This window comes from Gossypium hirsutum, chromosome A05, assembly GCF_007990345.1.
Source record: "Gossypium hirsutum isolate 1008001.06 chromosome A05, Gossypium_hirsutum_v2.1, whole genome shotgun sequence".
In the NCBI taxonomy this organism is placed as follows: Eukaryota; Viridiplantae; Streptophyta; class Magnoliopsida; order Malvales; family Malvaceae; genus Gossypium; species Gossypium hirsutum.
This window is the reverse complement of record NC_053428.1, coordinates 25,148,899-25,220,987: the sequence shown is the minus strand read 5'-3', so window position 1 is coordinate 25,220,987 and position 72,089 is coordinate 25,148,899. Positions and strand designations below refer to the sequence as shown.

At 32.1% G+C, this 72,089-nt stretch overlaps 3 protein-coding genes and 2 pseudogenes across 10 annotated transcripts; all 5 read right to left on the bottom strand.

Annotated features, from left to right (window-relative positions):
• Positions 1 to 8,744: 8,744 nt before the first annotated feature.
• LOC107957710 (ACT domain-containing protein ACR3) lies at positions 8,745 to 14,190 on the bottom strand. Of its 8 annotated transcripts, none has more exons than XM_041114098.1 (10): positions 13,987 to 14,105; positions 12,808 to 12,974; positions 12,355 to 12,469; positions 11,767 to 11,916; positions 11,438 to 11,483; positions 11,231 to 11,345; positions 11,025 to 11,092; positions 9,869 to 10,486; positions 9,312 to 9,416; positions 8,745 to 9,153 (listed from the first exon to the last, which is right to left on the bottom strand). In XM_041114098.1, exons 4-10 carry the CDS (start codon positions 11,835 to 11,837, stop codon positions 8,824 to 8,826), a joined length of 1,353 nt encoding a protein of 450 aa, XP_040970032.1. In that variant the 5' UTR covers positions 11,838 to 11,916; positions 12,355 to 12,469; positions 12,808 to 12,974; positions 13,987 to 14,105; the 3' UTR covers positions 8,745 to 8,823. The 8 variants fall into 8 exon arrangements, with proteins under 8 accessions (XP_040970032.1, XP_016748760.1, XP_016748763.1 ...); XM_016893271.2 differs by lacking the exon at positions 13,987 to 14,105 and adding an exon at positions 13,666 to 13,813; XM_016893274.2 differs by lacking the exon at positions 12,808 to 12,974 and having other exon boundaries at positions 11,767 to 11,926; positions 13,987 to 14,190.
• A 1,834-nt stretch (positions 14,191 to 16,024) lies between these two features.
• Positions 16,025 to 21,359, bottom strand: LOC107957711 (probable serine/threonine-protein kinase PBL7; annotated as a pseudogene).
• A 7,210-nt stretch (positions 21,360 to 28,569) lies between these two features.
• On the bottom strand, positions 28,570 to 33,027 carry LOC107957713 (2-oxoisovalerate dehydrogenase subunit alpha 1, mitochondrial). The gene is given in 10 exon segments (XM_016893277.2): positions 28,570 to 28,883; positions 28,970 to 29,155; positions 29,234 to 29,373; positions 29,468 to 29,579; positions 29,661 to 29,760; positions 29,866 to 29,902; positions 29,905 to 30,022; positions 30,153 to 30,335; positions 30,445 to 30,582; positions 32,556 to 33,027. Coding segments are annotated over 10 exon segments (1,461 nt in total). The 5' UTR covers positions 32,835 to 33,027; the 3' UTR covers positions 28,570 to 28,715.
• An 18,662-nt stretch (positions 33,028 to 51,689) lies between these two features.
• LOC107957714 (chalcone synthase 2-like) lies at positions 51,690 to 53,901 on the bottom strand (annotated as a pseudogene).
• An 8,091-nt stretch (positions 53,902 to 61,992) lies between these two features.
• On the bottom strand, positions 61,993 to 64,216 carry LOC107957715 (uncharacterized). The gene is made up of 2 exons (XM_016893278.2): positions 63,168 to 64,216; positions 61,993 to 62,437 (listed from the first exon to the last, which is right to left on the bottom strand). The coding sequence occupies exons 1-2, from the start codon at positions 64,034 to 64,036 to the stop codon at positions 62,377 to 62,379; spliced, it is 930 nt and encodes a 309-aa protein (XP_016748767.1). The 5' UTR covers positions 64,037 to 64,216; the 3' UTR covers positions 61,993 to 62,376.
• Between the last annotated feature and the right edge of the window lie 7,873 nt (positions 64,217 to 72,089).

The window sequence follows — 72,089 nt, the reverse complement described above, 5'->3', positions numbered from 1 at the left end:
AAATTTGAAAGTTACCATTGATGAATATCATATGTTTTTTTATTAATAACATGGATTTAGAGCTTTGATTGTGTTGTATGATGATTTTATAATGTAATTTTGTTAAATATTGATTTTAAGATTAAATTGTGAAAAATGTTAAAATATTAGGGTTTGATAGTGAATTTTTGGTTTATTAGGGGCTGTATAATGGCTTAGAATATTTGAATAAATTATTGATTGAGGAAAATGAGTTAATTTGATAGATTAACTAATTAAAGGATAAAATTGCAAAATTGTAAAAGTTTAAGGTAATTGTGCAAATTTAAAAAATAAAAGGGTATTAATTGTGAAATGAATTAGATGAGTTATGTTGGAATTATAATATTGAATTGGATTTCGGTTTGAATGGAACGTGAGATTTGAGTACATTCGTATTTTGGTGTATGATGATATTAGAAGGAGACAACGACATTTTTCCGAAGTAAACTGAGGTTTAGAATTTGTTGCAAACTCTCATATTTTACTTTCTGTTCAACTCTTATGAGTTTCTGTTTAGCTCTTACGAGCTTCTATTCAGCTCTTTCGAGCTTCTATTCAGCTTTTTCGAGCTTCTATTCAGCTCTTATGAGCTTCTGTTCATCTTTCGAGCTTCTTTTGGCACACTCAAGAGGACTAGCTCTTATGAACTTCTGTTGATGATGTACTCTTATCCGTAAGTCGTTCTTCGAATAGAAAGATTTCGATAATGAGATTTATTAAATGAATTTGAAAGACATGTTCTTTACTTTTATATTGATTTGAATACGAATGTAATTATTAATAAAGGTTGTAAATGACAAGAAATTGATGATGAATGATAGGGAATTGACAAAAATGATTTTATTTATTTGATTTGTTATAGTAGATTCAGTAAGATTTTGTTTAACATGTCGATCTTACTAAGCTTCATTAAGCTTACATGTATTGTTTAATGTCCTTGTAGATTTATGAAAGTTTGGACGATCGGATCAACACTCAAGTCACACTATCCAACTTATTCCTGTAGTTTTTGAAACATTCAATATTGTTTATATGGCATGTATAGGCTTTTGTACAAACTTAGTTAAAATTAGCTTATGTAAGTATTATGAATAATATTTTGTTTATATAACCAACATACATATTGGCAAGAAATTAAGGTATGAATATAACTGAGTTAAAGTGGACTTTGGTAACTTGGTTAGATTGGGTAATTAGGTAAGGTTGGTTACTTGATGGACATATTTTCAAGTTGTTATTAGAGGTACCTGTAATGGCCTAAATTCAAGGTTATCGGAACAATGGTTTCGTAACCATAGATCCGATTTAAAGAGAAATTTATTTCAATATTTTTGCTTGAAAATTGATATGATAGGAAAATAGTATGAAAATATTGATAGGAAAATTTTTATCGATTTAGTGATTAGTTAGAAAAAGAAATTATTGAAGAAATTGGGTAAAATAAGGTATCGGGACCTCTATCTCGTAAAACCGTGTCGAAAATAATTTTATAAATATTTATGAAATGTTATTAATGTGGCATTAAAATTTCGTTAGGAAATTTTAATGTTTGGGTAGTCAATTAAATGAAAAGAACTGAATTGTAATAGGTGTAAAAGTTGCTAGAGTGATTAAATAGCTTATTAGTCTAATGAGAAAGGATATAAAAGGCAATTAGACCCAAAAGTTATTTGGGCTGGACGGCAAGGGTAAGCAGAAAAATTGATAAATTAAGGGTAAAATTGAAATATTGTAAAATTAACTAAATAAAACTAGGACTAAATAGGAAATATCTAGATTTCTCTTCATTTCTCTTCAATTCCAGCAGCTAAAAACGCCATAGGAGGGTTCTCTAAGCTGGTATTTCATAATTTTTTCACCAAGTGAGTTAATCCTTGCCTTTTTCTTGTAATTTTTGTGTTTCTAAGACTTTTACAACTAGATCCTACTATTGAATTCATTAGTTTTTGATTTCATGGATGAAATTTAAAGTCACCATGGTTGAGTGCTGTAAGTTTATGATGAAATAGAATGAAATTAAAGCTTTAATTTGTTTATGAGATGATTTTATTAGGCAATTTCAATGGAAATTGATTTTTGGGACCTAATTGTGAAAATGTTTGGAATTAAAGTCTATTGCTGAAATTCTGATTCCTAAAGGTTGTAAACTAGTTTAAGGTGATAGAATAAAATGTTAATTGAGAAAAATCAGCTCAATTGAGAGGCTAATTGAGTAGGGACGAAATTATCATTTATTAAAAGCTTAGGGAGAAAATGGTAATAAACAGCTTACACTAAAACAGTTTGGACAGCAGCAGTAGACTAACTTTGAAAAATCACCAAAAATTGTAGGAATCGAATTAGAAGATGAACAAAATATGGAATTAAATATTATTGAATCTAGTTTCTCATAGAAGAAATAGTGTAAGCAATGGATTTGTAAATTTTGAGATATAATGAATTTTGTAAGACAAGGTCAGAATGAATTCGGGTTCCCCTGTTCTGACTTTGAAAAATTATAAAAAATTGAATAAAAATAATTAGGGACTTAAATTTATATGTATAGAATTATGAATGAGTCTATTTTTAATATAAATAAACGAGAACATAATTTGAATTCTGTATAAAGAGATAATTTATATTTAGTGAAGAAGGGTCAGAACTATTAGACAACAGAACAGGGGTGACTTTGAAGAATAAACTGTACTGATTGGCTAAACCAAAAATTATTAAAATTTTATGGTAAAAATATATATGAGTCTAGTTTCAGGGAAAATCAACGGATCTTAATTTGGAGTTCCGTAGCTCAAGTTATAAATAATATAGTGACTATGACTCAAGTAGACAGTTTTGAATGAACTATAAATAATAGTTGAATTATAGAGAATGATGCATATGAACATGAAATGTATTGAATTGATAATTAAATTTATTTATTTAGATCCGGAAGATTCAAATACGAAGCTAGATCGAGGAAAGGAAAAAGTTCGGGATTAATAGATTTTTACTGTTTATAAACAAGTATCAAGGTAAGTTCGTGTAACTTGAATTATATTCTTAAATGCTTGAAATGCATGTTTTTGATGTGAATATGATTTGAATGTTCATTATATGGAAATTTATGAAACATTGATATATTTGATAAAATGGGAAGAAATCCCGTTTGAATGAAAGGAAAATTCGATGGATCTCTGAAAAGGAATTGACGGTGAAAAGGATCTAGCCCGGACGGGTGATCCTATCCTGATATAGCCCTCCCGAAGAATGTGTGTAAAATGGATTTAGCCCGGACGGGTAATCCGGATTAGGGTCTGAATTTAGCCTGGACTGGTAATTCAGATCCAAGCTCATTAGAGTAATTGTCGTTGCAGGGGATTTAGCCTGGACTGGTAATTCCGACAATACTCTATGAGTTTATATTGCAGGGGATTTAGCCTGGACTGGTAATCCCGCTGCAAGGTTGAGGTTCGCGGGAGTGTGCTCTCTGAAATGGATATGTGCGCACATGAATATGAATTGATGGACCTGGAATTGTACAATAAATATGTACCTCTGAAAATCCATCGAAATTCCGATAAATTCAACGGGATAAGTATAAAAAATAACAAGGAAATGGAAATTATGATATTGATGAGCTCATCAATCATGGTATATATTATTGGTACATGGAAATTATTGTACTAACTTGAATGTTGAGTTTGTGCATATTAGGGTAATAATGCATTGAATGGATATATGGATGTTTATTGTATTGTATTGAAAATATTAGGTAAGTATAATTCTTGTTACATGAGCTTACTAAGCACGAAGTGCTTACCCCGTTTCCTTTTTCCCTGTTTTGTAGTGTTAAGAGCTCGAAGGTCGGATTTGGTCGAAGACACATCACACTGTCAACCTCAGGATTTCGGTATATAAAGAAACTTTATTTTGGAAATCAATGGCATGTATAAGCTAACAAAGTAAATGTTAATGTGAAATGAATGTAAAGTTAGCCATTAGTATGGTTAACAAACCTGGTTTTAGATATGTGATGACGTTATCTTATAAATATGCATGAATTTATCTTGAAAATATGTTGAATTGATTTGGTTGATGTGGATTGGTCTCGATTTAATATTACAGGGAAGGTTAGATATTTATAAAAGGGCTATATTGAATATAAAAAAAAATTAATTCGTAAACTCCGGTAATGCCTCGTATCCTATTCCGGCAATGAATACGGGTAAGGGTATTACAGTACCTATGGGTATATTGGTTGTATGTGGTAATAATACATGTTTAGGACTCGATTTTAGTTTGTGTTGAATGTATTGTTATGGCTTATTGATGTGTAAATTATTGAAGTTAGGTTGATATCAATTTGGGTGAGAAATGTGGCTTAGAACATGGCTTATTTTTGTCAACACGGGTAAAGACACAGGCGTGTGTCTTAGCCTTGTATGACACACGGCCAGAAGACACAGCTGTGTGTCCCTTGTATCTTTTAAAAATGCAAGTCAGTATGCTCACACGACATATCACACGGGTGTGTAGATTGGCCTTGTGACCCAAGTCAGAGAGTTACACGGGTATGAACACAGACTGGATATGGTTGTGTGTCCTTATTTCGAATGCCCACACTACTTGAGACATGGGCGTGTCTCCTAACCGTGTGAGTCACACGGCCGTGTGACCCCTACAGGGTTAAAAATTTTGAATAATTTTGAAAAAAATCTTTGAGTTTTCGATTTAGTCCCAATTTGTTTCTACTATGTATTTCAGGTCTTGAGGGCTTGTTTAAGGGACAATAAATATGATTTTGATTGGTTTTATTATGATTATTGATATGTAATGTAATGTTTGGAATTTTTATCTGATTAATTTGTAAACCCTAGTAATGCTCTGTAACTCTGTTCCGGTGACAGATATGGGTTAAGGGTGTTATAGGTTCTCTTCACTGTGTTGGCTGGACTAGTAACAAAGTTACTAAGAAAGTACATTTACGAGAAAAGGACATGTACAAACGAAGAATAAGCCTAAGTTGATGATTTTGACCTTCAAGAGGGTGATATTATTTTAGAAACAATTGATGGGATCCCAACCATTCGATTTTCTCCTCATGTTCACCAACTTGTCTCACAAAGTATGGATAAAACTATGGTGATTAAACTTTTTGGACGTAAGCTTAGTTTCAACATGCTATACTCAAAGATTCGTACTTTATGGAGCAATATTTTCAATTGATGAATCTTGATAATGAATATTTTATGGTATGTTTTAAATTGAAAGTTGATTATACAAAAGTTTTGTCACAGGGACCATGGCTGGTTTTTGGACATTATTTGATCGTGCAGCCTTGGTCACCATTGTTCTTGACTACTTGTGATTTTTCGTTGAATATAGTGGCATGGATTCACTTATTGGGTTTTCCTTCAATGTTTCATAAAAGAAGTATTTTGGCTACAATTGGAAAGGTTATAGGACAAGTGTTTAAGGTGGACTTCAATACGGAGAACGGTATAAGGGGATGTTTTTCTAGAATGGGTCTAGATCGATTTAAGTAAACCTTTTGTTTCAAAGAAAGTTACCCTTTTGTCCCTAAGATGACAACTAAGAACGATGATTCCATTGACCAAACAACACCATTGTTGGTGGAAAGCATGGTGACGAGCGAGAATTACGACTCATGGATGATTGTCCAACAAAAATCTTAACGGAAAGTATGCAAAGGGAGGTCAAATATGGAAAGGATCGAGAATTTTGTTTATAAGAATAATGGCTCAAGATTTCATTCAATTGTGGATATTCAGGAAAAAATAAGGGAAGAGATTATGACACCTGTTACTTCTCATAAGACGAGGTTTAATATGGGTAGTAATATTGTTGGGCCTTCTTCTAGACTTAAAACCTGACATGGTAAGATATACAAGAAAGGGTTTGTTGAGAATAAGCCAAAGAGTATTAACTTAGGTGTTTTTGCACCAGAAAACAAGGATGGTAGGCTGGTTGAACCCATTTTTCCTAGGGTGGATACTAATCAAAGACCTCCACAACCGCTTTTGCCTTTGAATTTCAATGCCCAACGAGTTATTACCTTCTTAAACAAAAAACATACTACGGTGCATATTAATAAGAATTCAAATCCCAAATTCATGAGGAATAGAAATCCAAACAGTGGGGATGGCAATTTACATCTTCATCATGATGGATATTCTTCTTCACAGCCACAGAAATCAAATACAATTAAATCAGGGCAAGTCTGTCGAGGGTTAAAAGGGAAAGGTATTCAGATTGTGCATATTGATAAGAATTCAAATCCCAATTTAATCTGTTACAACTTGTAACAGATTAAAAGTAAAATAAACTGAAATACATTAAACTAAAACTTAAAGAGTCTTAAAAGCAAGGTACAAAGACTAGAAATGTATATAAACATTTGCTATAGTGATAATTGACTTAACTAACATTAAGAATAACAAGAACATGAAGTAAATACAGAAAAATAAACTCTAATCTAAGATAGAAGAAGAGAAAAATAAAAATCCTAAAAAAGTGCAGAGAAAACCTAAAGAAAACTAAACCTAAAACTAAGCTAATGTGTCTCTCTTCTCTTTGGCAATTTTTGGCTGTTTTGAAGTTTATTTTGATGACATTTTGTTGCAAAAAAGTCCCTATACAGGCCTTGTGTGATTGGTGTGCCGGGTAGACAAAGGTTGTCTTTTTTGTCCAAGTTTGTCTCCTCGAAGAAGGTGATATTGCGATATCTTGAGTAGTGCTGGAACTTGGGGTACTCCTTGGGAAGTGGAAATCGCGGTACCCAAAGAGGATATCGTGATACCACTAAAGAGAATATTTGGTCTTCTACACTATCAGAGGTATCGTGATTCTAAGGGTTGTATATCGCAATACACTTGCCCTAGGTGTTGTTCTCACTCATCTTCGACCTTTGACACGCCCCTATAGCACTTAAACACACGTTAGGTCTCCTTATGGCACTAGTGGCCAATTTAGGTAAAAAATGACAAAAACGAGACATTTTCACTTATTACCTGAAAAATAGCGAAAAACTATGCTAAAAACTCTATTTTACTTGAGAAAAATCTCCTTAAATGTGTCGAAAAAGCCTAATTTGCCTCATCGATTTGTGGCAGATCACCTATCCAATTTAAGTTTTTATAATTTTTTTATAATATTTATAAGTTTATATTGAATTTAATATTTGTTTATAATTTTTGACAATTTTTATTATTTTTTAAGAATTCTAATATGTTTTTTAATTTTAAATAAGTTTTATTAATTTATATTTTTTTATAATCTATTAAAATTTTTTATATTTTTATAATAATTATAAGTTTTTATGATTTTTTATAATTTAAGTAGGTTTATATAATTTTTAATATTTAATATTTTTATAAAGTTTTTTTAATTTTTATATTTTTATGTAAAAAATACTATATTAAACCAGAAACTGTCACATGTCACTATTTGATTAACCTATCAATTTATTGTGACAATCAACGTGGTCAATGAAAGAAACTGTTAATGGAGTGGCTTAATTGATTATTTCAATTAATGTTAAGGCCTTAATTGAATGTGAATTTAATTTAAGGATTTAATTTATTTTTTTTACATTTTATTAAAAACTTTTTTGACATATAAACAAGAAGAAGAAATGAAAATGGAGAAAGTGTCAAAGTACGGAAGGCCTTACGGCTTATTGCATAAAAAAAAAAGTAAATAGAAATGAACTGTTGTCAAGGAGGGAAGGCCTTAAGGCCTAAGGTACCTAACACCTTCCTGTAGTATAAATATGAGTGTATTATTATTTTTAGATATGTCTTAGTATATAAGTTAATAATAAATTAATTTAATTAATAATATTTAATTATTATTATGATTTATTTTTAGTACAGAGAAAAGGAAAATTTTTGCGAGATTTTATTTTTATATAAATTTTTATTTTTTTAATTTTAAATTTAAATTTTTACTAACTATTATTTATTTTATGTCTAGCTATTATATACTGTATATAAAATCTAACTTTTCCTTAATGATATTATATTAATTAGTAACTAAACGACACAAGAGGAATGAAAATTTTGTCATTTAACAATTCTTTTTAAGTAATAATTTGTTAAAGGAATCGAGATTACCTTAATAAATTGATAAATTTAGTTCCTTTAGCTTTTATTTTTTATTTAATTGTCCTAAATTTTTACATTTTAGTTAAAATGATTTTTTTTTTCAAATAAAAAAAAAGTTAATTAGGTCACTAAGTTTTTTTATATAATGCTTAAAAATGAAAAACTAAAACTAAAACTCAAATTCATGTTCTCTTCTGTTGACAACAATATTGATAAAAATTAAACTAAAACTTAATCAATTAAACTATTAAAATTTTAATGATGTTAACATGACAACTCGTATTGAAATTTAGTATACTTCATAAAAGTAAAAAAAAAAACAAATTTTAAAAAAAGTTAATAAAATTTACTTTACATTCTAATAGTTAAGTCGATTTCCAGCTAAAAAAAATTTATGAACTTTTTTCAAGTTTTATCAAGAATAGATTGGGTGTCTAGGATATAAACACATTAAATAATTTGTACTCAATGACAGGAAAGGGAAAACCCATGAGCACAAACATAGGTTGTCAAAGTTTGGTTTGAGTAATTAGATTGTCAGAACAACAAAATTTTATTTTTGAAACAAATATTTTAACATTTATTTCATTAACAAAGCAGGGACATCAAGTTCTTAGTCAGTATGCAAAAGCTTGATTTTATTGTAGACAGTTCAGAGTTTCTGTTACAGTCAAACATGGAGATATTTCATTTTCTTTGATCATGCCAGCAACTTATCCAGTAAGTTTCCAAAGAAAAAACTTGTCTTGGCCCATCCACTAATAGCCTCAGCCTCGGATGCTTTGGCACTGCCTGGGTCCTTCTTTACATTAAGCATCATCGTGTGCCCGATTTCCCTGCGGAGTGCTTCGATTTTCTTCGAATCTACTGGGTTCCCGTAAGTGTCTCTCACGTAAAAAACATTCACTGCTTCCTCCCCAATTGTAGAGATCCCTGCTCTTCTTACTGACAATCCGTTCTCTCGGAGAATCCTCGTTACTTCGGACAACAATCCGACTCTATCCTTTGCACAAAGCTCCAGACTTAGACCCTGCATTCTTTGAAACCCAATCTTAAATGACAAGTAGATGTTTCTCAATAGAAAAAAGAAAATTTGTTGTCTTAATTGAATGAAAGGTACACTAGCTACAACAAAAACAATCAATGGCTTAACATGAACAGAACATTTCAGTTAGATATACAACTCACCTCGCTTACTCTTCGATGAATTGAAGCTTCTAGACATTTAATGACTCTTTCTTTCTCTCCTTCAGCATCAAGTGTGCAGCCATCCATGTGGCGGATAAAATATTCCTGCATGAAAGCCATTAAGATAATTTATGCATATGTAATCCTTCAAAAACTTTTTTGGAGTTAGCACAGTGATTAAAGGATGTAAGCCATTATAAATAGCCTACAATTGGCTGAGCCATGGAAACTTCTGTTCATTTGAACTGTGCTCATTAATAAGCCATAATTCCCTCCAAAGGTCATTAATCTTTCCAACTTTATAATATATATAGCTAAACGATGAGACCCCAGATTGTAGAAGAACGGAATTGATGATTTGTATCTGTATAAATTTGGCCATAAATATTTGTTTCTATGTGCATAAGTGAGCAAAATCGCCTTTTTCATTTTTGGTAACTTGGGATACTCAATTAACAACATTCGCAAAAATGATATTTCAGTAGAATACTTATGCCCCCCCCCTCCCCCCCTCCCCCCCTCTTTTTCTTTAAAGCTATGACAAATGATAAGCATACCTGTGAAGCATAGGGGCCATTGGATGAGATATTGGCATGGAAAACTACATATTGCATGTCTGTGAGTGTGCAGACAATATCAAACATGAGCTTAGCTCGATCTTTGCACTGGACACTGACAACAGAATAACCCTTCTCCTCGCAACGGTCAACTGTGATCTTGGGTTTGAAGGATGAGGGATAATCAACTTCACTTGTCACTCCACTGCCTTCATAATCCCTATCAGCAAACAGCATTTGATGAAGCCTCCGGTCTGTGTGTGTGAATCCCATGGAGAAGCTTGTACGAGCCACTTTGTCGTCATCCTCACTACCACGCAGGATATGCTTAAGCTGCTCCTCCATAATAGACAGTCTGTTTAGATCATGCACAGCATGATTTGTGGAATAATCGTTGACATAGAGCACGCAAGCTATTCTCCTATTATGTGTCCATACTTCTGCAGCAGCAACATTGAATTGAAGGTCGGCAAGGACAGCAGAGATCTCTGATAACAGACCAGGTCTGTCCCTCGCAACGAGTTCAATTGCAGTGTGATTACCAACGGAGTGCACCCCGACACGTTTACCAGGGCAGTTTTTCATCCCGTCAGCCGCATCGCCCTTGGGTCCTAGAGCCTATTGAAATAAAATGCAGCTAATATGTAAAACAGTAATAAGGAAAGTGCACTCAATATGACACATGGAGAATAATGGAAGGAAAGGGTTGTTGAGGTTTCATTTTTTATTTGTTTTCTTTTCATCTCTATTCGGAATGATAACAGCTCAGGGTCATTAATTTACGAGGAAATTAGGTGCTATCTTAACACTTGCTGCATCTTTCAAATAAATTGGTGAGTGCTTCCTACTTCACTCCGAATCATTATGAGAGCATATAAGGGAAATCCCGGAATGAAGCATTTATGGAAACCCTTGCCACTTACAAGTGTCTGAGTTCTGCACGGAGCCATACCAAATTCCCCAGTACATGTAAGTTGGACAAAAAAATATATGGAATATGAGAAGAGAATCATAAGAGGCAACGGGTACGGATTCATAATGCATATGTATGGTTGTTTCGAAAGGAACATTCAAACAGTACTAGCTGAGCTTTGTGTAGGGGCAATTTTAGTAGACCAAGGAACATAAGAGTTCCAAAGGAAAAGATAGGTCGTACCCTTTCTATGTAATCAACTGTTCTTCCATCAGTGATCTTTTTCCCTTGTTGATCAGTGACGTGGAACACTGTTTGAAAGAAATAAAAACATTGTCAAATATTCACTTAGTATTAGAAAGAGATTAGTGGAAACAGGGAAGGGACTATATAGGTACAAAGCTCTATAAACTAATATAAAATAACTTGGTAAATGGCAGTATCCGTACCATCCATGAACCATCCACCATCAGAGGAGATGTACGCTTTAGTAATAGTGAAGTCGAGGTCTGTTAGTATTTGCACAACTTCCAGCAATATTCCAGGTTTATTCACGCTGTCAATCTATATGAAAATGGTGAAATACTTGTTGGTACTAAAAGTATTAGAAGTTCAAAAGCCAGCGAGGCACAAAATTCATTTATATTGAAATTTACCTTTACAACAGTACAGTGTCTGCAACTAATGTTGTCCACAGACACCCTGCCAGAAAAGGTATGAGAAACAAAGAGTTATAATTATAGAAGGATGAGAACTGCTAAAATGCGTGCGAGTGTCTTATAAGTTTGCTTTTCCTCTAGTATTAAAAAACCCATACCACCAGCATGCAATTTTCTACCATAAAATTGATCCAAGTACCTATTTTAGCAAACTGTAAATCCAATGAATTATAGTGACTAAACCATCAAGGTTGCTGAATGTAGTTCGTTTTGGAACAAAATTAACGAATGATCTTTAGAAATGTGTACAGAGAAAGAAAAAGAACCTTGGAGGATTGATTCTGGCACTTAGGGTCTCATACTCGGGATCAAAGTATGGCCAACAAGCTTTAGCCATTTAAACCACAGCTTCAAAGTACTCTGGATGTGTTTCTCGTTCTGTGTCACGGCAGACAGAAGCTGACCTTCTTCTAAAACTGAAACCGACTTAAATATGTAGACAAGATATTACTATTTGTTAATCAGCTAGAAACCTTCAAAATACCCCCCCCCCAAGAAAATTAAGAGTAGTCTATTTGCACTAGGATATGCAGAAAGCAAAAGCCAAAGGCGCATTCTTCTATGCAAGCCATCCAACAATGATGGAGGAAAACATCATGTATGATCTAGCTGCTTTTGGCAAGAAGAATGTTAACCCGACAATCTAACCAAAATTATTGTGGAAAATTCATTCAAAGTAAAATATAGGAGCAATGCAAATGTTTCCAAACTTTTGTTTAATAAAAGCCAGTGAATTGAGAAAGCTTAAGAACTTCTATATTGGAAGACGTGTATTTTAGGTCGACTTAAAGGAGCTTTTAATGACAATGCTAGACATTATTATTAAATTTTGTTTAAGAGAGTAAGAGAACTACCGTTTTTGAAGAAACAAGAGGGATTCTTGATGATTTAGCTTCTAGTTAAGGTTGACACTTAATGTGACAATCCCTTACAGATGGACATCAGATTCACATTGTGGCTGTAAATTATCTGCACATAAATGGAAGACCATCAATTGCAGGGACTTATATATTTATGAATTGATAATGAAAGATGGCTTTGTGGCTATGCCTTTCTCCTCCCTTTTTAGAGGTATGTTACAATGGCACAGATTAACAAATCATTTACTTTTTCTAATTGAGAAATTCAAATAACAGAGCAACAAAGTACTTAATAAAGAAGAAAGACAAGTTACATACCTCAACTACTAGTTACTACAGGAGATTTATCAGGCACTTGTGAGTAATTTTAACCTAATCGATCATGAACGGTTTATATTTAACCTTTTAACTTGAAGTATAAACAAGTAAAGCTCTACGATACCAAACCTGGAATGAAACAAAGCAAGCGGGAATTCTCTTGGCTCAATGGTAAAGCATGGAAAAGGGATTCAAAAACAACAGTTTTCTGATCATCCTTTCAGAACCCCAGCTTGAGAAAATAGATGCACCTAAATTTTCATTTTTCACTACCATGTGCCTACTACTGCAATGGTCTGTTTGGAGTCGCAAAAGATAAAAAAAAAAAAGGGCCCCACAAGCAGGAGGCAGTATGTGATTAGAATGAATGCTACAAAACAAAAAGGGAAGAACAAAATACACCAAAACGATTTTGAATTGACACAAGGATTTGGTTCCTAATAATTGCTTTTTTCTCCTTATCATCCGTACCACAACAGTCCATTTACCTAAGCAACTAGGTAAGTTCGTTGCTTATGTCTTTAAACCTCAGGTATGACCCTACAAATATATAAAAGAAAATGACATACCCCTAAAGCTCACTGTTAGCATCACTACGGTCTTATTCAATTCTGAACACTAATAATAATTAAGTTGGGGGGAGCTTTACCATCGGCATCTTTTTTCAAAGAGAAGGATGTGAATTTTGGATTGCTATAAAAAAAAAAAAAAGAAGAAGAAGAGCATACATAGGAAAAGAAACACGAATTTCCCCAGATTTACCGTAGAAATTTAGATGTGAATTTTGTTGCTTTCTAATATTGATGTTCAGACCTTTAAAATAAATATATATATAGACAACTGGAGTTTGAGTGGACAAGTATATCATACTGTCTATACTAGCAATAGCCAAAATCTATCATTCTTCAGTAATCATTCTAATAACTAGAAGAGAAGATCAAGCAAAGCTTAGAAAGCTGCAAAAGAAATCATCCTACAACAACATACCAAAGAGAAGTTGATTCCTTTTATCTGATGAATTCTCTATGTCAAAGGAGATGAAAGAAACATACAAATTGTTAAGAGAATCATGTATAAAGGAAACATAAAAGAATAGATGGACAGAAGAAGGAAAAAGAAAACCAAAATCTTGAAAATAGAAGAAAATGACTGAACTGGAAAACAGAGCAAATTTGTTTGTAGTTTTCATTTATGGTAATGTAAACAAGAAATCCATGCAGAAAAAACCGAAAAAAAATACATAGGGAGGGATTACAGGTGTCAGGAGATACGTCAAAAGCAAATACTTTATACGGAAATAAATTTTACCTTTGCAAATGTATGATCAAAAACTTATACACCTTTGCTGCTGCTGCTTCTTCTTCTTCTTCATATTCTCTCTTAGAAACAGAAGGTAAAAAGAAAAGGACAAATTTATTGTTTTTGGTGAAAGAAAAAGGTGGCAGTTTCACATAAATATGGTTTTTGAATTTATGTGTAACAACAGGACATTTAATGTTTGGTTAAGTTGTGGTTGCTTTATGAAATAAAAGCAAAAGTGACAGACACAGATTGTATTCGTTTTACATATTTAATATTATATTGGTTTATTACTCAGAAATGACGCGGCCACCTGATCTCGTCTCTTCATTGTATTTTGTGTTTGCATAACAATTGTAAACGCACTCACAGTTGTGCGCCTGGTCTTTACATCACCCACACTACGTTTTAGTTTTCTGTACTGTAGATGGGGACTTTTTATATTGTAAATTTGATTATTTCAAGAATAATTTGAATTTTTTCGTACAATATATGAGGACGTAGGTTCGAGTGCGGTGAACCTCATTATTCTTTTATTTATAAGTTAATAAATACCAAAATAACATATTTTAGTTTCATTTTTAATGTGTTTTTGGATGTTTATTCGATGTAAAATAGTGAATTTTATACCCTAATTCTTTAAATTTATGTTTCTATATTTGGGAGAACATTTGGGAGAAAAAACGAGTGACAATCAAAAAATAGGGGCAAGTTTCAGGAGCCACACGAACTAGATACAGTACTGTATGAATTTCACGAACTGCATTCTGAAAACATGCACGAAATAATTTAATGTATTTTGCCGAAAAAAATAACTTGTAAATTTTAATATTTTATTATATTTCAATTTAATTGAGTAATTATTGAACCTAATTACCATATATAGTTTATTTATATGGTTTATAATTGTTTGTTTTAGAGAAATTAGTTTTCTTTTAATATGAATAGAGAACCATAAAATGAACTTCCAAGTTTTATGTTTAAGAAGATTGGTTCTTTTTTATTTTTGAAACAGTTTTCTATCCATTCACAAGCTTGCAGTCTAGGTCGATATCAACAAAGTAATTTATTATTATTTTTAGCACACTACATCATTAGTCAATTAAATTTTCGTTTTCATCATTTAATTAAGATAATTTGAAATTATTCTTTTTCCCTATCTATTAACTGACACTTTTTAATTAATTAGTATAATATAATTTTAGTCCTTAATTCTTATACTTTTTATCAATTTGACTTAAAATGATAAAAAATTAAAATTCTTTTTAAAATTTTAGATTAAATATAAGTAATAAAAATTTTAAAATAGATAAAGCGAGAGAAAATGAGGAACAATTGGCTTTACACCTATTTTTTCTCTGTATAATCTCTATAGAAATATCAAATACTCATTTTTTAAAAAACATTAAGTAAAATTATTGATTCTGTTTTTTACCTCTTCTATTTCTTGACCTAATTTTTTTGTTATAAGAAAAAATATTTAAAATATAATATGTTTTTACAATTTGGGTTTTAAAAAATAATCTAAATAAATTGAGTATGAAATAGTTTTTTTTTTTTGCTAAAAAATGGCATCATCCATTTCACAAACTTTGGTGGTATCAATTTTGGATATTCTTCAAGGATATGAAATTTGACTTAAAGATATTATTAATTTGGTTTCGAGAAACATTGAGGAAGTAAGTAATGATTTAACTTTTGTGTTGTTTTTAATTTGTCATTGAATTCTATTAAATGGTAATTTTCTTTATTTCCAATACATATTAGTTCTTCAACAAAAACATATTTGCGATTTTATTTTTCTAGCATTTTCATACAAATTTTTTTTAAGTTTTAATGAATTTGAGGTTTATATATATATATAGAATAAAGGTCGTATTGACATAAAATATAAAAGTTTGAGAATTAAAATTGTTATTATACCAATTCAAAAATGCCACTTAATATACAAATGATCAAAGAAAAACAAATTTAAAAAAATTAGTGATCAATTATATATATTTTAAATTAAATAATCAAAACAAAAATACATCCATAATTTATTCACTAATAATATAATTTTTTTAATAAAAATAAACATCATTTTATTTCGTTTAAAACACCCTCTGACCAGCGGGCATACATTAATGTAAAACTACAAAAACAAAAACAGCCTAGGGTTTATGACTAGACACTCCAGGGGTTCGAACTTATTAATTGGATTGAGTTTAGTCGTTTCAACTTATTTATCCGAAAGGATGAACCCCTGAGCAATAGCCACAACAAAATATAAGCTTGAAAGGACCAGCAAAATACGAAATCTTAAGCCCGCACAGCTAAGGAAGGTATCCAAACAAAACAAACGCACAGTAATGAGACAAAAAAAAATAGTGGGATGTATCCAAACCTTGACAGGAGAAGCCATAGCTGCAACTCCCTGGAGTGAACCCTCCCTCACCTTTGCAGGCCTTGTAACAATCTTCTAAATACAGCTTAACCCGAATAAAACCAGAATTGCATGCAACCCTCTAGGCCAAAACAACAACACGTAGGTCTATTCATGGCTAGAGTCACAACAACTTATAGGCCTTGCACTTTTTTTTTTCTTGGGACAGAAAGGTTAAGACTACACTATTACTTCAAACTTGTCAATATAACAGCGGAGGAGGCCATGGCTCAAACTTCTTGTGGTCCTTGTTTCTACGCCAGGCGGACAGCCGCTTAGATCCATATAGGCAAGCAACACAGACAAAGCATAGAGCGCAAAGAGAAAAAGAAACGAAGGGGGCTGGCCAAGAGAAAGGGCACAGACTCCCCCTTAGAAAAACCCCACTTCTTCAAGGAGAGGAAGAGAAACAAAACATACTTGAGTCTTTGGTTACATGTCTAAATCATAATATGTGTGGACCAAATCAGATTCACAAATGCTTTGAAACTTGGTGCATGCCAACATGTGGTAATCCCCACCACCAACTAGAGTGTTCCATCAGTTATGATTTTTAGTCTTTGTTCCAGTCAATGTCTCACTCTCATATAATATAAACAAATATGTTTGTATATACATTTACAAATTTCAATTACTACTTCTACCCATTAATCAAATCAGCATTCTCATGTTGACAATGACGGACATGCTTTGAAATCTTGATTGGGTTTAGTTGTTGTTCATCGCTTTGTATAATGAGGCCCAATCTTGTCCTTCAAGCGATGGTAATGATCGCTCTCTCCTTCGAGAAGCCGCAAAACCTGTGGGATATGTAACCCATCAATTCAATATTACTATTCAAACACAGAGTTAATGGAAACAAGGCGATGACATTGATCATAATTAGAAGAAACAGTGGTTTCTGGTAGCCTTTCATTCTGCTAACTTTGAAACATAATCAACGATAATGCTTTTGTTTTGCAGATTATTGATTTAACTTACACCGGTACACCCCCTACCAAAGATGACAATTGAAATTAAGTTCTCATGATTATATGGTGTGCATCAAAGGACAATTACCTCCCCCATTGATGGCCTCATTTCAGGGCTTCTTTGCACACATAAGTAAGCTGTTTTAGCCATGAGGTATAGTTGATAACTGTCATATGACTCCCCGATTCGAGGATCAATGAGCTCGTGTAGTGCAAGCTTTTTGATCAACGGTTTTGCCTAAATGGACAAATAGCATCAGAGCCATAAGAATAAGTAAAAAAATTATCAATGCCTACATATCTAAGTTTGTGGCCATTGAAACCAACATACCCACTGTCGCAGAGATACATTTTGTCCCTTACTTTCCAGATCAATTACTTTCCGCCCTGACATTAGTTGTAGCAGAACTATCCCAAACGCATAAACGTCTGTCCTCACTGAAACAAATCCGTTCTCCGCATACTCTGGTGCAAGGTATCTACATGAACCAAAAGTCCAGTTACACTAGTTTAACAGTAAAAATCAGGCGCATACAGTCTGAAAATGAATGAAAGTCCTACCCTAGTGTTCCAAGTACTGTTGTCTGTAGAGTATCATCATCTATTTTCCTTCTGGCAAGACCAAAGTCACCTAGCTGTGTGTATAAAACAATTATTCAAGTGAGCAAGCAAATTCATAGAAAAGACTTTTCACCTTGTTTCAAAATCATACGTTAACACCAATGGACTTTATCATAATGCTGATGCCTAGTTATAATCAATGATTTATGTTATAAAGAATAAATGAACTCATATTAATAACGTCGAACATTAAAGAACATAATTAATTTACCATTGGAACTAAGTCATGCGTGAGAAGTATATTGCTTGGACGCATGTCCCTGTGAATAATAGGACCTCCACGGCATTCTTCATGAAGAAAACGCAAGCCCTTTGCAGTGCCGATTGCAATAGCACGTCTTTGGTGCCAGTCAAGAACATTTTCTGTATTATCTGTGGAAATGTCCCCATTTCCAAGCAGATTAGAAAATTTTAAAAAAGTAATTCAGTTTACAAAATCTAATGAAAGAAACATGAGATGATACTAGAATTGAGTTTACCAAATAAATGCCAATGAAGAGACTTGTTGCATATATACTCATATACCAAAATGTTGAGTTTGTCCTTGCAAAATAACCCAGCAGCATCACAATATTCTTATGTCGAGCGAAACTTAAGACAGATACCTCAGAATTAAATTCAGTAAATCCTTGGGTACTTTCCTGTTTCCTAACCTTTGCCGCAATCAGCTGTCCATCTTTAAGCTTACCTTTATATACACGGCCGTATCCACCTTCTCCAAGCAAGTTCTCCATGGAAAAATCATTGGTGGCTTGTTGAATCACTGAATAAGTGAATTTCTTAGAATCTTGGATGTACATTTCAGTCCTTAGCCCACAAGCAGCACAAAGAAGAGGTGCTCCTGAGCTTTTAGTTTGGCAGCAACTTCTTCTTTTCCTTTGGAAAAAGGTCATAGTAGGTTGCTTATTTTCTCCTTTTGAATGCGTATCTGAAATAAGCATCTCTGTTAAATGCTGAGGGAAGTAATCCATTATTACTGATGCTAAGCCGTTCAATAGGTTGCCATGTATGATCATAATGAATCTAAAAATTCTCTATGCATGCTAAGTACTATTAAGAGAATTAATGGAGCAGAAAGGAAGAAACCATTCCGTGCATAAGGAAAAATGTTTTGAATTGGACGTGGAAAGCAACATATAGTATTTGCCAACTTATGTAAAACTGCAAACATACTGAATTACCTGATTTGTCCAGCTTAGAAGATGAGAAGTTCTGCTCCTCTGATTTTAATGTAAACGAAGGCATCAAGTGGCCACTACTGGAGTTTTCAATTGAAATCGGGGTCCAGGAGTAGCTTCTAACAGAGATTTCTGACTGCTCGATATTTTCACCAAACTGAAAATTTGATAGTGTCACTGGCTTGGACATGGAAGGATATGAAGGTTTCTGTCCTACCACATCTGTTTGACTTAGAGTATGATTCCTCAAAACTTCCACGTTCAAGCAATCATGAACTAATGCAACCTTACAAGGTATCTGTTTAACATATAACTTCAAATCCCGTCTAAAATGCCTGTTAAGATTGTAAGTCAACATGACATGACATAGTTAAAGGAATACAGAAAGGAAGCAGCTGAAGTTACAAATATGCTTTCATCAAACATGTCAAACCAAAGATATCAAATGATCAATAATTATATCATGTTTCAATTTACGACATGTGTAATTAGCTTCTAATTCTAGATTAAAAGCAAGTAAGCATATCACCAGAGCCTTGGAAATAGAGATTGTTAATTCTTTTCCCATTGAAACCAGTATTGAAGATTATGCGTACAAGATGCTACATATTGATATATGAGAAATAGAAAAATCAAACACTACATGATGGTATCATCAAGAAAGTGTCTTCATTAGTGAAGGAATAATTTTCAACAGTCAAACATAAAATAGATAACTAGGAAAGTGTCCAAGGTAAATGATGATCCAAGTATCCAGAATACAAAATATTTACCTATCAAGGAAAACCCATGCTGCATTAGAGGTTTGCACCTCTTGTATAATGACATTCTTTATGGGAAATCCAGCTGTAATTTTAACTTCAATGCTTACCTATACATGAAAATTGTTACTATCACCAATACGTGGGGGAGGGCTCAGAATCCAGATAAAACTGATATGTGCATGCTGCTTCCTGCTGTGTAGTGTTTGTTATGATGATAGATCTGGATAGGTCCATGATCCATAGAAATTTTTATAGGGTTTAATTTTACATTTATTATAAATCTGATGAACCCCTTTTAAGGAAGCCTCCTCCTTTGTTCAAAAGGCCGTCTAGTGATTCTTGAGCTAAAAACCAAGGCGTAGCCTGCTCACGCCCCACCCATCTCCTCTTCCTAGGATTTAACCAAACTGTTGGATGTATTGCTGAACTGGTACACATGTAGACTGCTATGTTGACACACCCTTTTTCAGATTGATATATTTCTCAATAGTTATACTTAAGTTCACCAAATAGGCAAGTGCATCCCAACACAGTGAATGGCCATAATAAATTCAAGAGAGTTTGAATCCCCAACTCTTCTAAATGAGAATCTTTCAGTAGGAATGTATGCAATTACAGAGATATATATCCATTGTCAAGCTTCAAGTTCATAGCCAAATCTAGCCTTTGAAACCCAAACGTGACATCAGTGAGTAAAGAAAGTGACAGTGAGCCTGTGCTCTATCCGGTCACTTGCCATCTTATTAAGCAAACTTAGCGGAAAATAAAACTAAAAGTTGCATCTATGTAATGTAATACAAGAGAAACTTTACCCCTTGGTCTTCACAATCTTCAGCACTTTGTTGGAGCATATTAACATATGCATCAACCTTCTTTGAGATTTCTTCCTCCATGGCGCGGATGCTTGTTCCAAAAGATTCAGGACATGCTTTGCTCTGGTAACCCACTGCAGTGCACCAACCCAGAGAGGAGAACAGGAGACAAGGGAACATTAAAGACAACAACAGGTGAGTAGACATGTTGTACAACGTTCTATCCACCAAAAATAGATATAGGTACAACAAAAATTGATGGGGATCGCGATTGCTTTGCTTGAGCACTTGTTTGTAGTAGTAGGTAGCAATAGTGAATGAAGAAGAAATTGCACTTACTTGGGTGAGTGACTCTATGCAAAACTCCAAGCATAAGAAGCGTATCACCAACACGTAGAATGTCACCTCTTACTAATATATTTTGTATGGCAATTCGCAGCTCTCGTTCGTTATAATCTTTTGTTGCATCCAATGCTATAACAACATGCGATGGTGAAGGAGGTGTTGTCCCCATTATAGCTACCTTACTTACTTCTCTTTGATCACTTGAGTTTTAATTCTTACTACTTGTTGTTTGATGGGTTTATGATAAAACTGTGAAATGAAATGAATTTGATTATTTGTTGAAGCTCTTTGTTTTTTATTTATTTATTTATTTATTCTTCTTTCGTCTAGTTTGCGTGAATATCGGGAAAGATTGTTGAGCATATCGGAGGAAATATGCCTTTGGATATGCCGTATGATTTCAGCACAAAGTTAAGGGAAATGTGCCGTCCCGTAACAAAGAGAATATTGCAACATTAATTTCAAGGTGTTGCTGACCATTCACCAATTTTTCATGTCTTTTTAATTACTTTGCCTCCTGAGAAGTGTGGATTATTACAACTGTTCTGTATGTTTTTTTTATATATTTTATTTAAAAATAGATATAAAAAGTTAATATGGATTAGTTCAATAGCATTTCGGCATATACTAGGCTTATCAAAATATAGAAATAAAATTTCAACTTTCTGTTTATATACAGTGATAACGATTGATAAATTTGAAGTTGAGTCAACTTTGTGTTTATGCAAAATTACCTCAGTTATTAATTTTATGAACTGCAGGGGTTTTGTTGGAAACTGGCCTGCATGCAGCATGTGAATTTCCAACATGTCAAGAAGCAGCCCGAGCCATGCAACACATGCAGCAACAAAGGTGGATATGTAGCCCATGCAGATTCAAGCACGCAAGAACAAATACACATAAGTTACCCAGGTAAAGTATGTGCAATGATTCATACACATAAGTTACCCGGGTAAAGTACGTGTAACTGAATCTGTTTGTTTTGGTTCTTTTGTAACCAAGTCTATGAAATGTGTTCTAGTTCGTTTTGAACTTAGTTTAAGCCTACATTTGATGTAGTTTGATGATGTAGGAGCTGATGACCAACTTTACTTAAGTGTACAAGTTTAGTTTTGTAAGTTCCAATGTAATAAGTGGAGTTAGGTAGTGTTTAGGTGATGAATTTGTTGATCTTTTGACCAGCCAATGACTGGTATATGTAATGGCTTTAAGCCAATATTTCAAGTGAATGAAATCATCAGATTTTCTTCCATATGCTCCATCTTTCTTTGCCTTCTAAAAATTCTAAGTTCTATTCTCTATTCTTGACAGTAGCTAAAAGCTTGAATTTCAAGCATTTTTCCTTCATATTTTACCCGGGTATAATACGTTGCTGCTGGTGCTCTGTTTGAAATTCTTACTTTACTCGGTGAAAGTGTGTTGAAAATCTAACAATTGGTATCAGAGCCCTTGTCTTAGTGGACCTGTTATAGTTGAATCACATACTGATGGCTTCATCAAGCTTCTCACCAACTGTACCTCCAGTTTTCAATGGAGAAGGATATCACATTTGGGTAGTCAAGATGAGAACCTACCTCCAGGCATTTGATCTATGGGAGGTGGTTAACTCAGATGTTGAACTAGAACCATTGAGAGCAAATCCAACAGTGGCTCAAATGAAGCAGTATTCTGAAGAAAAAAGTAAAAAGCACAAGGCCATGTCATGCATTCAGAACTGTGTTTCTGATGTTATTTTCACCAGGATCATGGCTTGTGAGACTCCAAAGCAGGCCTGGGACAAGCTTAAGAAGGAGTTCCAAGGTACTGAGAGGACAAGACAGCAGCAGTTGTTGAACCTGAGAAGGGAGTTCGAGAACTTAAAGATGAAGGAAGAGGAAACTGTCAAGAAGTATTCAGACAGAATTATGCCTGTAGTAAACAGCATAAGGCTCATTCGTGAGCATTTTAGTGAAGCAAGGATTGTGGAGAAAGTGTTCTCTACCTTACCAGAAAGGTATGAAGCAAAAATATCCTCATTAGAGGATTCAAGGGACCTGACCAGCATCTCTTTAACAGAGCTGATCAATGCTCTGTATGCACAAGAGCAAAGGAGAGCCAGCAGACAGGAGGAGCACCAAGAAGGTACCTTTCAAGTCAAAGCCAAGTTTGCCTCGAGCACCTCTGCCTACAAAGGCAAGAATACCTGGTCAAACGTGTAATAGCCCGATTTTAGGCTTAGTCGGAATAGTGGTTTCGGGACCACAAATCCGACGAAAAAAAAATGTAATGGCTTGAATTTTCAAAGGTGTTGGAACGGTGATTCGAGATCACTAAATTCGACAAATGGGTAGAAAATATTATTAATTTAGTAAGTATAAGTTAAATATGAAGTTAGGAAATTTTTTGAAATAGTGAATAGTGCACTAGAAATAAATTTTAAAATAATTAGAATCGAAATGAGGTATCAAGACCTCGGGATTTAAACTGAGCCATAAATATTTTTATAAATATTTATGGAGTGTTAAAAAGTTAGTATTAAAGTTTCGTTAAGAAATTTTAAAGTTCCGATAATTAATTGAGCAAAAAGGACTAAATTGTAACAAATGCAAAATTTTGGGAAATGATTAAATAGCTTAAATGATAAAAGGAAGAGGGCTTAAAAAGCAAATAGACCCAAGGTCTATTTGGTCTGGACCGCAGAGGCATGAAATCAGCAAGAAAGTAAGGAGAATTAAGGGCAAAATTGGAAAATTGCAAAATTTGCTTAATAAAGTTAGGACCCAAGTGGAATTATCTAGATTTTCTCTTCATTTTTCTGAATTCTCATCAGCTAAAACACCATGGAAGGGCTTCTTCAAGCTGGTTCTTCATATTTTTATTACAAGTAAGTTCAATTCTTGACTATTTCTTGAAATTTTTGTATTTTTATGACTTTTACAACTAGGCCCACTTGTTAAATTCATTAGTTTTTGATTTTATGAAAGAAGTTGAAAGTTGATATGAATATGTGCTGGAAGTATATGATGATTTATCATGAAATTAGAGCTTTAAATTGTTCATATGCTGATTTTATTGAAAGAATTGAATAGAAAGTGAATGTTTGGGACCTAATAGTAAAAGAGTTTGAAGATAGAGTTATATGTGGAAATTCTGAATTTCAATAGTTGTGTAACAACTTATAATGTCTAATAAAGTACTAATTGAGAAAATTAGATTAATTGAGGGTTAATTGAGAAAGGACCGAATTGTATAAACTGTGAAATTTGGGGCAAAATGGAAATCAACATTTTGCACTAAAGCAGTTTTGGACAGCAGCAGTAGTGTAACTTTGAAAAATCACCAAAAATTGTAGAGATTGAATTAGAGGATGAATAAAATATGAAATTAAAGCTTATTGAGTCTAGTTTCTTATAAAAGAAATTATGTGAGCAATGGAATTGTAAATCATGAGATATAATAGATTTTGTGAGACAAGGTCAGAATGAATTCGGGTTCCCCTGTTCTGACTTTGGAAAATCATTAAAAATTGTACAGAAATTATTATGAGTTATAGTTATATGGTTAGAATCCTTAATGAGTCTATTTTTAGAATAAACAAGCTAAAACATCATCCGAATTCTGTACAATGAGATAATTAATTTTTAGTGAAGAGTGGTCGGAACTGTCAGACAGCAAAACAGGGGAAACTTTAAAGAATAAACTGTACTATTTGGCTGAACCAAAAATTATGAAAATTTTATGGTATGAAGATATGTGAGTCTAGTTTTAGGGAAAATTAACGGATCTTAATTTGGAGCTCCGTAGCTCCAGATAAAAATAATTTAGTGACTCTGACTCAGATAAACAGCTTTGAATATACATGTTAGTGAATATTGAAATTATGGTTAATGTTGTTTAAGTGTGTTATACACATTAAGGATGTGGAATGGAGAGGAGGAGGAGGAAAATTGGGAAATATATGAATGATTCGTGTATAAATGGTCATATGTTTGATTATAACTCATAAACGATGAAATATGAATGATGCTTATTTTTGTGCATTATTGGTCATGGTTTCAGCTCATGTGTGAAAATAAAGTTTATAGTATGTGTGTATGGTATATTCAGTATATGATTTGGCATGAAATAATACCATGAATGGTTTATGAATTAACACATGTTGGTAAGCCTGATATATGAATAAATGATCAAATTGAGCGGAACGCCGGATTTGAGTACTTCTGATCAAGTGATAAAGTGATAAGTGGTAGCTTTAGCTACACTTATCTGATCAAGTGACAAGTGGAAAGTGATAAGTAATAGCTTCGGCTATACTTATCTGATCAAGTGATAAAGTGATAAGTGATAGCTTCGGCTATACTTATCTGATCAAGTGACAAGTGGAAAGTGATAAGTAATAGCTTCGGCTATACTTATCTGATCAAGTAATAAAGTGATAAGTGATAGCTTCGGCTATACTTATCTGATCAAGTGACAAGTGAAAAGTGATAAGTGATAGCTTCGGCTATACTTATCTGATCAAGAGACAAAGTGATAAGTGATAGCTTTAGCTACACTTATCTGATCAAGAGATAAAGTGATAAGTGGCTGCACTTATCTGATCAAGAAACAAAGTGATAAGTGGCTACACTTATCTGATCAAGAAACAAAGTGATAGGTGGCTACACTTATCTGATCAGGGACAAGTGATAAGTGATCATACGTAAGACCATAGTTATACTATGGCAAAGTGAAAGTGAAGTACTCAATTTTCCGTGACCGTTCCCTAATTTGATTAAGGATGGTAAGTGACAAATGGGCCCAAAAGAATTAAAGTAAATGGATAAGTGGTAGTGTATCTATATCAGGACGATGTTGTTATTCAAACTAAAGTGATATTTTCATTGCTAAATTGAGAATTTCATAAATGTGTTATTGAATGGTATAATCAATAAACATTGAGTTAAATGGTAAATACGTATTAGTTTTGAATTTGATGTCATTGAATTGTACGTGAATTAAATGGAAATTTCTAGTGATATGATTTAAATTATGAGCATGAGAAATTGCGAATTGAATGAAATGGAAATGAAGCATTAAATTGCATGAGTATGTATCGGGTCTCGCAGGCCCTAATTATTATGATTATAATATTTGAGGATATATTGTGAAAAGTTATAGAAACATGTTAATTATTTTTGAAAGTTTTAATTTTGATGAAATTTTATAACTCGGTTAAATACGTTTACAAGTGTATGTGTTTTGGTAATGCCTCGTACCCTATTCCGGTGTTGGATACGGGTAAGGGGTGTTACATTTAGAGCCTAAAGCAGATGGTGCAGGAAGATATCCACCCTGTCCACACTGCAGAAGGGCAAGTCACCCGGGTAAAGTATGTTGGTTCAGGCTTGATGTGCAATGCAGATTTTGCAAGAAGATGGGTCATGTAGAAAGGGTTTGCAAAAACAAAGGCAGACCAAGATACAACCAACCCCAGTAGCCAAGAGCTGAAGCTCAAGTAGTAGAAGAAGACAATGACCAAGAAGAACAAGTTTTGCAGTTTCTTGTTCAGCTGCTAAAGGAAAAGCTACAGATGGATGGTTGATAGACAGTGGTTGCACAAACCACATGACCCCTGATGCTAGCATTTTTAAGTCAATTGACAGAAGCTTCAAAACAAATGTGAAGGTCGGAAATGGACACTTCATCAAAGTTGAAGGCAAAGGAGATGTGCTGATAAGCACTCCTACAGGTACCAAACTTGTTAAAAATGTCTTGTTAGTGCCTGAAATTGATAGAAATTTGCTTAGCATTGCTCAACTGCTTGAGAAGGGCTATTCAGTTGTATTCAAAGGCAAAGAATGCGTGATTAGTGATCCTAGTGGATCCAAGCTCATGACAGTAGCTATGACAGAAAAAAATTTTATTGTGGACTGGAATAAGAGTCCAGATAGTGCCTACACAGCTACTGCAGATGAATCCATGCTGTGTCACAAAAGGTTTAGCCATGCCAACTACATGTCAATGGCTCAGCTAACCAAATAAGATTTGGTTAAAAATTTCACTAATTCGGTTGAGAAAGAAAGGAAATTTTTGACATTCAAAGAGGTGCATGATATGCATGGGAACCAATCATCTGCTCAGATAAAAGAATTAAAGGCACATGTAACTAGCTTGGAACTTGAGTTGAAATCATTGCAAGCAACTAACAGAGATATGGCGGAGCTGTTAGAGAACAAAGCAAGTGAAGCAGAAAAACTGGGAGAACAAAATATAGGACTCCAATCCCGCATTTCAGAACTCGAAATAATGTTGGAAAAGAGAGAAAAAGAAATTTTATTCTCACGAAGAAACTTGAGGATGATAACAGTGAATCATTGTCTGGTACGAAGAACTTGACTGCTCAGGAAAATAATCTGCTATCAGAGAAGGAGACGTTGCAAGCTGAGAAGGCTCTGTTGAAAGAAAATTTTGCATTTGAAGGTGATGAAGCATCAAATCAAGTAAAGAGGTTAATGGATGAGGTAAACACATTGCAGCAGCTGGAATCTCTTCATATCTAGAAGGCAAAACTAGAATTGCAGTTTGATAGAAAGAAACAAAAGTCATCCGAAAAACTGAATGAAATGGAGAATCAAAAATCAGAGTTGAAGCAAATGGTCGAGGACCTTCAAAGAGATTTGGAAGCAAAAGGAGATGAGAAAATTGATTTAGTGAATAAAATCATTAGAGAATGCTTAATGAACAAGAGTTTGTAGCATGCAAGCCAAGGAGGAGTGTTGGAAACTGGCCTGCATGCAGCATGTGAATTTCCAACATGTCAAGAAGCAACCCGAGCCATGCAACACATGCAGCAACAAAGGTGGATATGTAGCCCATGCAGATTCAAGCACGCAAGAACAAATACACATAAGTTACCCAGGTAAAGTATGTGCAAGGATTCATACACATAAGTTACCCGGGTAAAGTACGTGTAACTGAATCTGTTTGTTTTGGTTCTTTTGTAACCAAGTCTATGAAATGTGTTCTAGTTCGTTTTGAACTTAGTTTAAGCCTACATTTGATGTAGTTTGATGATGTAGGAGCTGATGACCAACTTTACTTAAGTGTACAAGTTTAGTTTTGTAAGTTCCAATGTAATAAGTGGAGTTAGGTAGTGTTTAGGTGATGAATTTGTTGATCTTTTGACCAGCCAATGATTGGTATATGTAATGGCTTTAAGCCAATATTTCAAGTGAATGAAATCATCAGATTTTCTTCCATATGCTCCATCTTTCTTTGCCTTCTAAAAATTTTAAGTTCTGTTCTCCATTCTTGACAGTAGCTAAAAGCTTGAATTTCAAGCATTTTTCCTTCATATTTTACCCGGGTATAATACGTTGCTGCTGGTGCTCTGTTTGAAATTCTTACTTTACTCGGTGAAAGTGTGTTGAAAATCCAACAGGTTTGCTTCAGTTACTAACACGTACAAAGTTTTCTAATAATAAAAGCTCATTTTAAGAGGAAAAGTCGCCGGGATTCTTGCTGAAATCAAATGCCAAATGCATATACATAAATTAATACAGGAAAGTGCTGTATCGACATCATGCAAATACTTACATATTAACAGCTTCATCTTACTTCAAACATTGAGAAAAACAATCTTAATAGAGATGAAGAAAAATCTAGACAGAAATATCGGAAGGGTAATCTTTTGGATGTCTGGTGACGGTTTCCCTGAGATGTTTCTCTTGTTCCTCAAGGTTTGATGGTGGATGATCATACACATCGGTGAACAACTCCGAAAGTGGAGGCTTCTCAGTTTTCTCTGCCACCTGAATTGCTTCCAATAACTGCACCAAATTGCTTTCTGTGTATTACAAACGTTGAACCAAAATGCAAATTTCTGGTAATCAAAACCGATTAATTAAATGATCACCTGTTTTTTCACACTGTTCCGAAGCTGAGTTTCTTGTTGTTCACTCCACCAGCCAATACTTTGGACCCAGTTTCGAAATCTGTTTACAGGGTTCCTAGCCTTTTTCCAGTAGACAATTTCATCAAGCTGGCGATACTTGGTTGAATCATCAGATGTGGAATGGTGTCCTACTCTGTATGTAAGGGCCTGAAATTAAGTAAAATAAAAGCTTAAAACACGAGGTTACGGTCGTTATTTTGCTTTAAATCCTGGATGAGACGTCACCTCAATAAGAATTGGTCTCTGCTCATTTATAGCCATTTCTCGGGCTGCAGAAACCGCACTGTAAACAGCAAGTGCATCATTTCCATCCACCCTGATGCTTCTGATTCCGTAGGCTCGACCCTTTACAACAATGCCATCACCTGCCCATCATAATTAATGTTTTCATAATAAGTTCCAAACTGGAAACTCTAGAGGGGCTCCCTTTAAGCAAAAAAATGTGGAAAGCTAACGTACTTCGAAATTGTTCAGATACATTTGTACTGATTGCCCAGCCATTGTTGCGACAGAAGAAAATAACTGGAGCTTCCATAACTGCTGCAAAATTTAAACCAGCATGAAAATCACCCTGCAACAAACAGAAATGGAAAACCATGAGCTAACTAGTCTATAATAAGCAAATAAAGTATGAGATTATTCGTCTACTTACTTCACTGGTGCCACCATCTCCAATGTATGACACAACACATGCTTTTTTGTTGTCCATTTTAAGAGAATAAGCTATGCCTGCAGCTTGGGGAAGTTGTGTTCTAGAAATGAACGCCAAAAGTTGGTAAACTTAGGTACATTCGAGGAAATTTATGCGGATTATGTAAAGGGCAGTAGCAGTTTAAGATGGGGTGTAGAAGCCTTACGCAATGGGAGACGAAATGGTGAAGAAATTGTGCTTTTGGACCCATAATGAATCGGCATCTGCCGGCCTTTTCCATAATCAGCTTTGTTTCCAAAGCACTGGTCGGCGAATTCTTGCAACGTGAAACCACGCCATAACAAAACTCCCGGTTCACGGTACTGGCATTACATTGGTTAAATAATGCTTCAATTTCAATCACATAGACAAGACAGTGGACTAATATTAACTGTTGTTTTGCTTCTTGCTGTGTTGGGAAGTAGAAAAAAGATAGGAGTAGTGGGTGTTCACCTGAGGCAAGATAATGTCTTGTTCAGAGAGAGCAGCAGCAGAGGCTATGCTAATTGCTTCTTCACCAGCAGAGGTGAGGTAAAAGGATATTCTTCCTTGCCTTTGTGCTTCATAGAATATGTTATCCATTATTTGTAAAGTCACCATGTTACTGTACATTTTTACTGCAACTTCTTTGCTTACCTGCAATAATATATTATTATTTTTTAACTTTACAATATTTTTGAGTTTTAATGAGGGTATTAAAAGGTTAGCATTGTCAAGATTCTAAACCGAGAAGCAAAGCGAAAACCTGTTGAAAATCACAGTCCGAAATCAAGTCTCCATCATCGTCCAGAACTCGATAGCAAGGTACTCTGGTCTGTGAAGATTCTGAGATGAAACTCATTTCGGAAGTATATGAAACTTTCCCCCCCGGAAAGTCCACTGACTGCCATGCCAAGGTCATTTATAATTTATTAGTGATAAATTTCAAATATGCAAAATTCTCCTCTCAGCTATATGATTCCCCTCCTGTACAAATGTACTCCTGTATAGATTTCATGCAGCTTTAAGCGTTCAGGTGCGGGATCAGATTGGACGCGGTTTGTATTGAGACCATGCATGATGTTAATACATTTGTATTTGTCCAAACTCCACTCAAAATATTTCTCGATCCATATTTATGAATAATTAACATAAACATATTTTAGGCACACTTATTATTTTTTAAATATATTATTTATAAAGTGGGTTTTGTTTTGTTAAAACTTTAAATTTAGAAATCACAACATAATATTTTTAATGTTTATATGGTATTATATTATTATAAAATTAAATTATATAATATATCAAAATTAAATAGAAACATATTACAAAAGTATAAAATAGGTTGAGTTAGATCAAGCTCGAACTTTGAATGTTGAAGAAGTTTAAATTCTATCCATATTTTAAACGAGTCTAGTTTTTTATTCAAACTCAATTTTCAAATCTCATTTTTTGTTTAAATATTTTCATATTTAGGATGAATTTTCAAACTTGAACAAATAATCTAATTTACCTATGCATAGGTCTACATGCAGCTTATCTTTTAATTAAGTGAGTCTCTTTATTAATTTTAATTTTTTTATTGTAAATGTAAATTTTGAGTTGTATCTTACCTAAAATATTTTTAGGGTTTAAATATTATAAATTAATATTTATATAGTAAATTTAAATGAAAAAATGATTTATATTAATTTAAGAGGAAGAGGGTCAGCTGGTCACCCAAGCCACAACCCAATCTTGAATGATAATTAAATTAAAGAAAATTTCTGATGACTTGTTGGTGGGTTTAGTTAAAGTAAGGGCCATTAAGACGTGGTAGCGTTAGTACCGTGAGATTAGAGATGAGCATCCATCCAATGTCGAATGCATTAGAAGATAGAGATTGATTGAATTGAAGCAAAGCAATAGTTAAAGCCAACCCATTTCTTCTTTTTTTGGTTGTTGTTTTCCTACTATTAATTATTGTTCTGAACAAGAAGATGGTAGAAGAGTTCCAGTGTGAGACGTCTGTTCCCCCATTTCTTTTTGTCGCTTTTATGCCTTCATTTTTACTTCTACGAGTCCATCTCTATTCCTTTCCTTTTCTTTTTATAATTGTGACTAAAAGTGAGGTCGTCGGAAATTCAACTCTGAAAACCATTAAAATATATTTTATGCCAACACCAAAAGGTTGTCGGCTAGATCTCTCTCTCTCTTTCTTTTTAAGTATGAAGCAAAAATAACTACAATTACCCCTTCTCTATGTCTATTATTTATTACATAAATTTAATACAATTTTAAAATATATTTTAATATTAATAAATTTAAAATTTACTATGTTCATGTTTGTACCAATTTGATTAAAAACTGTGATTGGGCCTAGTTGAACCGCCTTGTACTTCCTGAAGGACAGGTGCTTCCATTTTTTTAGTTTGAATACTAATTTCTTTAATTAAAAGGAAATTATTATAAAATAATTAAGAAGCAAATTCAACCCAAAGAAAAAAGCATATACGAATCAGATAAGGCAAGCTGAAAAACGTACAATAGCGTCTAAAACAATGCCCTTGTTTAACGGCTGATATTTTACACGTTTTTCATTGAAAAAAAAAAAGAGAGTAAAACTTTATTACAGAGCTGGGTCTAAGGTTACCCAACACATAAAAGTTATCGGAAAACGACATTTTTCATGAAGTGAAAGTGCATCCGATGGAGTTTAAGATTTTGAGATGAACATTTGATAATTATTATTTATTATTAGATGATTAAAAATATCACTTTCCATTCATTCTGTAACTCAATATGAATAATGCTATAACTATATTATATAATATATATAAAAAAAACTCTAAAATTTTCCATTCATTCAAGCGTAATAAGCAAGCCAATAGTACGTACCTGATTATCATCGTCACTATCGCTAGACAGAAACGAATCATGTTGCTTTTCAGCTAAGGTGGACTTGAAACGCTGAACGCAGAGAAAGGTAGCCCTGTTCCATGCCAATGGATCTATATGTCTCCCGTTCCGATCAGAAACCGGCCCTCCACGGTTCAAACCCCACCATAAACCAGAACTTTGGTTAACGTGAACAGCACCCCCCATGAACCCTTTGTTCATGCGTTTCTTTATATGGTTGGCAACGGTTCTTGATGATATTCTCAACCAATTCGCCATGGGAGATTAATTAAGAACAAAGGTTTTCTTTTCTTTTCTTTTTATTGTTTGATTTTATGTCTTTTGATTATAGAGCTAGTCCTAGATGGTATAATTAATGAAAAGATAGAAGGAAAACTGAAGAGGAATCAATGTAAAAGAACGTAAATGGATTGGTATGGAATTGAAGGAAAATGGGCGGGCAAAGTGATGTGGAAGAGATATCCTTTTTATCTTGTCGACACGCCATTCGGCGGAAGATTAGATATGGTCTACACTCAGACATTGACAGGTCATACATTGTTCCAATCTTGACACATGTTTATCATTTTTTTTTTCTGAAAGCATATGTTTCAATTTTTGTTTATTTCAACAAAGGTTAATTTCACCAAACCCCTTCAAACTATCTCTCCTATTTTAAATTGATAACTATACTTCAAAATGTTCTAAATTAACATTGTATCAAGTAGGATCTTTCATTAAGCTAATTGACAATTTTTGTGTTAATAAGTTCAACTTTAACATTGAGCATTTTTAAAGCAATAAACAATGCCAACAAAATTTAGGAGAGTTATTTTTTGGCTTAATCTAGATTTGTCCCCAAAAGTATACCTATTTTTTCACTTTGGTGCCTAAATTTTTTTGGTCCAATTTGATATCTAAAGTACACTCACTTTCTAGTTTGGTACCTAAAACCTACCTCCATTATATTTTTTAGACCATTTTTTGACAGAGGTTAAAAATATATATTATAATCAATCACAAATTACCACATGGCGTCTTTATGTAAAAAAATGTAACACCCCTCACCTGATTCGATAACAGATCCGAGCAAGAGATGTTACATTTAAGCACATAATCATCTTTTGAAATCACATTCATACACTTGCTTTATAATATTTTATTATACAATTATAGTTCATATTTACACTATACCAAACCTAAGTACATGCCATCTCTAAAGTCCAAAATTTATATATATACCAAAAAGAACTTGGAACTTTTGATGTGATCCCCGTGAAGAAGAACTCCTTGTATATTTTATCTAATTCTTTTATCTACGCGTTTAAATAAATGCATTAAGTTACGTGAATAGCTTAATAAGCACTCAACTGAATTCAATCTTGCCCCATATATATATAATTTAAATAAATTTTTAAAGACATTTATTCACATTATTTCTTTCACTAATATACTTAAACTTTTAATTCATTTCCAAAACATAAAATGATTTAAAGTAAATTTATAACTTATAGTTTTTACTTTAATACCTATATTATCACTAATTAACTTTCACATTCACATATCAAAATCATTCCCATTTCACAAACATAACATAAACACTTAATTCACACATATCATTTAACACTTCATTCACATATTCCCTATATCTTTATTTTCACATATTGTTACACACACACATACACATATACATATACATATACTTCTACTTCTACTTTCACATATAATTTTTGCAGTCCTTAGTGACTTAGAGGATTTCAATAATTTCAATACATTACAGAGATTTAGGCCAAACATAAACTCCCAACCTATAATGTAACTTTGATAAAGGGAACTCCGAAGAAAAATGGAGTAACTCCATTTGACACTGTCGAAACCATTTTTTTCTATGTTTGAAAACGGTAGTCGACTTTGATTTAATGAAAATGGAGTTGCCACCGATCTTTTTTATTGAGGTGTGATCGGATCACCTCGTAATGTGGTCGTTTTAATTTGATTTACTAAAACAACAATTTTGGTCTACGAAATTCGAGAAAACAGGTTTGGGAGTCGATTACATGCGAGGAAGGATTAGCACCCTCGTAACGCCCAAAACTGGTACCTAATTGATTAATTAATGTCTTGATATCGAAAGTTGAAAACTTGAAAGGAATTTAAAATACGATCCTTCTTTTTATTAATGATAATTAAACAAAAATAATTGGATAAATCGAAGCGGATGCTAAAGACCTTCTTCTCTCGAAGTAATAAAATGTCACATCCAGTACGTTAGGACACGACATTTTAAACCCTCGAGAATAAGCTTGTCTTTTGATTTTTAAAATTTATGCATTTAAATTTTAAAAGGATATTCGATCATTCGGATCAAACGAGAAGAAATCGAAACCCAGTACGTTAGGACACGATATCTCGAATTTTCAAACACGAAATATTACCTTTATTAAAAATCCCTTTTTTTATGAATGGTAGCGAGTATAACACTTAAAAGGTGTGCATTTATGTTATTTGGAGTAAAATAAAACGATCTATATTGGATAAAAAAAATAAACGTGACTTCGAAATGATTTTAATGAAGCGAGATGGATTGATAGTGCAACATACATTTGAAGTAACAATGACATACATAATAAGAAATGAAATATAGCAATGGCATCAATGAATCATAATGTTAATATGCATAAACAATAATAATGGTGAAAATGATAACATAAATAATAATAATAATAATAATAATAATAATAATAAATCTAAATTTTAAAAATACATGAAAAGTAGTAAATAGATACATAAAAAAGGAAATAAAATGACAAGGACAAGGACAAAAATAAAATAAACAAAGCTAATTTAAAAGAGAGTGAGTAAATGAATAAATAAAAGCTAATACAAATTTGGTTTTAAAAAGAAATCAATTAAATAAATAAATAAAACATTAAACAATACATTAAATAAAACCGTCTTTAAAATAAATAACTAAAGAAATGAACGGGGTAAAATAAATGAAGAGAGTCCAAATTTAACAGAATAAGGACCTGATTGTAGTTAAAATGAAGTTTAGGGTCCAAAAATAAAATAAAATAAATGCAAGGATATAAAAAGATTAAATTGGAACCTAAATAAAACTTCAAGTAAGCATTCGAAATAACAAAAATGGAATAAGGGACTAATTTGCTACACGCTGAAAATGCCAAGGAGCGAAAGAGCAAATGTCCCAGGCCACTTATGTGCAGCGTTTTAACAGGCAAGGCGACGGACTAAAATAAAAATGAAACAAGATTGAAGGGCCAAATTGGTAAAAATAAAAAAAAGGATAAAGGGACCAGATTGTAGCGCACCGCAAAAGCGGAAGGGCTGATCGCGCAAATAGTCCAATAACTAAAAACACGCAGATCCTTCACGTGGACAGGTCGGATTGCGCAGGTCGAGCCTCTAAACAGCATCGTTTTGGGGTGGTTTGCAGCCGAACGAAACGACGTCGTTTCTTAGCTGTATAAAAGCCTAAATTTTTTTTAAACTCTCACTTTAGCCCTAACCCTAAAAAAAAACTAAGAATGCTTTCAACTTTCTCTCATTTCTCCCTTATTCTCTAGCCAATAGGGCCATCGTCCAACCACCATGGCCGTTGGCCTCCGGCGTCGGTGGCCACTGTATACGGCGGCCAGAGTTAAAAAAAAGGTCTTTTGGCCATTTTGACCTCTTTAAACTCGATTTGAGGCCGAAAATTACAATATTTAAATTATAAAACCCAAACGAGCCCTCGTCCCTTCAACTTCCGGCCACCCTTCATTGGCGGTGACCACCTCAGGTACGCCTTTTTAGTTTTCTTTTTAAAATATGCTTTTTCTTTTTTTATTTGTTAAAATAAATTCAAGGAAAAAGGGGAAACGAAAAAATACTAATAATAATAAAATAAAAAAAAGAAAGAAGAAAAACGAAAGGGCAAATAACAAAACCTTTTAATCCTCAGTTCTATTTTTGATTAATAATCTATGTTTTCTATTGATTGTGTTCGTAAAAAAAACTTACAATGATCTCTAGGGCTTTTATATAGCTGAGAAAAAAAAGAAATAATACAAAGAATTTCTTTGCTATGCTGTTTTTCTCCTTTCGTCTCTTTGTTGCTATCGTTTTTGCATTGGCTCGCAGGTACAAGAGTACGGAGGTACGTGGTGGTACGGAGGCTGTGCGCTGGAGGCTGCTGAAGCGGCGCAAGCTTGCTAGCCCTAGGGTTTTCTGTGAATGTTAACCCTTTAGGCCAATTGGACCGATTCTGTTATTGTGCCAGTTGTTTTTTTTTTGTATTTCGGGCTTTAGTTTTGGGTTGTAAAGTGGGGTTAGGTATTTGGTTGGGCCTATTGGGCCATTGTATTTGGACATTATGGACTTTACTGTTGTTTTTCTGGTTTATTAATATTTGATTTTGTCTTTGGTTTGGGCTCTGGGCCAAAATTGGGTCTTACAAACACATTACATAACCCAATACTCCTCTTCTAATGTAACATCCGCGTTTTAACTCGGGGTTAGGTACAGTGATGGACCGGGTCAAGAATTAGTATAAAATTTTTGAAATATAATAAATAGGAATTTTGAGTATTAAATTAGGAAGTATATAGATCCAATAAGAAATTAAACTAAAAAAATACTCTATACTTAAGAAATTTTACAATAGATACATTGATTTAGTTGAAAAAAGAAAGAAATTGTTGTGGCCAAAGTAGGAAAAATATTAAGTTAGGAGATATATAATAGTAGAGGAAAGGAATAAAGGATTAAAAAGAAATTTAACCAACGTGTTGTATGAGTCATACTAAGAAATATGAAAGATGAGGAAGGACAAAGTGGTAATTAGCCAAGTGGATATTTATTAGGTGTAATGATGATGAGTAAAAGTAAAAAGATGGATGGCATAAGGACTTAGTAGCAATTTTGACAATTTTAATTAAAAAGGTGAGATATTTTAGTGGAATGGTGTAGAAAAGTGGAGAAAAGATGATATCTTTCATCTTTTCTCAAACACCAAACCGTCACTACTTCTTCTTCTCCCTCCAACTTCCATCCAACTTTTCTTTTAATTATCTACATGTCCTTCCATCATGGTTGAACCATCTAAGCTTCAAACCTTCATTTTTCTTTGAAATTTCCTTAGTAAAAATCAGGAGCTAAGGTAAGAAATGATGAAATTATCATACCATACATGTTTATTTTTATTAAATAGTATAGGAAAGTCACTTGATTGTGGTTTTTTTAACATATAAATATTATATGTTTTATATGAAATTAAAGATAAAGAAAATAAAGGAGAGGACCTAATTAAAGAAAAAGGGAAAGAGAAGGCTATAAAGTGAAGGAAGAAGAAAATACATCATCTCAACCTTTTTGTTGTAAGTACTACAAGATTTTTAAATAATTTTTATTTAAATGCTTATATTGTAGTATGGAATTACTTAGAATAGAAATGTAAAATATATATTTGAATTTGTAAATAGATAATAAAAAAAGATTACATTATGAAATTATGAAATTTGTAAAGAAAATTATAGGTGGAGAATATGAAATGGTACATTGTTTGAACACTAAGTAATGATGTTGTGGTAAAAGTATATGTGTTAAAAAGGTGTGATATTTGTGATTTGTGAAATAGGGACTAAATTGTAGATGATGGAAAAATGAGAAATCTTTTCCAAAATATTTATGTAAAGTATTTAAATGTATGAAATTCAGCTTTAATGCCCAAGTAGACGGAATTTAGAACTACTATGATATTAGTGGCATGCCATTAAGAGACCTTAGCGCGCTCTCCGATTATTACCACATTAGTGCTCTCCATATAGCACATTAGTACTCTTTGTTTAATAGTGCATAATAATGCACCTTTGTATTTGTTTCGTATATCTGGTGTGTTCTATAAAGCCTACTTTGGGCTAAGAATATGAGTTGTGAACAAAAGTGAATCATCAATGTGTTGAGGTAAGTTTGATAACTTACAAAAGGTAAGTTAAATTTCATTAAAGTAAGGTATAGTTGAAGAAACTTGTATGTGCGTAAATATGTATTAGTTGAATAAGTTTAAAATATTATGTTATGTTTCATTTATCTATTTAATTCTTGTAGTGCTTACTAAGCCTTCACCGGCTTACGCATTTATTTTTAACGCATAAGTACAGTTAGACTCGAAGAGGTAGAGTCGGGCTAGAAGATCTCTCATCTTATCATATTCTCAAGAACTTCAAGAGTAGGTACCATATTTTGAACTAAAAATGGCATGTACATAGGTAGACCAAATGTGTTCCCATGTGTAAGGACTAAAATGCAAACTCTTGAAATTCTATCTATTTTGGGTTACTTGAAGTATTTTAGTTTATATAAAATGGATTAGTAAAACTATAAGTATGTTTGCAAATGTGGTTTAGTAAGTTAAAATACTATGTATAAATGTTTAAATTAAATAGTATCTAGCCAAAACCATTTTGGTACCAAATGTAATAGTCTATACTGGGTTCATACAATCGAATCGGGTGTAGGGGTGTTACACCTAATCCCCTCCAAGCCCCTGCATCACCAACCTAGTTCCCATTCGAACCCCCAACCCCTCTCAACTCCATAGTCATGTCATTATCACATATCATATTTCCTCTAACATACTTGATCTATCACACATATATCACTTTGTATCATATTACTTTCTCACTTTGAATCACATAAACACATTCACTACATTTTTATTTCACATATATCACTTTATTTACAGTTCATAAAAGTACAAACATAACATATATTCGCAACACTTAGCACTTTAGATTTCAATTCACTATCATTAAGCACTTTACTTCCTTATAACACATCACTTAAATATTTTATTTCACTATTTTAGCACACATAGTAACTTTTGAACATTTTACAATTTAATTCTTAATTTCATGTAAATTAAATAATTATTATTATATCACTTTACACTTCATTACAATCACATAACACTTCATTTAAGTCTTTAATCACAATATTGGTTTCACATAGCACATTTTTATCCGCTATCCAATTTAGTCTTCTCTATAATAATTTCACTTTACTACATCTATTCACTTATCAATTTATGACAAGCAAATAAATTTTCGCTCTTTATAATTTAATCTTTTGTTTTGTGAAATTCATTAATCACTAAGTTATCACTTTATCATTTCTTACATTACTAACATTTTATTTACGTATTCATTACTAAATTCAATATTCACAATCATATCTTATTTATTTATTTCATATTAAAGTTTTAAATACTCAAACATTCAAAATAAAATAAGCAAACTTGAATTCAGTTAAGTACTTACCTATTTCTCACTTGAAATTAACATTTCTCTTCACATTCTCAAGCTTTCCCTTCACTTTCATCTTCATCTAAGTTGTTCTATGATTGAAAATATTTCCATAACACTCTAAGATATGAAATTCATGGAAAATTTTCTTTCTTTTTCTCTCGCTTTCTTTCTTTCTTTCCCTTTTATTTTTATTGTCCAAGTTGTTGCCATCCCACTTTACCTCTCCTCTAGAAATATCTACAATTTTCTTTTCTTTCAATTTAATCCTTATTTCATCAACCAATTAAATTATGCCACTTTTCATCCATAATTACCACATTATTCCTTAAAATTTTACAACTCATGAGCTTAGGTGGTTTTTTTTTGGTGAAAAAAATATTACAACTCAAGAATCAAACATTCAGAAAACTCATTACATAATTCTTATCAATCAACCGCAACCTCGGTTCACTGTCTCTCCTAGCCTTGACGATATTGTCTACAATTTTATTCTCTTCCCTTGGAATATGTTGAAGATTCCAGTAACTAAAAAGCTTTAAAAACAAAAGAATACGCCTTACTAAAGCAGAATTAGAGCCTCCACGAACTCCTTGATTAATGATGTTGACAGCTTCAAGATTGTTAGTCCGAATGATAACTTTTTGAAATCTCGATCAAGAGCAATTTTCAACTCGCCTAGGATACCCCATAATTCTGAGTCGATACCTTATAAAACCAACAATCCAATTCCCATTATAATCTCGCAAAAGCCCCCCAGCTGCAGCAAACATATCCACAAAATATTATTTAAAAATAGAAAAGTTGCATTTAGGTCCCTCCTTCACAAAATGGGAAAATTACACTTTAGTCTCGCAATTTTCCATTTTATTTTATTTAGTCCTTATCTTGATTTTCCAACTTCACATATCAATATATCTCCCCCGTCACATTCATAAAAATTATTTCTTAAATTTTTGCCCCTTTTTCTAAAATGGTAAATTTACACTTTTACCTTTCAACTTTTAAAATTTTGCAATTTAATCCTTACTAAATTTCATTATTCATACTTTCTCTCCAAATACTTAGTTCATCTTTAAAAAACTTGTCCTAGAAACCAAAACTTTGAGGGTATTACAAAAATATAAATATTTTCTTTTATTAAATGTATATACACATTAAAAATATAAAAAATAGAAATAAATATAGAAAAAATTTAAAAAATATAAAATCTAGAAAAAAAAAATATAAATTATAAAACTAAAATTTACAACAAAAATATGATAATTGAAAAGAAATATGTTGAAATTAATAATATTATTACAAAAAATGTAAAAATATTTTAAAAAAAGTTTTAAAATATTTTTATAAAATTCTAAAATATAAAATTCTAAAATGGTATTTAAATTTCAAGTTCTTTTTTAAAAAAAACTTGAAATTTAAATACTTTTTTAAAATTTTATATATTATTTCAAATTTTTAAAATTTAAAATTATATGTTATAGAATTTTATAAAAAATTAGTATACATAAAAAATAAATAATTATAAAAACATAAGTATATTTATTAAAAATATAATATAAACATTACAATATATAAATTCTAGACATAGAAAAATTAACAGATTCTATAAAAAAATAAATAACAAATAATAAAAAACTATATAAGGGTTTTTTTTACTTCAATAATATGAAAAATAAATAACTTAGGAAAATGGGGTGGAATGTACAACCCATTTTCATAAATAATCTGCTTTCTATCTTTTTTTTTACAATTTTTTTTCGTATTATTGATATAAAAACCTTAAACTACAAACCTAACGTCAATACTTACTAATCTATTAAAAGAAATGAAGCGTTGCTATTATTTCTTAGACATAAAATTAGTAAAATTTGATATTTAAAAAATTGTTGATTGATGAATGATTTAATGGTTAAATTCAACTTTCACGAATGATACATTTACATGTATCGCGAAAATCTTGATCTCACTACATTAACCCAAGCTCATTGGAAGTAAGGGTATTGACAAAAACACTCCTAATTATCTTGGAATTTGAAACAAGTGGCTAGATAAAATGACCCCTGTTAGTATAAGACCCAATAAAATGAGAAACAAACCTGGGCCTTCATTGCCTTTATATGAAATAGGTCCAGATTTCGTGCCATGTTGAAATGCTACTAGGGTGCCTTATGAAACAAATTCAAAGTGCTCGAGGAAATTGAAGAATGCTTATTGGGAAAAAAAAAAAAAACAAAAGACCCTAAGCTCTAAATATGGTGTTGCGCCAATTCATTGGTAAATTAGAGCTTAGGCATGATGAGTTTTTACTTGTGGTATCATTAACTTTATATTAGCTTTGTAATTTTTGACTTTTTAATCAAATTTTAAATTTAGAAAAAAAATATTTCAATCTCACTATCCAAGCTTCATGTAAGGGTGTCGATGTTGCTTCTAGAATTTGAAACAAGTGGCTAGAAAATGTATTTTTGATAAAGTGGAACTGATAAATTGAAAGTGATGATATTGTTACCGCCCTGCGAAAAACATGATTAGCATGTTAAGTGATAGTAATGAATTGAGTATGTGACACCCCTAAATTGACCCTAGTCGGAAAGTGGTTTCAGGACCACTAAACCGAGTTATAAAAATAATTAACCGTCATAGTTGATGCTCATTATATGTACATATGCATGTGTGAAAATTTCATGTTTGAACACTTAAGGATTCGGCATTGTTCATGACTATTTTTTTTAGAATGTGATTTTGAATATTACGAATATTGGAATGTAAGTATAGGTGTGATCGGTCATAGGAATTTGATATGAAGTTTTGTTAGGTGAGTGATGAATGGCCGAATGAATTATATACATTGTGAGGATGAAATTTGTATATAAATTGTGTATGTGTGATTTTATTAGTTAATGGCGTTTTGGCATTATATTTTGTTATGTGTGCATTCGGACTTTAGGGGTAATAAGATGAAGTTAAAAGGGTTAAAGAAGTTTCTAAGGCTTGATAAGTTATTGTAGCCATTGCCGATTATATAATTGGTTAAAGGAAACTTCAAATCGTCCATGTATGAATATATGAGTTGATTATTAAATGAGTATTCGGCAACATTTATAATAATGAATATGAGAGTGTATATACATACATGTTGTGCATAACTTGAGTAATCGACTAAAATATATTTATATGTATGTTGATACCTTATGTATACGCCTTGTGTCAGTGAGACGTTCGAATATAAATATGTGTTAAAGTTACATATACAATTGTTTAATGTGACTTATCAAGTACACAAATTTGAAAACGAACGATAATAGACTTAAGTGGTCAATTGATTCAAATGAATTGGTTTTAAAATGTATATGGATGCCGTATGACTATGTTTGATTGGGAAGTAAATTTGTTTGATTTAGCTCAAGAGCTTAGAGGATCAAAGTTGGATAGGGGAAAGGAAAAGGTAATCGAATAGCCGTTGAAATCGTTCGACAACTTCCGAGGTAAGTTTTAAGTGATTAAACGTTGAGTAAATTCAATCATAATAGGACATAATGAGTTGATTTAATAAGATATGATGTGGCCATGATATGTCTTAAACTCAAATGTAAGTTCATAAGTGTTTGGACTTGGAAATTTAAGAGCAAATTGTAATAATTTGCTTGGACAGCAGCAGTAATATGATTTTAGAAAATCACTATAAATTTTTGGTGTGGAATTATAGGCTGAATAAAATATGTAATCAAAGCTTAGTTGGTCTAGTTTCTTATAAAAGAGACCGTGGAAGCAAAGAAATTTCCTATAAAGAGATATTTAAAGTTGTGTGGGACAGTGTCAGAATGACTCCGAAATCCCCTGTTCTGTTTTTGAAAAATCATTATAATTTGTACAAAAATGGTTATAAGATAATATTTATATGCTTAGACTCCTTAATGAGTCTAGTTTCAAATGAAATCAAATAGAACACATTATGAATTCTGTACAATGAAAAATTTGATTCGTACTGAAGAGTGGTCAGATTAGTCAAACAGTGAAATAGGGGAAACTTTAAGAAAAATCTGGTACTGATTGGCCAAACCTAAAATTCTGGAAATTTTATGGATGGAAGATATACGAGTCTATATTCAGGGAAAATTAACGGAAAGTGATTTGGAATTTTTTAGCTCCAGTTATAAATAATTTAGTGACTATTTCTCAGGAAAAACAACTCGTAGTGAATATGTGATTTTGTTGTAAACATGGATAAAACTTGTTTTAGTTGCTCATAAGCTATTGATTAAACCCATACGTGAATTCTAAATCGTGATATTGTAAAACGATATATGAGTGTTAGACGGATCTTCGATATTAAAATTTGTGAAATTGTAAGTTTATGAGTATTCGAATATGAAATGATAGTATGGCGTGAAATTGAATTATTCATTGGAAAATGATTGATGTAGATTCGGCCAAGACAAAGTGTATACATGATAGTATATGTGGTATGTGAAGTATATTTGGATAATTGTGATGGGAATACATGAAAATTTATATTTTGATTTAGGATTTTATGTGATGAATGTGAATGTGTATATATGTGATAAGGCCGAATGGCCAATGTGATGAATGTGAACATGCATATATGTGATAAGGCCGAATGGCCTATGTGATGAATGTGAACATGCATATATGTGATAAGGCCGAATGGCCAATGTGATGAACGTGAGCATGCATATGTGTGATAAGGCTGAATGGCCAATGTGGTGAATATGAACATGCATATATGTGGTAAAGCCGAATGGCTAGTGTGAAATATGTAGGCGATGTACGTATATTGTGGCCGAACGACCAAATGTGAAAGGTGTGTATTATTAGATATTTGATGAGGCAAATGAATTACAAATATGACAGTCGATGTGAATGTTGTAACATGTGATTAAATGTACATGAAACTTGGAAATATATTCCGGGTGAGACCCGATGACTACGTGTGGAGAGTATGTCCGGATAAGACCCGATGACTACGTGTGGAGATTTTGTCCGGGTAAGACCCGATAACTTCGTGTGGAGATTTCGTCTGAGCTAAAGGTCTCGCCGATAATCCGAGTATAGGTTAAAGCTATAAGACTTCGTAATAAGAATTGCTTATAAATATATTCAATGCGAAAGGTTAAACAGGTATGTACTCCAAGTTTATATGTGAGCTTGATTTGAACTAAATCATAAGATAGTTATGTGATGCATACGAGAGCAATCTATGGGACTATTCCTATGATTATGTGACATCGGATTAGTGTGAGAGGTTATGTGAAATCATACGATATATCTATGTCACATGAGCTCACTTTTATGTGAGAGTTTATCTGCCTATTATAAATGATGAGATGTGCATATTCGGTAAATGGATGGTATGCCCGAAGGAAGAGTGAAATAAAAATACGAACAACTATGTTATAATTTGATTGTTATCTGTTGACACTGCTTAAAACTTACTAAGCATTGTAATGCTTACTCCGTTTACTCTGTTTCCTCTGTTTTATAGATCTCATTGCGAAGCTACAGGCTCGGGGATCGTCAGCAACTAGTCACACTATCACTATCCACCGCTTGTTACTGCTATGTTTAGAATTATTTTATGGCATGTATAGAATAGACTAGTGGCGGAAGAATATTTTTTGTTAATGTATATAAGCCATGCGAAAATGGCATCTTTTGAATGTTTACTTAGTGAAGTTTAAATTTTACCTCTGGCTGTGCTTAGTACTTATTTAAATGAACGATCTTTATTTCAAGAAAAAGTTCAAAATTTTACTGTTCTGACATGAGTTACAAGTCTGGTAATGCCCCTTACCTATTCTGGCGACGGTTACGGGATAGGGGTGTTACAGAGTATATGTAACATGACTATTATTAGTGTTGATTTATTAGCATGGCATAGTGCATTGCATGAGGCGACATTATACGGAGAAATAGTGACAGTTTATTAAATCTACAAACAAGTGGTGGCTTGTTCACAAACCTAATGGCAGTTTGTTTAATCTGCAACTATGTTGTGTACTCATAACAAGTGACAATAATTGCAAATATTTTTATCTAAAATACTAGTGGTTTAACTACGTTTTTTTTCTTTACAAAGTGGCAGTTTATCTACAAAGCAGTGGTGGGTCGTCCACAATCCAGAGTGATATGGTACATGAATTCTAGGGAACTCATAAGTGAGCTGTGTAGTAGAGTTGAGCAGAATTATTTTGTTAATTTGAAACTGCATTGCATTCATTAGCATGTGCATATAAAACTATGATTTCTAAAATAATGTCGTGAAGTGATGCAATGTAAAATCATTAATCTAAAGTGCTTTATGATTGTGATTATTCTTAGAATTGTTTACTCATGTGCTTTGTATACTGTTTTGTTTTGGGTTCCTTGTGATTGAACTCACACTGAGCTTTCGTAGCTTACCCCTTTATTTTTTTCTTTTCAGATAACTCACAAGGTTAAGACGCAGACTTGACATTCAGAGGGTTGGCTCAGAATATTAATTTCTATATAAAAGTAGTAGTTTATCCACAACGTGGTATGAAGCTAGAGGTGTAACGCCCCTAACCCGTATCCGCTGCCAGAATAGGGTTTCGGAGCATTACTACCACTTACAAATCACTAAAAAAAATTCACTTAAATACTTATCAATTCAATGCATCAATAAATATATTACCATTCAATCAATGGCTTGGCACTTGCCTAAGCATCAACAACAACACTTGTTAGTGTACTTACACATATTTCATATAAATTCTTGTTTTCTGAATATGTCATATTTGAATTTCATACTCGTCTTAACTTACATATTTTCCTTATGTTAACATATAAAGGATAATCTCATATGTACATGTCATGATACATATCATTCATTTCATTATATCAACATTTCATGCACCATCATTTCCTTATATCTTAGGTATATTTATTTCGGTAATGGTTCGTATTAAACTTAACATAATTTAAATTCCATGTACCTATACTTATTTCATTTATCTATCTTATAAATTATTTCATACAACTATTTTGTACATTTATTTCCATATGACCAATTCCTGTAAACATTTCACATTACCATTTTGTATAACCAATTCATTTAACCATTTGTTATATTACCTGAATATTAGTTGTTCAACAGATATCTTGGCGTTTCTCTTCCACGATCTTATTTATCTTCAACATGATGCCATAGTGTCTTTCAACTATGGTCTTACTCATTTTCTGTCATGTTGCCATGGTATCATTCAACCATGGTCTTATTCATTTCCCCGTCACGTTGCCATGGTATCTTTCAACCATGGTCTTAAACATTTCATGTCACGTTGCCATGGTATCTTTCAACCATGGTCTTACACATTTCATATCAGGTTGCCATGGTATCTTTCAACCATGGTCTTACACGTTTCATATCAGGTTGCCATGGTATCTTTCAACCACGGTCTTACACATTTCATATCAGGTTGCCATGGTATCTTTCAACCATGGTCTTACACGTTTCATATCAGGTTGCCATGGTATCTTTCAACCATGGTCTTACACATTTTCTATCAGAGAGCACACTCCTGCAAACCTCATTCTTACAGTGGGATTACCAGTCCAGGATAAATCCCCTGTAATATAATCTCATAGAGTATTGTCGGGATTACCAGTCCAGGCTAAATCCCCTGCAACGACAATTACTCTAATGAGCTTGGATCTGAATTACCAGTCCAGGCTAAATTCAGACCCTAATTCGGATTACCCGTCCAGGCTAAATCCATTTTCCACATATTCTTCGGGAGGGCTATATCAGGATAGGATCACCCGTCCGGGCTAGATCCTTTTTACGGTCAATTCCTTTTCAGAGATCCATCGAATTTTCCTTCCATTCAACAGGGATTTATTTTCAAGTTATATCGAGTATTTACCAATATTTCATCAATTATCATAAATTGAATATTCAAATCATATTTTCATTACATAACCACATATTTCAAGTGTTCAAAAATACAATTCAAGTTACGCAAACTTACCTCATTGATTGTTCGTGTTTATGATTTCATTATTCTGATATATTTTCTTTTCCATGATCAAGTCTCGTATTTGTGTCGTCTGGATATTTATAAATAAATTTGATCATCATTTTCATTCATTTCATATTCTAATGCATTTAATTAACGCTCCAGGCAAAAATTACCATTTTGCCCCTAAACTTTTAATTAATGACGATTTCATCCTTAGGGTCAAGAAAATAAAATTCTTGCAATTTAATCCTTATTTCTAGCTATTACTATCATACATATCGATAACCGTCCATGAATTCTATAAAATATCAAAATTTTTCACAATTTCAACACTTTTCAATTTAATCCCTAAAACATGTTTTCCCCCGATCTTGAACTGAATTGATAATTTCGTTAAATTTTGTAATTTAAATAATAAAATAATCTATTTCATGCAATTTAGTTATTTTTGACATTTTTACAAAATTGCCCATAAAGTTTTACTTTTATTCAATTTAGTCCCTAAGCCTAAAACATGCAAATTAGCCATGCTAGATGAATATTCATACATATTTTACTCCTCCTCTCCATTCCACATCCTTAATTTATATAACATGCAACAAGTAACATATTCAATAATTTCACTATTTACTTATATGTACATTCAAAACTGTCCATTTGCGTCATAGTAACTAAATTATTTATATATTAAGCTACAGAACTCAAAATTAAGATCCGTTAAACTTTCCTGAAACTAGAGTCACATGTCTTATTACCATAAAAGTTTCAAAATTTGTGGTTTATCCAATTAGTATAGTTTATTCATTAAAGTCTCCCCTGTTTTGCTATTTGACAGTTCTGACCACTCTTCACTAAAGTTTAATTATCTCTTTAAACAGAATTCAAATGATGTTATAATTTGTTTCTTATAAAAATAGACTCATTAAGGAATTTAACCATATAAAGTATGTAACAAAATTATTTTTTTATAAATTTTAGTGATTTTTCCAAGTCAGAACAAGGGATCTTGAAATCATTCTGAACCAGTCTCACAAAAATATAAATATCTCAGAATACAGAATTACTTTACTTTCTCTATTTATTTTATATAAAAATAGACTCAATAAGCTTTAATTCCATATCACTCTTAGCTTCTAATTCAATTTCTATCATATTTGGTGATTTTTCAAAGTTAGCCTATTACTGCTGTCTAAAACTACTTTAGTGCAACATATTGGTTACCAAGTTTATAACACTCCTATTTCCATTTTCTACCATATTTCCCATTATTTTCTCTCATTTCCCTTCACTAATATATCAAAAACATGGAACCATATAAAATAAAACTCTACATTAACATCAATTTCATGCTTTTTCAACAATATTAGACTTAAAAATATATTGAAATCTTAATGTTCTTACCTTTTCTTATTAACTTCAATCTTTAACTTGATTTTTCTCTCTCCTCCAGCTTCTATTTCTTAAATCCAACTTGATATTCTTGCTCCCCATCATCTCCTTGCTATCTTTCTCTCTTGATGGCTATGGAAATTCTTTCAATTTTTAGGTGAGAATAATGAATTTTTGGTGAAAGGACTAAATTGTAAAGAAAGAAAACTTCTTTTCTTCTTACTCTTTCTCACGTTGGTTTGCATGGAAAGGAAAGGTGATGAAAATTCTTCATCTTTCTTTTCCTTATATACTAAATAAATAATAATAAAATAATATTAAATATCTCATAAAATATTAATAAAATAATATTTATCTAATTAATTAATTTAAAATATCATCAACATAATCATTACATTCTAGAATTCTCTCTCTTACTAATTGACCATTTTGCCCTTCATGATCTTTTAGAATTCCATCCTTGAGTCATCATTTAATTTGGTAAAATTATAATTTAGTCCCTCATAGTTCTTCACTTATTCAATTTGGTCCTAATTTATCCATTTTCCTTAGTTTCTAGATCATTCTACCCTTAAAATATTTACACTATTGGTCCTTCAACTTTTTCATATTTACACTTTAACCCCTTAAGTCTTGAGTATTTACTCTTAGGCAACAAAACTTTTTTGACTTTTACAATTTAGTCCTTTCCTGAATCAAGATATCATAATTTACTTCCCAATGTTTCCATAACTCAAAACTTCCCTTTTTATCACTTTATTTCCTTATTTTATTATATCAAGGATAATATATTACTGTAAAGATTTTCGGGGTATTACAAGAGGAGTTCTAAGGAACTTCTAATTGTGGTGTGTAGCGGTGAGGTAGAACCTTTTTACTGTTAAACCAAATTTGCATTGCATTCATAAGCAATTACATGGCTACAAACATTGAAGTATTATGTTGATTAGTTGCTCTGAATTACGATATTTTGTATTGCTAATTAGTTGTGGTTTGTTCTATGAGTTGATATTCCTCTTGACTTGTTTGTTGTTTGCTAATTAGGGTCTCGGCTCGGTTTTATTTACTAAAATATAGTTATTATTTGATATCTTAAGGATTGCCGTGGCATGGGACTTAGGTTTTGTTTTCTTTTAACATAAATGACATTTAATTGATTTTAGGATATCAAAATATGAATATTAATTAATTATGCATAAACTTCTATTTTTATTAAAAATTTAAACTATTATCACTTTTTCGTTGCTAATTTATAAATAAAAATTGAGTATTAAATAAATCAGAAAATTAACTAAGTTTTCTTAAAAGTAGCCACTGTTACATAGTAAAGTTAAATTAAATCGGTTTTTGGTAACCCGTGAGTTTTCTAAAAGTAAACAAATGTTCTAAAACAACTGTTTTAATCCCTCGATCACTATTAGGCTATTCCAGTGACTAATGTAATCTCCCGAATCTTGAACTAACATTTAGACCAAATTGAGAAAACTACAAATTATAACCTACTTAAAAGACCCTGTGGAGTCAACCACGTATATGAAGGGAGAGCTCGCACTGATAAGGAGTTGCCCAACCAAAAGCTCCTGTATACTTTGTGAATTGTTGTTAGGGCACATCAGGTCTAGTTAAAGAATTCTTACATCACATCCTATAAAATTTATCGTAACTTTATTGATAACTCTATAAAATATAATCATATCATCTTCTATCACATTTAGTAGACCTATTGTCAGTACGTTATAACCCTACTATCAATCTTTATTTTCTTCTAACTCATTTATTAATGAAATTCGCACCGTTGTATCCGTTTATAATTGAGCGCTGCTTGTAATCAAAAGCATGTAAAAATCAACTTGACTAATTTATTTTTTAGTTTTGTTATTAGATTAGTGAGTATAGTGAGTTATTTTTTATTCTTACTGTCTTTATTCAAATTTAAAAAATCAATCAAATTGACTTTTCGTTTTTTTCCCACATAATTTATTGCAATTAAAAATGTTCTAATATTAGTAAAAAATTAAATTATAATATATTTTCATATTACTACTAGTTATGCATATATTGGAAGTGAGAAGTAACAACGCAATTTACAAGTTTTGGTAGTAAATTTAAGAAAGAAATTTAATTATTACAGTTGGCTATTTTTTATTAGGATGGAAACAGTAAAAGGTATGTAAGTTTGGCATGAATATAAGTAAATTTTGATGAAAGGCTTTCCCATATTTTTGCTTTTGTTTTTGGAAACAAATTTGCTTCTTCTTTTGATAAGGTATAGCCATGAAATGATGGCATTTTACAAAGCAAAATTTAAGGAAGATTTTTATATTTTTGTTTATCTGTTACAGTTGTGTCCTTTTTATTAGCTGAAAGTTTTTCAATAAAAGCCAAATTAGTGGTTGAGTTGAGTAATATACAAATGCACCACATCACCTTACACACAGTTTTGAGTAGTCAAATTTTTTCTCGCCAATAAACTTTTATTAATAAAGAATTTAAATTTAGTAATTAATCTTCGTAAGAAAAGAACTTTATGAAATTCAAGCTGGAGAATACATAACAAATTTTTGTTGTGTCCAATGTCCTTAAACTTTCCATTCTACTTAAAAATATATTTTAGAATTAGATTACATCTTTCTTTTCTTGTATCAACAATAAAATAGTAAAATTTATGATATTGCCTGCTTATAAAATAAAAATTGTTCACCCACTCAACCACAATAAAGCATTATAGATGGGACCACAACTTTAATTTAGTTGTCTTATTTAACAAGTGGATATTATGGACTCTACACCTAATTATACTGGGATTTTTATTTTGGAGATCATGTGGCAAGATTTTCTTCGGCTTGCGGCTTTTTCCGCCTTGTTTCCATTTACAAGGCTAGTTAATAATTAAGCTGAATCCACAGCAATGCTACGAAGCACCACAGTCTCCACCGTGAGACCTGGCCCAAAGGCCAGTAAGACGCCCCACTTTAGCCCTTCAGTGGCGGCGGTGGTTTTGCCTTCTTCTTTTGACCTTTTTCTCATCTCATCAAGAGCAAATAGGACGCTTGGACTCCACATGTTTCCATATTCACTTAAAACATCCCAGCTTGCTTTAAGCTTGTCGCTTCCCAATCCAAGTTTCTCTGCAATACGTTTAAGAACAGCTGGGCCACCGGGATGAACTACGTAAAACAATTTGTTCCAATCATCAACACCAGATGGACCTAATGTTTCGAATAAGCATTGCTCAATGTTGTTGGCAATCACATTGGGCAACTTTTTAGACAAATAATACGCCATACCCATTTCACGTATTTTTGCTATTATCACGTCATCAGAGTCGGGGATAACAGCCTGTTTAGCTGATACAATTTGAAACAAAGGGCGCTCGTTGATGGTGGCGTTAGGGTTGGCACCGACAATGACAGCTGCAGCTCCGTCAGAAAAAAGTGCATGCAGATCCCACGAGCACGTCTAAATGGGTCTCCGAGGGTGGCTGGAAAGACCCTACCATGATCTCAGAGCACACAGCAAGTACTCGAGCTCCGGGATTGTTCTCTGCCAAATCCTTTGCGAGGCGCAGGGCAGTCCGAGCAGCAAAGCAACCTTGTTGATAAAGCATGAATCTCTGAACTGAAGATTTTAGGCCGATGAGCTTTGCAAGCTGATGGTCAGCAGCTGGCATGTCGATCCCTGATGATGTACAAAATATAAGGTGAGTGATGTTGAAATGGGTTGTCCCCATTCTTTGATGGCCTTCAATGCCGCGTCCTTGCCAAGCTTGGGCACTTCAGTTACAAGGATTTCTTGACGAGCATCAAAAGATGGAGCCTTGTAGATAATTAAGTTTGGATGCTTGCTGATAATATCTTCCGTCAGGTGCATGTAACGTTTCCTAATTGCAGATTTCTCAAAAGCACTAAGAGTTTAAAACCATAGCAGGCATCTTCATGAAAATATAAAGTAAACTGTTTTTATTTGAAATATCGGTCACCAGTTCAAGTTTTGGTTAACTAACTAAACGCAACATGTTTTTGGACTTCTATGAGTATCTATTTCTCTTATTTATTCGTTGAGCTGTTTAAATTTTTTGTCAATTTGAAACTTACTTGATATGATATTATTTATATGAAAAGAATAATTTAAGAATTATTAAAACATGCCAAAAAAAAAAAGAATGAAACATAGTGTATTGCATGTAAGTTATTATGTTTAAAAAATCAACATTTTAGGGCAAGCAAACTCTTTTTGAAAGTTCGAAGCAGACAAATTTAGCTAAAAGAAAGAAAGAACAAAAGCAAAATTGATAAAAAAAAAAGTATAACACTCTTTTTGAAAGTTGGAAGCAGACTAAATTTAACTTAAAAAAAGAAAGAACAAAGGCAAAATTGCTAAAAAAAATGTAAGTATTTATAATTATTCCTATCTCAGTTGAAAGAAATCTCTCTTTGGTAATAAAGATTTGCATTAAAAAGTTAAAAAGAAAATCAAGGTAACCCTTTGATACTTACATATACGTCGAAACTTATCTTTCAAAGATGTAAGATGGTGGCTTTTAGTAACTCGAAAGTAAAAATCAGGGTAATCAACTTGGTAGAAACAATGAGGCGGATTTGCAGTGCCAATCGCTAGAACCGCAGCTCTTCCTCGGCGGTTCTCATTCATTGTATCTAACGACCCCATCCAGCTATTTCAGTTTTCTTCAAATTGAGTTTATTAGAATGGGATTGGGAAATGGTATATTATGGTTGATGGTGGTGGCTGTGAGTTCCCTAGTATTTAATATTTAGGGGCCAAGAGCATTTATTGTATCTACTTTATATATATATATATATTTGAGGCCAGATTTAATAATCTTTATATGATAAGAAATCAATGTGATTAATATCACATGTCATATTAAATATTAATGTGTAGAAGGATAGGATAATTTTATAAATAAAATAAATAGAAGAAAGTAAGAGGAGAGTAGAGATAACAATGAAAGCATTTGGTGGAGGAAATCAGATATACTTTTTATCTTTCCGGTAGTCGCCAACTCGCCATCTATTCAGGTTTTCAAAGGCATCTTTTCAATCATTCAGCTTCACTCTAATGTAACGTCTCCATTAAATGAATCATACAAATCTTTTTTCAAAGTTTTTCTCTTTTTATTTAATTAGCTCATTTGTTTATGAGATCCACAAATTCACATATTTATTGAGTATACCCTTGTATCCTTTGATGCTTTATAATTAGAGTTGATTGAAATAATTTTTAGAGAAAACTTTGTATATTTTTTAATATCTTTAAATTTTAACAAAATTTATAAAAAACCAAATATATAAAAATCTAAGGATATAATTAAAAAAATTATGTTTAAAAATAGATAAATTTGTTTTATTCAAAAAGAAAAAAAAATTATTTCTTTTTATTCATTATTTTTAGTTAAAATTTCGTTTTCCTCATCCTCACTACATTTAAAATCTAGAAAAATTTATCAATTTTAATTTTTTTTTAAAAATACAAGGAGAGTAAAAAAAAATTAACCATAAAATATAAGAAAACCAATTTAATTTTTTTTCATAATATTTTATATATAATAATAGAAAAGTTTAATGTCATCATTGATTTTTTTTTTTCCATTTTTGAAATTGACAGACAAATGTTTTTTAAAGGTATCAATTTATTCCAATTTGGAATTATTTGTCACCTAAGAGGCATTTATAGTTTGTTTTCATTCTGTATTTAAACCATCAAAATGAGAATCGATGCAGACACATAATTCGCAAGTTTTTCACCTTTCTTTATACAAAAATGATTTACTTTAGTCAGTTTGCCTTTTGGTGGGCTAGGTACATATTATAATCAAAATGGCAACGAAAACTACAAAATAATATTAGGTACTAAAATTTTAAATTTTAAAAAATACAGAAATTAAAAATGATTAAATTAAAATATAAGAATTAAATTTAAAACTTTTATAAAGTATAAGGACTAATATTAAAATTTTACATGAAAAACTTTCTTGTTGGGATTATTAATATATTAAATTTAGCAACAATTGCAAATATTTCAATCTTACACTACGACATTTAATGTTGTTACTATTAATAAAGAAAAAGTTAAATTACATATTAATATTTTACAGTGGTTGCTAATATTATAATATTTAACAACTATTTTTAGTGTTACATATAAATTCATAACAACATTTGTCATTTTATTTAATATTTTGAAGATTATATTTAGCAACTAAATATTTTGATATTACAATATAAAATATTGTGAAATTTAGTTGTTAATATCCACTTTTCTTGGAATGGGTGGCTTTAGGTAGGATGTGCATAATTTGATTTTAATTGAATTAATCGATTGAATTAAATTATTTTGGTTAATCGAGTGACCATCGAATTTAATTCAGTTAGGGATCAATTAAGGTTTTTTTTAAAAAAAATTTTGTTTAGTAATTAATTCGGTTTGAAATCGGATAATTAACTAAATTAATGATTAACCAGAATTATTAATAATAAAATATTATAGGTGTTGGGATCGACCCGATTAAGTAACAAAAAAATAGCAGAATAAATTGAGAAATTGAACACACAAATTTAACGTGGAAAAACCCTTTCAAAGAAGATAAAAAATCACGGGTAAAGATAATTTTACTATAATGGCAAAAGAACGAAGAGTACAAAAGATAGAGATAAAAACTAAACCCCGAAAACCCGAAAACAAAGAACACTCAAAACGTTAACACAAAATTCTCTAAATGTGTTATGAGTTCTAATCTCTAATGGGTTTACTTTCTAAGGTTGTAAAAGAGCCTATTTATAGGCTAAATTCATAAGTCAAATAATAATAAAATAATCTAAACTAATCAATGTTGATTGAAACAAATAAATAGAGTTTAACTAGAAGTTTATTTCTCAAATTTGACTGAAATAGGAGTCATACTTAATAAATCTCCACCTTGACTCATATTTCCATAACGCCACCTTTGCCAAAGCCCGCCACGAGCCTATTTTGAACTATACAGGGAACTGAGTCGAATCTGTGCTTAGAAACTGGAAGACTTCTAGCCTTCGACTTATACAATTAAAACTTATGATTTTAATTAATTTGATTAATGGTAATTCGGATAACTTTTAGAAGATGGAAGGTGTAAACTTTCGCCCTCTTGCCTCGCTGGGTATAATGCAAAGGCAGAGTTACAAGAAGGGTCTGCTACGTGATTCAAGTTGTAATTTGAGCTTCACTCGTGAATAACTTAAGCAAACTTTGGTTATTGCCAGTCAAGAAGACAATTCTGTTAATTACTTTTTGTCTTGTTAATGCTTGTCGCTTAATAATGGAAATTCATTTGTTAAAAGAGAGAGAAACTTATATACTTGAAAAGAAGAAGAAATGACAGGGCAATGGAGAGTAATAACTAGGTTTTTCATGTTCATCTTTTCACATCCAAAAAGAATATATTAATAATGTAAAGAGAACAAAGCTAGCATCTGACGACTAGTTGGTAATTAAGTTGAATCCAAAGTAAAGTTTCGAAGAACCACGGTTACACTGTGAGACCAGGCCCAAAGGTGAGTAAAACACCCCAGTCTAACCCTTCCCTCGTGGTGGTGGTGGTGACGACTTTGCCTGCTTTTACTATGTTTTTTCTCGTCTCATCAAGAACAAATGCATGCTTGGACTCCACATGTGTTTCCATATTCACTAAGCACATGCCAATTTGCTTTAAGCTTCTCGTTTCCCAATCCAAGCTTCTCTTCAATTCCTCTGAGGATAAATGGTCCTCCAGGATGGACTATGTAGAACAATGTGTTCCAATCACCAATACCATATGGATTGAACGTTTCCACTAGGCATTGTTCAATGTTGTTAGCAATCAAGCATAATTGCAGCCCACATGGCGAAACAAGTACAAAATATACAAGCAGAGATCAAACAAAGACTTGAAAAGATCAATGCTAAATAAAAAGTTGTTGCTAACAAGCATCGAAGTTGTCAAACTTTTGAAGAAAAATATAATGCTATGGTGCTTTTTTGAAGGAAAGGTTTCTAGTTGGCACGTATAACAATCTACAACACAGTAAGTATGGGATGAACTCATTTTAAAAAAGATAAATGACAATGGTTATGTAATGGAGCTATCAAAGAATATGCAAAATCTCTAGAACTTTTAATGTAATTGATCTCTCCACCCTTTATCATCCATCTGATGAACTTTTATATTTGGAAGATAAATTAACTCGAGGACAAGTTCTTTTTTGAGAAGGGGACTAATGTAGTTATTTAGATAAATTTTATCATTATTTTTATTTAAGTAGATTTATTTTTTTTTCTTTAGATAATTCATTTAGATAAAATTTGTTATTTAACTAGTAGGTAAAATTATAACATAAATTAACTACTTATCAAAATTTACATAAACATACACAATTTGTTGATACACGATATTAACGAGGTTGAAGAAAAAGGAAGGGATGGTGATGAGGAAGGCTGATTCACCTACGTCGGAGCTGAGAGCTGAAAAAGTAGGAGAATGGAGGGGAGAGGATGATGACTTGGTCTCTTAGGGTTTGGGGGTATTTATAGGCGAGATGGTGATTCCTGGGCGGTCCCTTTTTTAGGAGAGTGCACCTATTAATAACAAATGACTTAATAGAGGACTCGACCGAGAGGTCAAGGATGGACGGTTCTTTCAGTGAGGGGATAGTTGGTCACTAAGAGACCATTTGAATGGTAAAAAGTGGAGGGTTTCTTGCGAGTCTCTCCAACTGGGTCTCGTGTTGCCACGTGTCCCTGTCACGATAGGGGTATAACAATAGTCCCCTCCACCAGTCAAGAGTTAAGTTATAAAGTGATTGTGCCTTGAGACCATTTGTAAATTGCCCTCACAAGTGGTAGTTGTTGCAAATGAAGCAATGAGACGGAGGATGCAAATATTAGCTTGATGATCCAATAATGTACAATGCCTTGTGAGGCTATTAAAATTCATGTCTACCCCTTTTAACAATATGTCGGCGGATCCCAAATGGGTGTATATATATAAAGGTTTTTTGTGGGACTCATATTGTGGTCAACATTCATTTCTGTAATAATTGCCGTTCCTTCCTAGTTGAAGGAAATGTTATTCGTGAGTATTTAAAAATATCCTAACGTTGAAGGAAAAATGACCATTCGATATTAAGCTCACCTTGAAGGTAATAGCAACCATTCGAGATTATGCAAATGTAATGAGATGAGCCATCATTTGATGAATAAACCCTTAGTGGAATGAAAATGAACCTTCAACGGAAAGGTATGAGAGTTGTAACTTGGGTGGTTCTATGGGAAGGTACTCGTGGGAAGGTATTGTGGATGGGTACTTTGGGAAGGGTACTTGTGGGAGGGAATACATGGGAAGGTACCGTGTATTGATTTTTGAAGGTACATCTCACCTCCATGAAGATCTATTGTACACACAGAGGGGCTCAAATGTTGATTTTTGAAGATATGCTTCACCTTTACAAAGAATCGTTGAATGGTTCACAAAGGGGGACGAAAGTTGATGTTTAGAGATATACCTTGCATCCACAGAGAGTCACTAAACAGTTCATGGAGGGGCCCAAATGTTGATCAAAGATAGATTGCACTATCGTCGACTCTCGCAGCTTGGAATTACGTAAAGAGTAATAAATGTCCTACTCCCACACATGGAGGAGGTTTACAAGAGGTCCTACTCCTATATATGAGGGGCTTACAAGAGGTCTTGCTCCTACACATGGGAGAAGGCTTACAGGGGGTCCTTCTCCCACACAGGGAGAGGGCTTATAGAAAGTCCTACTAACAGAACCGAAAGAATTTGATATAAACCAAGATCTGTCATGTTAGATCATTAAGAACAAAACTATATGCAGAAGCGTATTTGAACCCATTAATTGTTGAAGATTGCCCAGAAGGTTTTGATTTTCTAAGAAAATAGTTTTTTTTCTCTTAGTATAACTTTCTGATGGGGATGAAAAAGACATACAAGATATATCTATTACTTGGGGACCACTAACTCTTTAAAATAACTAATTATTAAATTAGTTTTGGGTATTTATAATTTGGTCCCTCATCAAATTATAAATACTACTTATGGTATCTACACATTATTTCCATAACACTTTAATACCTATGACACTTATAATATAATTGGTCACTTAATTTTGTATCGCACTTTATAATAACATTATACATTATACATATGTGCCCATAATTTGTCTACTTTACACTCTCTCTTTCACAACTAGGAATTTTATATTAATATGATTTGACTTAAAATGAGTTTTTGTTGTTGTTGGAATACAACACTAATGACTTATTGTCACAAAATAATTTGAGTAATCTTTTTATATTCTCCAAAATGCGCAGTCCAGTGATAAAGTTTTGCAGTCATAGTCCACGGTTTGATGTCTCGTAACATGCTACAAACTTTGCTGCCATAATGTAATTGAAAGAATTCATATAATTTTGATAATTATCTTTTTTCCCAAATTATTACGGAAAAAAAAGTCGAAACCCTTTGTGGTTTCTCTTTTAACAGCTTCCTTCTTTATTTATTAAATATAGATATATACATGCATTGCATTGCATGTTGTCACCCATGGCGAGGTTCCTTAACCCCGCTTCATGAGATTGCTATTGCTATTCATATATTATTAATATGCTTGTATGTTTATGCATATTAAAAGAAAAGAAAGATCTGACTTACAATAGGGATAGCGGGTCAGTGAAAGGGAAATGAAGGGGATGTCCATTGAGTTTGGTCGAAAACTACAACAAAGCAGAGCAGAGAGCTAGTTAGCTATTACCTAAAATTTTCACTTTCAAGTACTTTTGTATGAGTGATAGGTAAAGTTGGTAATTAACAAAATATAAAAATAGTAGTTATATTTATTAATTATTATTTTTTAAGATAATGAAAATTTTAAATTCTAAATCTTAACACTCACTAATTAAAAATAAAATAATAATAGTAATTGAAAAGAAAGGTCCTTAACAAATTTCAAGTTTTCTTCACTCTTTCTTTTGACAAGAAACCATACTAAAATCTACGCAACTCTACTAAAAAGTCTGTAATACTGAAACAAAAATTAACCCATAAAAATCCCTATGATGTAGCTCTAACTCTTTTACTACCTTAACCCACATGTAGAAGACACCTCAAAAATTGAGTACATGGGATGACCCAAAAAAGAACAGAAATTTTTTATCAATAACTAGAACTTTGGCGCCCAAATTAATGATTAGAGAAATCTAAAAGGAATATTGAAGGAGAAAAGATATAGTTACTGAATTCAAAGAATTAATCAATGTAAATATGTTACCCTCCCCAATCACTTTGATAACGTGTCACTATGATAATAAAACCATGAATCACCAACAATGACGGTTTCCCATTTAATAAAAAGAATGAAGCGCACAACTCTTTCTCGGAAAAAGAATTTAATGGCACTCATTTTCGCTAAATCTTTACTACTCTTGGCAATTTAACCATACAACAACAACAATAGCATCAACAATGACCCCTATACATCAAACCATATGTTCATAGAGCAATGCCCTAATGTATTTCAATATTCTAACAGCTAAGGCAAACGGTCAGCAGTCACTGACCGTATAACAAAGTGCTAAGAAACTAAAAAAGCATATCATTACACTTTCTCGAAGAAACTTTTGATTGCCTTGGCTTAAACCAATCTTTAAAAAACATCAGAAAAACAGCATATCATGAGACGGAGTAAGAATAAAAGAGAGACAAGAAAAGGGAAATAAGAGAGAAGAAGGAGAGAGGAAAACTTAGTGATTAGCATGTACGGATCACCATGAAAGAGCTCAAAGAAAGTAGTCGTAGGGACGAAACTATGCAAAACAACAAAGGAAAATCAATGTGAAAAATTCAGGGAATGAAAAAGGCACCGTCCACGCTCACCGCACTATTGTTGATACGCGAAATCAACGAGATTGGAAAAAGAGGAGGGGATGTTAGACGAGGAAGACCGGTTCACTCACATTGGGGCCGAGAACTAAAAAAGTAGGAGAGTGGAGGGGAGAGAATGATGGCTTGGCTTCTTAGGCTTTGTTGGAAGGAAATGGGAGACCCCCTTTCTATGTTGTGCTTTTGGGACATTTACAGGAGAGGTGATGATTCTCTAGTAGTCTCCTTTTGAGGAGAGTGCACCCGTTAATAACGAATGGCTTAATAGAGGACTCGAAAGGTGGTCAAGGATAGATGGTTCCTTCTGGGGGAGAGATAGTTGGTCATTAGGTGACTATGCAGACAATACAAGGCGGAGGGTTGCTCGAAGGTGTCTCTAGCTAGTTTTCATGTTGCCATGTGTCCCCATTGGGATAGTTGTATAACAATATCCTAAACTTTATTATAATATAACAAAATATGTTAATATGAAATGAATAAACAACAGATTATCTATTTAAGAAGGTGCCATTTGAGGAGAATGGGATGATTGTTTTAGGTAGGCGATGCCATTGAAGAAAATCAAATAAATGTAATAGATAAACGGAAGGTGGACCAGGAAACGATTAATGATAAATGTCTACTCGAAGTTGAAATAATGGGCCTGAGAATTTGGACTTTGAGAGGAGACCATGGTTCAATGTGATGGGGGTGGGAATGGGATATGATATGATATGAGCTATCAAGATGACTTGTTGCCAGGCCCTTGTTTGATTCACTTTTAATGATTATAACAAGGTCGAGTTGAAAAGATAAAGGCATAATCAAAATGAAAAACACAACCCCATGACTATGATTTCAGTAAAATGTTAAGATCAAGCAAAAAAGTTCCCAAGTTTTAACACATAAAGAAAGAAGATATACAAGATACAGTTTAAATCTGGTCGCTATGGTAAGAGATATCATTCACAGATTCCCCATAAACCTGTTCATCTTGGCACTCCTTAATCACTTGTCATCTGCTCATTTCAAACTAGAGGACACCAAAAATTATGTTTCATCTTGAGCTAAGAAGAAAAAACAGAGAACTCTGTAATTACAATCTCTGAGGCTTTGCAGCTGCATGCCAACCTCATTTAGCGTAAACGTTTAGCATTACTGGAACATAATTACACGTTGAACTTCATTTTCAAAGTAGGCCGAAGGCTGCCCTTTTACCGCGATGCTTTGCTTTTCCTAGTGAAGATGAAAGCTAAGCACCCATTCCCTTTATGCCTGCATTATTTCAACATAAGAACTCAAATGTTACAGCTCATAAACATTGGTCAAGAGATGGCATCTTTTTGTCCTTTCCTGTTTAGTATACATTTAGCCACAATCCCCACAACTTTTTGAAACTCGTATATAATTCATAATAGCTTTTGACTATTTGGCTTAAACATTAAAAGCTGATGGTAACCTTCAAAATGGAGGTCTCTAGATTGAAATTTGAATCTTTGCCTTTAATTGATATTATATATAAAGGCTTCTTAGTGCAAAAGCTGCAGTCCTGTTTGAAATAAAAATATATGTCTTATATGATTTTATCTCCTTTTGCTTCCTTGTTTCTTTTATAAAGACTTTGACTAGGACGTTGTGAGCTGGAAATTTACAGTAGATGATATTTTCATCTGTTTAGCTATTCTAGAATTTTGAAAAAAGAATTAAATATTACTTGCTATATGTAACCACTACAATAAGGCCAATGACTCTGCGGTCCCTGCATTTACAGCAAAAGTTTGTTCTGTTCCTATATGAAACTTACTCTAAAACCAGGAAATAATTATCATTTGCATAAAGTTAAAGAAATTCCTAATCAGTGTCCGACCTTTGCTATTATACATATTTTGATATGAGTATGAAAAATTCAGATACATGATTGAAGTGAAAATTGAGTTATTTATCATTTAAGCAAATCCAACATTTGAAAGCACAAAGATAGCTGAAATTTTCAGTTATGACATACCTGTGGCTGGTATTGTTGATGTTCCCGCAGCTGCTGCTACCGGTGCTGCTACTACGGCTACTTTGGCTGCTTCCACTGTTAATATTGGATCCACCACCTTCACTCTCGCTCGATCCCGATCTCTTCTTCCACCACTCTTTATCTACGTTCTTACCAGATTCATCTGATACAGTTGGCTTTGGAGAAACTTTGGAATTATGATTTGTATTAGACTCATTATTCTTCTTCTTCTTGTTCTTACACTTTGACCCTAAGGAAAATGGAAACACCATTTTCAAAAGAAGCCCTCCATTATCTGTGCTCCCACTTCTATTAAATTGAGGCTTCGGATTCTTCTTCATCTTCTTCTTCCCCTTCTCTTTGTTGTATGTATGTTGGTCGATGGTACCTCTCCCTTCAGCAACACTCTTCTGTCTCGGTTCAACAACCACAGGCTGTTGTTGTTCGACTAGATCTTTCAAAGTAAGTTCGAAACAAGACTCGGGCATTCTGCTGACCATTTCCATAAGCTCCTTTTGGCCTCTAGCGATAGCTTGAGCCTTGGATGACGGTGATAAGCATCGGTAATTTATGTTCTTTCCATGCGAAGGACTCCTTGAAGGATTGGTTGATCCCCATAAAGGAGTGGATGCTCCAGAGTCGTCTTTCATCATCGAAGTCACATCAGCTTCCATGGTGTTCCAACGCCTATAATTTTGAGCTGTCTTTTGCACTCTAGAATCATAGTTGTTCACCATGTGTTCCGATAAACAGAAACTAGATTTGGGAGGATGAAGCATGTTTTCTGGGGAAGAAAATTGGGTGGAAGGCGAAAGAAGTGTCAGGGGAATGATTGAGGATTGCTTATGAGAAAGTGGGTGTCGAGCCATTATCTTTAACCAACGACCCTTATAGTCGCTTTATCAGCTTCTTTTAACAAATTGGTTTTAATAAGGGGAATAGATGGCTCAAATGGTGTGGTATTGAGGGGGGGTGGTTTTAGGCTCATAAAAGTCAAGAAATTCTAGAGGGCCTTCCTTTTCACCATGATATGTATCTATCTATATGTATATTGGGGTCTTTTGAGGAGATTACGCCTTTGTTTTCTTTTTATGTTTATTTTAAAAACAGAAACACCTTGTCCCTCCTCTGTTTCTTGTTTTGACGTTTAGCAATTATCTCACAAACGTATATAATAAGTTCACTATAATTCAATGCTAAATTTTGGGGAAAAATATGACATTACAGGCTGAAAATCAATTGATCGGGTCTAATAATAACACATATTACATTTGAGAAAATAAATTTTTATTTTGAAGTCAACATTTTTTAAAGAAGTAGTCACAAAATGAAACTCGAACATGAATTGTAAAATAAGTATGAAGATGTATTTATCGAATTAAAATTAATATGTTAGATATATTTTTGGTAACAAAAGTTCAAGAGTGTATTAAAAAAAGTGGGTAAACTACATCTAATGTCATTAAATTATTAGTAAATTACATTTTGATCTTATAACTTCAAAAAGGTACAAAATGGTCACTGTATTATTTGAAAACTTTCCTTTAAGTCATTGGGCTATTAAAATTACTACTTTACAATCTTCTTCATTTGCAACGCTTGCACCAATCAATAGCTCTTCTTCCCCTTCTCTTCTACAAATCAATTTGTTTTTCATGAAATAACTTTGAATGCAATGTATCTGCAAACAAAAATCTAAACATCTTTCTTCTTCAATCTTCAACATTGACCATTAGATTAACTTGGATTTAAAGTATGTTCTTCTACTCGTCAATCGTTATCGATCCACCATACTGATCACCAAATCAATGCTTGAAGCCCAGTAGCTGGACTTTAAAAAAAACTTAACAGTCCAATGGCTTAAATAAAAACTTTCAAATAGTTCAAGGATCATTTTGTAGCTTTTTATGGTTGAGTGACTAAAACGTAAACTTACTAATAGTTTCGTACTTTGAGTGTAGTTTACTCTAAAAAAATATCTTTAAATATATTTAATAATATTTCATATTTGAAATTAATTAAATATTTTTATACAATTAAATAAAATTTCCATTGTATTACACAATTTTTTTTACAAATATTTAAAGAAAAAATTAAAAAAATCACAAAATATAGAAATTTAAATAAAATGAATTATTAATTTTTAAAAAAATTTTAGAGCTATTTTTTAAAAGAAGTTAAGAGAAAATATCAAAGTATATTTGGACACTACAATGGTTATTTTCGTTTTTTTTTTAAATTGAAAACACTAAAATATTTTTAGACACTAATTGAATAAAAGTATAATTACTAACATATTAATTAAGCTTTGCTGCAATTATAAATAATTCTAATTTCTTATTCATGTTGGTAATATAAATTATAATTACACAATTGTATAATTTTAAATTATAAAAAAGAATATTGTTAAAAAATATCAGTAATACTTGAAAAAAAAACACTTTAAATAAGTAACAAAACTTAAATTCAAATTGGTATATGTAATATGTTAGTCCAAGAAAGTATCGATCAATATTATTACTGATAAAATTAATAAGAAAAATAAACATGTAACTTTATCTAATTATTCTAGCATTTCATATTTGTTAGATTTTTTCATCTTATAACATTAAACATAAACTCTTTGTTATCATCAATTAGTCTGATCAAGTATAAATAATTAATAGTAAATATCATGTAATAAGTTAAAAGTAATATAAATAATTTATAATAAGTACTATATAATTTAGTTAAATATTTAGAAGGTCAAATGTATGGGAAATTATCTCTCACCAATCAAAAATTCAAATTATTTAAATAAAGTTAGAAAATAGCATATAATTATATTTTAAAAAATAAAACTTAAATCATGTATGAGTTTGTTTCTAAAGTCATAGAATAGTTAGATTTATGTGTAATTGTTTGTAACCCACTTAATTACATCGATTTAAGAGTGTAATTGGAAGTGCTCCAATTACATTCAATTCAATGAATCACTAATTATAATGTGGTTACCCAAATATACCATGCATATTTCAACCAATTACATCCAAATTCAATATTAGATGGCTTTCTAAATGCATATTAAGGAAAGGTGTTTGACTGAAAATTTTAAAAAATGATTTTAGAAAATAAAATTGAAAATATGTAAAAAATTAAAAAAATAATAAAAGTAATTTTCATTTTTTTCTCTAAAAATACTTTGTAAAATTAAAAATGTTAAAAATAATGGTTTTTTTTTAATTTTACTAGTGCAAACTCAAATAAATGTAAAAATTATTATAAAATAAAAAGATAGAGGATAAAGAACAAAAAAAAATAGAAGAGCAAAAGAGAGAACATATTTTATTAATCAATAAGAATAATATGCAATGCTTTTCCAAAATATATATTTATAGACATAAGAAGTATAAATGAAATGGAACTCTAATTCTAATGACTATTAAAGTTTAAAGTACATCAAAACTTATCTTGATGGATATCCCCTCAATAATAAAATATTCACAACACTCCCCATTGGATGTCTATTGGTAGATAAAATGTCTTGTTGAACCTTACTAAGATAAAAACCCTGTAGGGAAAATAATTTCTAGTGAAGGAAAAAGAGTACACATATCTATAATACGCATAACATGTTGCCTTATTAAAAACCTTATTAGGATAACTGAATGGGACAAAATATCGGTTAATGAAAAAAGAGTGCAACATGTGTTTACTCCCCCTTATGAAAACATCATATAATATCTCATATTCTACGTATTCAATCTTGAATACTAGCTTTTCAAATGATTATTTGAGCATATTTGCTAAGCATTTATATCAACATTCTTTTGAAAGTCATGGTGACGAAAATTTTGGAGAAATATATTTTGATCTCTTCAAGAGTTTCAACAACAACTATGGTCTTATACATATATTACCATGGTTTTGCCATGACCTTGCACATATCACAATGTCATAGCCCCACTATGGTCGTTCACTCTATACGATGCCATAGTCCAGTTATGGTTTTACACGTACACACATATATTGCCATGGTCCAACCATAGTCTTACGTTCACAATGCAATAATCCAATTATGGTTTTTTCACTGAAATGCCATAGCCCAGCTATGGTCTTACATTCCACACTTTGCCATAGTCCAGCCATGGTCTTATCCATCAATTCACCACTGGTCACGGAACTATTGTAATTAATCCTGCGTTCTACTCAATTTGAACATTTGCTTCGATTTTCATTTTATTACAATAATCATAATTCTATAACAAAGACATGAAATAATACATTATATCATTTCTAAATTAAAAATTAAACATGAAAATTCAACCGTATGAACTCACTTGGGCCAATTTGTGGAATTTGTAGAAATTCAGGGACTAATCCGTTACTTTCTCTTTTCCACGCTTCTTTTCGAATTCTTGATCTAAAATATAAAATTTTCCATTCATTAGAATTTAATTCAATTCTAATTCATTCCACAATTTATGCCCTTTAATTTTTAAAATTACACTTTTATCCTAAATTTTACAATTTTTTACAATGTAGTCATTGATCAATTAACCCATCAATTGAGCTTATTTTTCTCAATTAACAATTTATCTAATCATTTTAGGCTACTATACAGCCTTTTATATTCATAATTTCATCACTAAACCCTAATTCATAACTTTTTCACAATTAGGTCCTAAAAATCAATTTCTAACAAAATCACTTAATAAAATCATCATATAATAAAATTAAAACTTCAATTACATGTTAATTCATCATAAAATTCCAGCACTCATTCATGGTAAATTTCAAAATCACCCAAAAATAAAAAATTAATAAATTCAATAGTTGGACCTAATTGTAAAAGTCACAAAAACATAAAACTTACAAAGAAAAAGCGATAATTGAACTCACATGGTGCAAAAATATGAAAAACTCTCCTATGGCATTTTGGCTGATGAGAAATGAAGAAAACTCTAGATTTTTCAATTTAGTCTTTGTTTTATCTAATAAATTTGCAAAATTTCCAATTTTGCCCCTATTTCACATTGATTTCTTGCCCATACCGTCCAGCCCATATAATTTGGGTCTATTTGCCTTTTAAATCCTTCCTCATTAGTCACTTAAGCTATTTAATCACTTTAGCAAGTTTTGCACCTTTTTTTAATTTAGTCCTTTTTAATTAAATAACTATCAAAATGTTAAAATTCTCTAACGAAACTTTAATACAAACTCAATAATACTCCATAAATATTTATAAAAATATTTATGGCTTGGTTTATGAATTTAAGTCTCGATAGCTCGTTTTTAACCCAGTTTACCTAATAATTTCTTTTAAATCACAACATTCTTTAATTCAAGAATACTTTTAAATTCACACATAACTTATAAATATTAATTTACTAAATTTCTGAACTCACTCATCAGATTTAGTGATCTTGAATCACTTTTTCCGACACCACTGAAATTAGGCTGTTACACTTTAATATTATGAGTTTAGCCTATATAAAGGTCATTGTAACCAGATTAAACACACAATTTTGGGGAGATAAATTATTTTTAGGTATTTATTTCGTTCTTAGTCTTTACTTAATTTATATTATGTTCGTGTAATCGAAAGATCCGATTCTGACATTAGATGATGGCAAGCGGAGATTGCTTCGAAGTCGCACTTTTACATTGATGAAATCCATGAGCATCTCTTTCCTTTAGTCTATTTTTTATATCTCTTTCTTTAACATTGTTAATTGAATGTTTTTGAAAAGATTAGAATTTATGCTTTATACATATTTCTTACGTTTCAACTGTATTAACCTAATTAATTGATTGGAAAGTAGAGTTTCTTAGCGGATCAGTTGGTTGGGAAAAGAAGAACCTAAAACCCTAGGCTTGATGATCCTAGGAAGTCATATAGGTGGGAATGAACCCAAAATCAATATTACCTATCCGTGATAACCTTACCCCAATTTGGTTGGGACTGTGACATCGAGAGATAAGTAGTTTTTGCTGAATTATTATGTTAGTTGGACGCCAAGAAGTGCAGGTAGGTTGATAACTAGCTAATTGAATAGAGCCTTACATTAATAGTTAATTAGCTAAAGCAATTAGATCTAGGTTAAAAGAACTCATGTAGTTGAAACAAGGAATACGAAAAGTTGATACATTAACCTAGGAGTACTGATAAGCCGTAAAAGTAACATGTTTTAATCTCATTCTTGATGCGTTTTTGGATGATTTATTATATAATTTAGTGAATTTGATGCTCCTAATCCTTTAATTTCATGCTTCTATACTTAGGAGAGCATAGGGGAACAAAAAGAGCGGAAAATGGGTCAAAATCGGACAAAACGAGCTATTTTCAAAAACCACACAGCCTGGGCATTCCCACACAGGCTGAGCCCATTTCGATATCGCTCCTTGTTTCTCAAACACGCAAAAAAACAATTTTTAAGGTTTCTAAGCATTCTAAAGTGTATAAATACACACTAGAAGAAGACCTAATGGAGGACGTAGAGAAGAACGATGAATTTACTCGAAGAACGCCAACAGATTCAACTCAGAAGCAGGATCTCCTTCAAGATTGAAGATATCCATTCAATTTCTCTAAAAGTTTTGTTGTTTTCCTAATTTTGAGATGTTTTCCTCCCAAAGTATGAATTAAATTCCCTAGATACCTAGGGAAGATGAAACCTATGATGGATCTTGTTATTTAATTTCTGAATTAAATGATAAATACTTGATTTCTTGATCTCAATTATGTGTATTTATTCCATGTTTTAATGTTTTCAAGATATTAATTCATGATTGATGTGCTTATTTTAGTGGAGCAAAAGTCCCTATTTAAGAGTAGATCTGACATAATTGAGTGGAGTTGCATGCAATCCTAGAAATAGGACGACATAAATCTACTGGATTAGAGTCAAATCTAATAGAGGAATCCATAGACCGAGTTAATACGAAAATAGAGGTTTTAATTAGAAAAAGATTTCAATTAATCAACCTAGAGTCAGTTATTTTTACTCTAGAAAAAGATATTAATATAATTTAGGGATTTCTACGGATCAAGGCAAGTGAATAAATCGTTTAATTCAGATTCAGAATAATAAGTGAAGTCTAGGTGGACTCTTTCCTAGGTATTGTCTCTCTCATTGGTTCATTCGAATATTTTCTTACTTAATTCTCTGTTGAGTCTTAATAATTAGTTTAGATAATTTTAGATTAAAAACAATCCCTTCAATTTATCGGCTAGATAATAAGAAGATAGTAATTACTAGTACTTTTAGTCCTCGTGGATACGATATTCTCGGCTCACCATAACTATACTGCTATTCAATGGCTGCGCTTGCCTTTGTCGTGATTTTAGTTAGTTAAGTGAATCATCATCAAGTACATTTAGGTTTAGTTAAATTTAATTGGTTTATTATTATCATCTTGCTTCCAAATTAACACTACTAATTCATGACTTAAGTAGATTAGTAATTACTTCTGGAAATTGGTTTAATAGTAGTTTTTCCCAAACTGGAATCCCTTAGGTACAACTCAAGTAAATTTTTAGTGCTTCATCAACAAGCACTTACTTTAAATCACAAATATATATAATTTATTAATGCTTAATCAACAAGTACCTAATTCAAACTATTTTCAATTGATTGAAATCTTTACAATTCAATAATTCTACAAAATTTGGCCTAAAAGTAGGAAACCAATTTAAAGACAAAATATTGTCTCAAATGACATATATATAAATAACGTTAAGATAATATACATTTTAAAAATAAAAAAAATAAACCAAAATAGTCAAAGAGGATCATAATTATTTTATTCATTAATAGAGCATATGAAAAATCACTTAATAATTTTGATATATAAGTTAATCATAATTCAACTATGAAAGAAATTAAATAACTCGTGACAAAACATTGAATCTAATCAAAGAGGATTCATCCTAAAAAAATAAGTTATCAAAAAGTAATACATATACCATATTAATAGTAAATGTATGTAATCAACAATTATGTCTTTTACATTAAAAAAATTAACTTAGAGAGGCAAAAATCAAATACCATCAAAATATGAAATTTATGTCAAATAAAAATTAGTAGTAATCATACCTTAATTGAAAAGGCAAATATGGTCAAAATATAAAAGTTTGGTAAATCTATACTTTACCCATGTTTGTACAATGATAAATAAAATATCGGGGCTAAGAACCATAATCCATTTTGAAATTGAATCTTTCAACATTTTGGAGATAAAGTTGTAAGGGTGAAAGAGGAATTGGATTTGTAGGACAATTTCAAAAGATTTTGAAGTGAAAAAGAGAGAGAGAGAGAGAGAGAGAGAGAGAGAGAGAGAGAGAGAGAGAGAGAGAGAGAGAGAGAGAGAGAGAGAGAGAGAGAGAATCATTATACTGATAACATGTTATAAAATAAAAGGACAGAGAGTAAAGAACAAAGGAAATGAGAGAGCAGAAGAGAGTGCTTATTTTATTAATCAACGAGAATAATATATAATGCTTCTCCAAAATTTACATTTATAGACATAAGAAGTATAAATAAAATAGAACTCTAATTCTAATGACTATTAGAATTTAAAGTACATCAAAATTTATCTTGATTTTAATGGACATCTACCTAATAATCAAATTCATAACAAAAATAACTTTTTTCAACAATTTTTAAATATCAAATCTGTTATTTGCTTCAAATCTATATAGATGTAGAACATTTTTATTATGTTTCTAATATAGAAAAATGGATGTTGTGTTTTTATTTTTTATTATTAAAATATTTTTTTATTCACTAAATACCTTTTTAAAATTTTTAAAATACAATTTTTTTAAAATGAAAAATATAACTAAAATGAAATATTTTTAAAACCAAATGTAATCTTAGTTATTACAACTAGTTTTTCGAAAAATTTGGTAATTTTGTTTGATTCAGTACATATAATCCC

Bases quoted from the DNA above. Each gene is read 5' to 3' on its own strand.
- LOC107957710 (XM_016893274.2), bottom strand. From the start codon at position 11,837: ATGGCTAAAGCTTGTTGGCCATACTTTGATCCCGAGTATGAGACCCTA. The intron at 11,093-11,230 runs GTACGGATACTG...TCTTTCAAACAG, and splicing joins TGGTGGATGGTTCATGGATG to TGTTCCACGTCACTGATCAA. The intron at 9,417-9,868 runs GTATGCTTATCA...GCTTTCATGCAG, and splicing joins ATGGCCCCTATGCTTCACAG to GAATATTTTATCCGCCACAT.
- LOC107957715 (XM_016893278.2), bottom strand. From the start codon at position 64,036: ATGGCTCGACACCCACTTTCTCATAAGCAATCCTCAATCATTCCCCTG. The intron at 62,438-63,167 runs GTATGTCATAAC...GAAATAATGCAG, and splicing joins ATCAACAATACCAGCCACAG to GCATAAAGGGAATGGGTGCT.